Source organism: Grampus griseus (assembly GCF_964374135.1).
Source record: "Grampus griseus genome assembly, chromosome: 5".
In the NCBI taxonomy this organism is placed as follows: Eukaryota; Metazoa; Chordata; class Mammalia; order Artiodactyla; family Delphinidae; genus Grampus; species Grampus griseus.
The window spans coordinates 47,723,000-47,795,088 of record NC_138998.1 but is presented as its reverse complement, the minus strand read 5'-3'; the positions used below and the strand labels follow the sequence as shown (position 1 = coordinate 47,795,088).

General features: G+C 37.8%; 1 protein-coding gene across 2 annotated transcripts; it reads right to left on the bottom strand.

Annotated features, from left to right (window-relative positions):
• Nucleotides 1–24,442: 24,442 nt before the first annotated feature.
• Nucleotides 24,443–55,419, bottom strand: SEC62 (SEC62 homolog, preprotein translocation factor). 2 transcript variants are annotated; one of them, XM_082655494.1, is made up of 9 exons: nt 55,344–55,419; nt 46,410–46,518; nt 45,279–45,384; nt 39,171–39,375; nt 38,833–38,925; nt 35,721–35,781; nt 31,405–31,524; nt 26,864–27,367; nt 24,443–26,309 (listed from the first exon to the last, which is right to left on the bottom strand). In XM_082655494.1, the coding sequence occupies exons 1-8, from the start codon at nt 55,377–55,379 to the stop codon at nt 26,898–26,900; spliced, it is 1,200 nt and encodes a 399-aa protein (XP_082511620.1). In that variant the 5' UTR covers nt 55,380–55,419; the 3' UTR covers nt 24,443–26,309; nt 26,864–26,897. The 2 variants fall into 2 exon arrangements, with proteins under 2 accessions (XP_082511620.1, XP_082511619.1); XM_082655493.1 differs by having other exon boundaries at nt 24,443–27,367.
• Between the last annotated feature and the right edge of the window lie 16,670 nt (nt 55,420–72,089).

The following is a 72,089-nucleotide window of genomic DNA, read 5'->3' as shown; positions in this document are numbered from 1 at the left end:
TCGCAACGAAGAGTAACCCCCGCTCACCACAACTAGAGAAAGCCCGCATGCAGCAACCAAGACCCAATGCAGCAATAAATAAATAAATAAATAAAAATTAAAAAAAAAAAAAAGAATCTGCCTGCCAATGCAGGGGACACAGGTTCAAGCCCTAGTCCGGGAAGAACCCACATGCCATGGAGCAACTAAACCCGTGTGCCACAACTACTGAGCCTGTGCTTTAGAGCCCGTGAGCCACAACTACTGAGCCCGTGTGCCACAACTACTGAAGCCCGTGCGCCTAGATAGAGCTCGTGCTCTGCAACAAGAGAAGCCACCACAATGAGAAGCCTGTGCATCACAATGAAGAGTAGTCCCTGCTCGCCGCAACTAGAGAAAGCCTGCACGCAGCAACGAAGACCCAACACAGCCATAAATAAAATTTATTTTTTAAAAAGTTTATTCTTTTTTTTTTTTTGGTATGCAGGCCTTTCACTGTTGTGCCCTCTCCCGTTGCGGAGCATAGGCTCCGGACGTGCAGGCTCAGCGACCATGGCTCACAGGCCCAGCCGTTCCACTGCATGTGGGATCCTCCCGGACCGGGGCACGAACCCGTGTCCCCTGCATCGGCAGGTGGACTCTCAACCACTGCGCCACCAGGGAAGCCCCAAAAATTTATTCTTAAAAAAAAAATATGGCAATAACAAGTGTTAGGATATAGAGAAATTGGAATCCTCATACATTGCTGGTGAAAATTTTAGTGCAGCTGCTTTGGAAAACAGTTTACCAGTTTCTCAAAAAGTTAAACAGAGTTATCATATGACCCAGCCATTCCACTCCTAGGTATTTACCCAAGAGAATCAAAAATATATGTCCACACAAAAGCACGAATGCTTATAGCAGCATTATTCATAATAGCCAAAAGTGAAAACAACCCAAATGTCCATCAATTGAAAAATGGATAAACAAAATGTGGTTTATTCATAAAATGGAATATTATTGAGCAATAAAAAGAATGAAATACTAGTATGTGCTCAACATGAATGAATCTTGAAAAAACGTTAAGTGAAAGAAGCCAGGCGCAAAAGGCTTCGTACTGTATGATTCCATTTATATGAAATTCCCCAAAAGACAAATCCATAGAGACCAAAAGTAGATTAGTGATTGCTAGGGGCTGGAGAGAGGATGGGATGAGGAGTGAGTGCTACTGGGTACTGAGTTTCTTTTTGGAGTGATGAAAATGTTCTGGAATTAAATAGGAGTAATGGTTGCACAACTGTATGATTATACTAAAAACTACTAAATTGTACACTTTAAAATATGAGTTTTGGGACTTCCCTGGTGGCACAGTGGTTAAGAATCTGCCTGCCAATGCAGGAGACACAGGTTAGAGCCCTGGTCCCTGAAAATCCCACATGCCACAGAGCAACTAAGACGGCGAGCCACAACTACTGAGCCTGCGCGCCACAATACTGAAACCTGTGCGCCTAGAGCCCGAGCTCCGCAATAAGAGAAGCCACCGCAATGAGAAGCCTGTGCACCGCAACAAAGAGTAGCCCCCGCTCGCCACAACTAGAGAAAAGCCCGCGCTCAGCAACAAAGACCCAACGCATGCAAAAATAAATAAATAAATAAATATTTAAAAGAAGTATTAGTTTTATGATGTGTAATTTATATCTTGATTAAAAAAAATGAGAGATAAGATCTTTAAAAATACTGTCCTGCCTGAGGGAGGAGGGAGCTGGAATATTTATCTACCTGCTCCCAGCAGTCATTGGTTGAAGTCTGCTCCTGGGATATATTTAACTCCTTGGAACTTGTGGCCTGATTCATATGTGGACTCCAGGAGCCAGAGAGAGCCTGTGCAAGAGTTGCCACTATGGAAGTTGGGCCTAAATATTTTTAGGAACTATCCATTCTCAAAGTGTGGAGAGTTCCCTATGGGCTCATGGGCCAATGCTACTTGCCTTCCAGGGTTATACAGTCCTGACTTCTTCCTGCTCTGTCCTCACACAAGTCAAAAGTAGTCCCTCAACTTGGAAGATGAAGTGTTATGTAGTGAGGGCTTTCCATGAAGTATTTACGATTTAATTCATTTTGAGATTATCCACAGTTGTTTTAGCTGCAAACAATGGAAACCAACCCAGGCTAGGATGGCTATACAGCAGTAACAACAGATGGACAGCAACAAGTGTTAAGGAGGTCATGGAAGGTTGGAACCCTCATTTACAAAAGAAGATGAAGTGATTGTTAAAGTCTGAGTGGCTGTGAGACTTACTGGAAAAGCTGGAGGATAAGGCTCAAGCACCGAGCTGCAGCCAGAGAAGCCACGCGTCAGAGCCAGGGCCAGAGTCACGGAATTCTGCTTTGTTTCCAAGGCACACACTTTCAGCAGGTCAAGCTTGAAATGGTTAAGATCACACAGCAATTTCTAGATGAAGGCAGGATTAGACAGGATTTTGAGTCCAGGGCTCCCTGAATCCAAAGTCCCTCATTCTTCCTTCTGCAAGTTTGCAATTTCTTCATCAGTAAAAGGACTGATGATGGCAGAAAGGTAGCCGTGAATAATGATGCCACCGGGACTTGGGCAGTGTCCCTATGTGCCAGATGCAATTTAAATGGTATTGTTATTAAATGCAGCCACAACCTGCACTCATACATGTGTCTCAAACAACTAATTGCTGAAGGTGCCTGGCAGTTTTGTTTGCTGGCTGCAACTGGTCCATCCTGAGCAGGTAAATGATTTACACCCCAGAGACAATGTCCTCAGGGCTTTTGACCCTCCTCCGTTTGGTGTAAACCTCCAGCTTGGATTTTCTAGTCCTATTCTGTCTGCCTCCATTTCTAAAGCCCTTCCTTCATCCTTTTTTTTTTTAAACCCACATGATTCTATGTGTCATCAAACCCTCTTTATTTTCAGTCATGTTTCTCCAAGGCCTTTAAAGGCTAAGCTGCACTCGAACAGCAGCTCTCATACCTATTGGTCTCTAGAGTCCTTAAATACTCTTTTCACAATATTGAGGATGCTAAAAAGCTTTTTTTGTGGATTATTTCTGTCAATATTTTACTGCATTATAAATTTAAAAAACAAAAATTTTTAAAATAGTTATTAATTAATTTAAAAATAACGATGAAAGAGATTACAGGTTAACATAAAATGTTATCATGAAAAATATATTTTTCAAAACAAAAAACTTGTGAGGAGTGACTATTTTACATTTTAAACAAACCTCTTGAATGTCTAGGTTAATAGAAGAAAGCTTGGTTCTTATATCTGCCTCTGCATTTATTCTGTTGCCATATCACACGGGAAAACTCCACTACACACTGTGAGAGAACGGGCATGAAAAGGAAATAACTTCTTATTTAGCATTATTATGAAAATAATTTGACTTTGCAGATCTCCTGGAAGGGGACAACCAGGAGCTCCCCTGGACCATACGTTGAGAACTGCTGCCATTTTTGGAGCTCATCATTCCTTTGTGTAGATCCATACTTCCACCTGGCATCTTTTCATCCCATGTGAATAATAACTTCCTTTTACATTTCTTGCAGTGTGGGTTTATTGGTCATGAATCCTTTCAACTTTTTGTATATTTGAAAAAGTGTATTTTGTCTTAGTTTTTGAAACATATTTTCACTGGGGTAGTACAATTCTAAGTTGACAGTGTTTTAATTCAGTATTTTAAAGATGTTGCCCTACTGTCTTTTCACTAGCATTGTTTCTTTTTTTTTTTTTTTTTTGGTAACGCGGGCCTCTCACTCTTTTTTTTAATTAAGGTATATTTGACACGTATCATTACATTAGTTTCAGGTGTACAAAATAATGATTTGATATTTGTATATATTGTGAAATGATCACTACAATAAGTCTAGTTAATGTCCATCATCATACATAGCCACATTTTTTTTCTTGTGATAAGAACTTTTAAGATCTACTCACTTAGCATCTTAAAAGTTGAGGTTGTTCCACAGCTTGCTAGTGCTCAGTTCTTTTTTAAAAAATTATTTTAAAATAAGTATAGTCTCATGGGAAGTTGCAAAAACATACATAGAGTTCCTTGTACTCTTCTTCCAGTTTCTCCCACTGGTATAACTGTAGAGCAGTATCAAATCCCAGAAAGTAACATTGGTACAATTCTGTTAATTTACCAATTATCTGTATCTGTTAAAATACAGATAATGTTTCGTTTTCACCTTTTTTTTTTTTTTTTTTTTTTTTTGCGGTACGCGGGCCTCTCACTGTTGTGGCCTCTCCCGTTGTGGAGCACAGGCTCCGGACGCGCAGGCTCAGCGGCCATGGTTCACGGGCCCAGCCGTTCCACGGAATGTGGGATCTTCGCGGATCGGGGCACGAACCCGTGCCCCTGCATCGGCAGGCGGACTCTCAACCACTGCGCCACCAGGGAAACCCCGTTTTCACCATTTTTAACATACATTCATTTGTGTTTGTGTGTATAGTTCTATGTATTTTATCTTTATTTTATCTTTATTTTATCTTTATTTTATCTTTATTTTATTTATTTTAGATTCATGTAACCACCACCACAATAAAGATGTAAAACTGTTTCATCACCACAAAAGAACTCCCTTGTGCTACCCTTTTATATTCAACCACCATCCCTGTCTCCTGGTAACCATTAAACCATTCTCCATTTCTGTAGTTTTGCATTTTGAGAATATCACATAAATGGAATCATTATGTAGATAACATTTTCAAATTTACCAGCGAAACCATCTGAACCTGGAATTTTCTTTGTGAGAAGGTTTTAAAATACAAATTTAGTTTTTAAAAATGGATATAACAGTACTCAGGTTATCTATTTCTTCTTTTTTTTAAAATAGATCTTTATTGCAGTATAATTGCTTCAAAATACCATTTAGTTTCTGCTGCACAACAAAGTGAATCAGCCATATGCATACACATGTCCCCATACCCCTCCTTCTTGAGCCTCCCTCCCATCCTCACTATCCCACCCATCTAGGTCATCGCAAAGCACCGAGCCGATCTCCCTGTGCTGTGCTGCTGCTTCCCACCTATTTCACATTGGGTAGTGTATATATGTCAATGCTACTCTCACTTCGCCCCAGCCTTGCCCTCCCACCCCATGTCATCAAGTCCATTCTCTGTGCCTACCTCTTTATTCCTGCCCTGCAACTAGGTTCATCAACACCATTTTTTTGTTGTTGTTACATTCCATATATATATGTTAGCATATGGTATTCGTTTTTCTCTTTCTGACTTACTTCACTTTGTATGACAGACTCTAGGTCCATCCACGTCACTACAAATAACTCAATTTCATTTCTTTTTATGGCTGAATAATATTCCATTGTATATATGTGCCACATCTTCTTTATCCATTCATCTGTTGATGGACACTTAGGTTGTTTCCATGTCCTGGCTATTGTAGTGTAGTCATTTTTCACAATATTGATATTTCCAATCCAAGAACATGGTATATTTCTCCATCTGTTTATGTCATCTTTGATTTCTTTCATCAGTGTTTTGTAGTTTTCTGAGTACAACTCTTTCGCCTCCTTAGGTGGGTTAATTCCTAAGTATTTTATTCTTTTTGTTGCAATGGTAAATGGGAGTGTTTCCTTAATTTCTTTTTCTGATTTTTCGTTGTTGGTGTATAGGAATGCCAGAGATTTCTGTGCATTAATTTTGTATCCTGCAACCTAACGAAATTCATTGATTAGTTCTAGTAGTTTTCTGGTGGCATCTTTAGGATTTTCTATGTATAGTATCATGTCATTGGCAAATAGTGACAGTTTTACTTCTTTTCCAATTTGTATTCCTTTCATTCCTTTTTCTTCTCTGATTGCTGTGGCTTAAACTTCCAAACCTATGTTGAATAAGAATGGTGAGAGTGGACATTCTTGTCTTGTTCCTGATCCTAGTGGAAATGCTTTCAGTTTTTCACCATTGAGTATGATGCTTGCTGTGGGTTTGTCATATATGGCCTTTATTATGTTGAGGTAGGTTCCCTCTATGCCCATTTTCTGGAGAGTTTTTATCATAAATGTGTGTTGAATTTTGTCAAAAGCTTTTTCTGCATCTATTGAGATGATCGTATGGTTTTTATTCCTTGATTTGTTAATATGGTGTATCACATTTATTTATTTGTGTATACTGAAGAATGCTTGCATCCCTGGGATAAATCCCACTTGATCATGGTGTATGATCCTTTTAATGTGCTGTTGGATTCTGTTTGCTAGTGTATATATATATATATATATATATATATATATATATATATATATATATATATATATATATATATATATATATATATATATTTGCAGTACGTGGGCCTCTCACTGTTGTGGCCTCTCCCATTGCGGAGCACAGGCTCCGGACACGCAGGCTCAGCGGCCATGGCTCATGGGCCCAGCCGCTCTGCGGCATGTGGGATCTTCCCAGACTGGGGCACGAACCCGTGTCCCCTGCATTGGCAGGCGGACTCTCAACCACTGAGCCACCAGGGAAGCCCTGTTTGCTAGTATTTTGTTGAGGATTTTTGCATCTATGTTCATCAGTGATATTGGTCTATAAATTTTTTTGTGATATCTTTTTCTGGTTTTGGTATCAGGATGATGGTTGCTATGTAGAATGAATTTGGGAGTGTTTCTCCCTCTGCAATTTTTTGGAAGAGTTTGAGAAGGACTGGTGTTAGCTCTTCTCTAAATGTTTGATAGAATTCGCCTGTGAAGCCGTCTAGTCCTGGACTTTTGATTATTGGAAGATTTTAAAATACGGTGTCAATTTCATTACTTGTGATAGGTCTGTTTATATTTTCTACTTCTTCCTGGTTCAGTCTCAGAAAATTGTACCTTTCCAAGAATTTGTTCATTTCTTCGTGGTTGTCCATTTTATTGTCATATAGTTGTTTGTACTAGTCTCTTATAATCCTTTGTATTTCTGCAGCATCAGTTGTTATTTCTCCTTTTTCATTTCTAATTTTATTGATTTGCATCCTCTCCCTTTTTTTCTTGATGAGTCTGGCTAAGTGTTTATCAATTTTGTTTATCTTCTCAAAGAACCACCTTTTAGTTTTATTGATCTTTGCTATTGTTTTCTTTGTTTCTATTTCATTTATTTCTGCTCTGATCTTTATGATTTCTTTCCTTCTACTGACTTTGGGTTTTGTTCTTCTTTCTCTAGTTGTTTTAAGTGTTGGGTTAGATTGTTTATTTGAGATTTTTCTTGTTTCTGGAGGTGAGATTGAATTGTTATAAACTTCCCTCTTAGAACTGCTTTTACTGCGTCCCATAGGTTTGGGGTCATCATATTTTCATTGTCATTTGTTTCTATGCATTTTAAAATTTCTCTTTTGATTTCTTCAGTGATCTCTTGGTTATTTAGTAGTGCACTGTTTAGCCTCCGTACATTTTTGGTTTTTACAGTTTTTTTCCTGTAATTGATTTCCAACCTCATAGCGTTGTGGTCAGAAAAGATGCTTGATATTATTTCAATTTTCTTAAGTTTTCAGAGGCTTGATTTGTGACCCAAGATGTGATCTATCTTGGAGAATGTTCCATGTGCACTTGAGAAGAAAGTGTATTCTGCCACTTTTGGGTGGAATGTTCTATAAATATCAATTAGATCTATCTGACCTATTGTGTCATTTAAAGCTTGTGTTTCCTTATTTATTTTCTGTTTGGATGATCTGCCCATTGGTGTAAGAGGGGTGTTTTAAAGTCCCCTACTATTATTGTGTTACTGTCGATTTCGCCTTTCATCGTTGTTAGTATTTGCCTTATGTATTGAGGTGCTCCTATGTTGGGTGCATAAACATTTATAATTGTTATATCTTCTTCTTGGATTGATTCTTTGATCATTATGTAGTGTCCCTCCTTATCTCTTGAAACAGTCCTTATTTTAAAGTCTATTTTATCTGATATGATTATTGCTACTCCAGCTTTCTTTTGATTTCCATTTGCATGGAATATCTTTTTCCATCCCTTCCCTTTCAGTCTGTATGTGTCCCTAGGTCTGAAGTGGGTCTCTTGTAGACAGCATATATATGGGCCTTGTTTTTGTATCCATTTAGCCAGTCTGTGCCTTTTGGTTGGGGCATTTAATCCATTTACATTCAAGGTTATTATCGATATGTATGTTCCTATTACCATCATCTTAATTGTTTTGGGTTTGTGTTTGTGTGTCTTTTTCTTCTCTTGTGTTTCCCCGCTTAGAGAAGTTTCTTTAACATCTGTTTTAAAGCTGGTTTGGTGGTGCTGAATTCTCTTAGCTTTTGTTTGTCTGAAAAGCTTTTGTCTTCTCCATTGAATCTGAATGAGATCCTTGCTGGGTAGAGTAATCTTGGTTGTAGGTTTTTCTCTTTCATCACTTTAAGTATATACTGCCACTGCCTTCTGGCCTGCAGAGTTTCCACTGAAAAATCAACTGATAACCTTATGGGGATTCCTTTGTATGTTATTTTTTGTTTTTCCCTTGCTGCTTTTAATATTTTTTCTTTGATTTTAATTTTTGTTAGTTTGATTAATATGTGTCTTGGTGTATTTTTCCTAGGGTTTATCCTGTATGGGACTCTGTGTTTCCTGGATGTGGGTGACAATTTCCTTTTCCATGTTAGGGAAGTTTGCCACCATAATCTCTTCAAATATTTTCTCAGACCCTTTCTTGTTCTCTTCTTCTTCTGGGACCCCTATAATTTGAATGTTGGTGCATTTAGTGTTGTCCCAGAGGTCTCTGAAATTGTCTTCTTTTCATTCTTTTTTCTTTATTCTGCTTCTCGGCAGTTATTTCTGCCATTTTGTCTTCCAGCTCAGTTATTCATTCTTCTGCCTCCATTATTCTATTATTGATTCCTTCTAGTGTATTTTTCATTTCAGTTATTAAGTTGTTCACTTCTGTTTGTTTGTTCTTTAGTTCTTCTAGATCTTTGTTAAACATTTCTTTTATTTCCTCAGCCTGTGCCTCCATTCTATTTCTGAGATTCTGGATCATCTTTACTATCATTACTCTGAATTCTTTTTCAGGAAGATTGCCTATTTCCTCTTCATTTATTTGGTCTTGTAGGTTTTTACCTTGCTCCTTCATCTGTGACATATTTTTTGCTGTCTCATTTTTTTTTTTTATGAATGGGAATGTGTTCCTGTTTTACTGCTTGTTTGGCCTGAGGCTTCCAACACTGGAGTTTGTAGACTATTGGGTAGAGCTGGATCTTGGTGCTGAGATGAGTAACTCTGTGAGACCTCACTCTGATGAATATTCCCTGGGGTCTGAGGTTCTCTGTTAGTCCAGTTGTTCAGACTCAGAGCTCCCACTGCAGGAGCTTCCACGTGACTCTGAGATTGCAAATCAAGATCCCACAAGCCACGTGAGGTGGCAAAAAAAAAACAAAATAAAAAATAAAATTAGACTAGGAAACTAACGGATATGTTAGAAAGAATGTAAATATAAAAATATAGGTGAATCAACAACTGGAAGTTACATTGGTGCCACAGTAGTAAAAAAGAGGAAGGAAAAACAAATGGGGTGGGAGGGAAGGCCTTGGCTGTGGAGAGCGGGGCCTAAGCAAGGGCAAGGTTTGGGTGGTGGGTTGGGCCAGTGCTCAGGACCCACAGGGCTGGAAAAGGCCCTGGGGGCTGTGGGGGCTGGGGCTTGGGCTCAAGGAACAGAAGAAGCCCAGGTGTGCCCCCCACCCCTGGTTTCAGAGGGCAGGGGACCTCACCTGGGAGCCCAGCAGGCTTCCTGGGCTTGAGTGGGTGGGGCAAACACCCTCGTCTCCTGCTCCTCGGGCCTGGGGTCTGGGAGGGCCCCTCCCTTCTCCCTCTCCTGATCTCCCTGGCCTCCTCCTATGCCCCCAGGGGGTGGGGTGGGGTGGGAGGGGACACCTTGGAGGGCACGGGACCAGCTTGGGAGCTCAGCAGGCTCCCCGGCCCAAGTGGGCCAGGCGACCACCCTCCACTCCTTTCCTGCTCTTCCCAGAGAGTCGCTCCCACCTGCTCTCCTGATCTCTCCTCCCTCAGAGGCACTGATCCTTGGTGGTCAGAGTTCCCCACCAGCAGGCGGCAGGTACCCTAGTTGTGGGGAGATGCTAACTCCACGTCCTCCCACACCGCCTTCTTGACTCCTCCCTATCTATTTCTTTTTGAGTGGGCTTTGATCATTTGATTCTTTCAAGGAATCTGTCCATTGCATCTAATTTATCCAATTTATTATATAAAACAATTAAAAATTACTATCTGTTTAATGTCTGTAGGCTCTCATATTTGTAATTTGTGTCTTTTTTCTGTTTCTTGATGAGTCTGGCTAGAAGTATACCCTTTTAAAATATTTTCAGAGAACTTTGGTTTCATCGATTTTGCTCTGTCCTTTTCATTGATATCACTTTTTCTATTTATGGTTTCTTTTCTGCTTGATTTGGACTTAGTTTATTTGTTTCTAGTTTCTTAAGGTAGAAGCTTAGGTTCTTAATTTGAAAACCTTCTCTTTTTCTAATGTAAACATTTAGGGCTATAAATTTCTCTCTAAGCACTGCTTTGGCTATATGCCCAAAATTCCCATGTTTTGTCTTTATTTTCATTTGATTCAAAATATTTTCTGATTGTCTATTTGACACCCTCTTAGGCCCATGGGTTATTTAGAAGCATGTTGTTTAATTTCCAAACATTTGGGGATTTATCAGATACCTTCTATTTTATATTTATGTTTTAACTGTTGTGATCAGAAAATTTTGTACAATTTCAATTCTTTAAAACATTTTTTATGGCCTAGGATATGGTGTATCTTGATGAATGTTTCATGTGCACTTGAAAAGAATATGTACTCTGATGTGATTGGGTAGCATGTTCTATAAATGGAAATTAGGTCAAAAATGTTGATAGTGTAATTCAGTTTTATATCCTTTTTGATTTTTCTGTCTACTTGTCCTGAGACAATAGTGTTAAAGTCTCTAATTGTGTTTGTAGAACACAATTGTGTAGAACACAATTCTCCTATCAGTTCTAATAGTTTTTGCTTCTTGTATTTTGAAATGGTGTTCTTAGGTGCATACCCATTTGGGATTACATTTTCTTGATGAATTAATGCCTTTATCATCATGTAATGTCCCTCTTTCTTGTTGTCCACTGTTATAATAAAGCCACTACAGCTTTCTTTTGATTTTCATTCGCATGGTATATCTTTTTTCATCCTTTTCTTTTTAGCCTATCTATACCTTTATTTTTATCCAAGCTGGCAACCTCTGCCTTTTACTTGGTGGGGGTACTTAGACCACTTACTCTTAGTGTTAGCCTTAAACCTACCATCTTTCTAGTTGCTTTCTGTTCATCTGATCTGTTCTTAATTCATTTCCCCTTCTTTCCCTGCCTTTTAATTTGATCAATTGAGTATTTATTATGTTTTTATTTAATCTTCACTAGACTTACTAACCATGCATTAAAAAATTTTTTTGGTGGATGCCCTAAAGTTTACAATATAGATCTTATAGATCTTAACACAGTGTACTTTCAAATAATATTATGGCTTTTTTGTTGTTGCTGCTATTGGTCTGCAATCAGATGAGGTTTGCAACAGAATATAAATCAACTGTATCACTAAGCACATTGTTTAGTACCTGACTTTTTTTCAGATCAAGACTTTCTTGATGAAATAAGCAGTATGTTGACTACATTCTTACACAAGGTTTCTTTGTTTTTGTGGTCTAGTAATAAAACCGTCACAGCCCAGCACCACTCCTCAGACCACACTTTGAGTAGCACACTGGTCTAAGCCATAGGCAAGAGTATCTTTAAGGATAAGGAGGAATATGTCTTCTTCTACCAGTGCCTGATGCATGATCTAGAGCCCAGTACCTTCAAGGAAGGAATAGTCCATTCTTTTCTCAATTATCTCAAAGTACATAAAAGATATCAAAGTAAATAGCCCATAGTACCTTTGACTAAAGACTTCTTTTCTCAGATACATGCACCCCTATGTTCACTGCAGCACTATTCACAATAGCCAAGATGTGAAAAAGACCTAAATGTCCATCAACAGATGAATGGATAAAGAAGATGTGGCACATATATACAATGGAATACTACTCAGACATAAAAAAGAACAAAATAATGCCATTTGCAGCAACATGGATGCAGCTAGAGATGGATAAACAACAAGATCCTACTGCATAACACAGAGAAACATATTTAGCATCCTATGATAAACCATAATGGAAAAGAATATAAAAAAGAATTTATATATATATATATATATATAAAACTCAATCGCTTTGTTGTACAGCAGAAACTAACATAACATTGTAAATCAACTACACTTCAATTAAAAAAAAAGACTTCTTTTCTCATATTCTCTAACACTCCACAATTTGTGTTTTTGCTTTACTTTTTATTGAAGTATAATCTGCATATAGACAAGTGCACATATCATAAATGTACAGCTCAATGAAATTTCAGAAACTGATTACACTAGGGTAACCAGCACACAGATTGAAAAACAGAACACCATCGGCACCAAAGAAGACCTCCTTGAGCCCCCCGCCCTTTCAGTCACTGTCCCCTCATCAAGGGTACCACTATTCTGACCTCTAACAGTGTACCTTAGTGTTGCTGGTTTTGGATACTTATGAATGGAATTGTATAATATGTATCCTTTTGTGTCTGGTTTCTTTTGCTCAACCATTATGTTCATGAGATTTATCCATATTGTTGCCTGTACTTTTAGTTCATTCATTCTCACTGCTGCACAGTATTCCATTGTGTGAATATCTCACAATGTGTATATCCAATCCACTGTTGATGGGCATTTGTATTGGTTCCAGTTTTTAGCTATCACAAATAATGTTGCTTGGATTCATCTTAAAAAAGAATTTGTAAACATCTTTTGATGCATTTCTGTTTGGTATATTCCTAGGACTGGAATGGTTAGGTCATAGAGTTGGCATGTGTTCAGCTTTAGAAGATATTGCCAAACAGCTTTCTGAAATTATTATATCTATTTATTCTCCTGCTGACAAGGCATGAAAATTCCATTTGCTTCACATCTTCACCAACACTTGAATTTTCTATCTTTTATTTTAGCCATTCTAGTGGTATGTAGTGGTGTCACACTGTGGTTTTAATTTGATGACTACTGATATTGAGGATGTTTGCACATGTTTATTTGAGAAACATTTCAGGTGCTTACTTGAGAAATGCTTGCTCAAATCTTTTGCTTACTTTTTATTTGGGTTATCTGCTTTTTTCTTACTGATTCATAAGAGTTCCTTATATCTTCTGGATACAAGTCAGATATAAGTACTATATATATCTTCACTTACTCTGTGTCTTATTTTTTCACCTTCTTAATAGTATTTTTTGATAAATAGAAGTTTTTACTTTTACTGTAGTTAAATTTATTTATTTTTTTCCCTTTATGATCTGTATGCTTTTGGTGACCTGTTTAAGAAATTTTTACATACCCAAGGTCATGAAGATATACTCCTCTCCTTTCTTCATAAACCTTTATTATTCTACTTTTCATATTTAGACCTTTAGTCATCTGGAATTCATTTTTGTGTATGACATGATGTAGGGGGTCAATATATTTTTTTCTATATAGATATCCAGTTGACTCACATTCACTCCCCACCAGACTGAAGTATCATCTTTATTGTAAATCAAGTGAATATAAACATGTGAGTATTAATCTTTTTCAAGGATGTCTTGGTTATTTTTGGCCCTTATATTTCCATCTACATTTTAGAATCAGCCTATCAATTTCTATTTAAAAAATCCCTGTTGGGATACTGATTAGAACTTAATTTAACACATAAATCAATTTGAGGAGAACTGAAATCTTTATAGTATTGTCATAATTCAGGAACATGTTATATATTAATCCATTTATTTGTGTCTTCTTAATATGTCTTAGTTCATCTTAATATTTTCAGTTTTCAGGGTAGAGAAGTGTTACTTCAGCACAATAACATTCTGTGCACATTTTGTTAGATTTAATCCTAGGTAATTTACATTTTTTGATGCTATTGTAAATGGTATCATTTAAATCAATTTCTACTTGTTTGTTGTTTGTATATAGAAATTCCATTGAGTTTTTCATCTATGTTAACCTTTATCCAGTAGCTTTCCTAGTTCCAGTGGCTTGTCTGTAAATTCTTTTGTATTTTCTTTGTATATAATCATGTCATACAATTTCTTTATTTCCAATTCTTATGCCCTTTATTCCTTTTTCTTTCCTTATTGCATCAGCTGGTACTTCTAGTATGATATTGAATAGGAGGCCCTCTTGTTTCATTCCCAGTCTTAGTGGCAAAGTTTTCAGTAATTCATCTTTAAATGTGATGTTTGTAATAGATTTTTGTAGGTACTCTTTATCAGATTTAGAAATTTTTCTTCTATTTGTAGTTTGCTTATTATATTTCAAGTCAATCACTTCAAGTCATCAGTCTAGGAAGTGAGAGAGAGTTAATGTCTAGAGCTCAGCTCTGCACTTCTGGAGGACACCAGATCCACCTTTGCATTTGCCTTTAGCCAATGGTGACATTTTCCTTTTGCTACACCTGAATCAGCCATTCCATCCCAGTCCTCCAAACTCCTAAGTTTCTGACCACTATCAGTTCTGTAGGTCTGCTGATTTCCTGCTGTTAACCCCCAAACAGATTTTTCTACATTTTTGCTACTCTACCCCCAGCAGGCATTTATTCTGAAAAGTGGCAGCATCCTGTTTTCTCATGTGGAGTAATAATCTTTGATGTGTGTTTAAATTTCAGTTATTCTTATAGCTGATTTAGAATAGAGAAAAGGTGAGAACTGGTTAATATTTCTAGCAAATTGCCCTCAAACCTGCTGTACTCAAAAAACGAAGCACCTAAAGAATATACAATGGAGAAAAGACATCTCTTCAGCAAGAGGTGCTGGGAAAGCTGGACAGCTGCAGTAAATCAATGAGGTTAGAACACACCCTCACACCATGTGCAAAAATAAACTCAAAATGGCTTAAAGACTTAAACGTAAGACATGACACCATAAAACTCCTAGAAGAGAACATAGGCAAAACATTCTCTGACATAAATCATACCAATGTTTTCTTAGGTCAGTCTCCAAAGGCAATAGAAATAAAAGCAACAATAAACAAATGGGACCTAATCAAACTTACAAGCTTTTATACAGCAAAGGAAACCATAAACAAAATGAAAAGACAACTTACAGAATGGGAGAAAATATTTGCAAAGGATGCAACCGACAAGGGCTTAATTTCCAAAATATACAAATAGCTCATACAACTCAACAATAAAAAAACAAACAACCAATAGGAAAATGGGCAGAAGACCTAAATAAACATTTCCCCAAAGATGACATACAGATGGACAACAGGCACATGAAAAGATGCTCAATATCACTAATTATTAGAGAAATGCAAATCAAAATTACAATGAGGTATCACCTCACACCAGTCAGAATGGCCATCATTAAAAAGTCTACAAATAACAAATGCTGGAGAGGGTGTGGAGAAAAAGTAACCTTCCTACTTGTTGGTGGGAATGTAAATTGGTACAGGAAGACAGTATAGAGGTTCCTCAAAAAACTAAAAATAGAGTTGCCAATATGATCCAGTGGTCCCACTCCTGTGCATATACCTGGACAAAGCTATAATTCAAAAAGATACATGAACCCCTATGTTCATAGCAGCACTATTCACAATAGCCAAGACATGGAAACAACCTAAATGTCCATTGACAGATGAATGGATAAAGAAGATGTGGCACATATATATTATACAATGAAACATTACTCAGCCATAAAAAAAATGAAATGATGCCCTCTGCAGCAACATGGATGGACCTAGAGATTGTCATACTAAGTGAAGTAAGTCAGACAAAGACAAATACCATATGATATCACTTGTATGTGGAATCTGAAGTATTCACAAATGAACTTATCTACAAAACAGAAACAGACTCACAGACACAGAGAACAGACTTGTGGTTGCCAAGGGGAAGGGGGGGTGGGGGAGGGATGGACTGGGAATTTGAGGTTAGCAGATGCAAACTATTATATATAGAATGGATAAACAACAAGGTCCTACTGTATAGTACAGGAAACTATATTCAATATCCTGTGATAAAGCATAATGGAAAAGAATATAAGAAAGAATGTGTATATATAAATATATATATATAAATAACTGAATCACTTTGCTGTAGAGCAGAAATTAACAAAACATTGTAAATCAACTATACTTCAATTAAAAAAATGTAGTGCCTAAATATTATGGTTGATGGGCAATTCAACCAGACTGAATGAAAAGACACATATAATAAACTTTTTAGGCATTTATGACACCAGCACATTAGGAAAATACTCTTAAAATAAGGCAACTCTCTTACCATATGATCCAGCAATCCCACTCCTGGGCATATATCCGGAGAAAACCATAATTCAAAAAGATACATGCATGGGACTTCCCTGGTGGCGCAGTGGTTAAGAATACGTCTCCCAGTGCAGGGGGCATGGGCTCGAGCCCTGGTCTGGGAAGATCCCACATGCCGCGGAGCAACTAAGCCTGTGTGCCACAACTCCTGAGCCTGAGCTCTAGAGCCCACGAGCCACAACTACTGAGCCCACGTGCTGCAACTACTGAAGCCCGCGTGCCTAGAGCCCGTGCTCCACAACGAGAAGCCACCGCAATGAGAAGCCTGCACACCACAACGAAGAGTAGCCCCTGCTCGCCACAACTAGAGAAAGCCCACCTGCAGCAATGAAGACCCAACACAGCCATAAATAAATAAATAAATTCATTAAAGATACATGCACCCCAATGTTCATTGCAGCACTGTTTACAATAGCCAAGACATGGAAACAACCTAAATGTCCACTGACAGATGAATGGATAAAGATGTGGTATGTATATACAATGGAATATTAGCCATTAAAAAGAATGAAATAATGCAATTTGTAGCAACATGGATGGACCTGGAGATTATCATACTAAGTGAAGTAATTCAGACAGAGAAAGATAAATATATGATATCACTTATATGGGGAATCTAAAAAAATTGATACAAACGAACTTATTTACAAAACAGAAACAAACTCACAGACTTAGAAAACAAGCTTACGGTTACCAAAGGGGAAAGGTTGGGGGAAGGATAAAATGAGAGATTGGGATTCACACATACACACTACTGTATATTCACACATACACACTACTGTAGGTCCAACCAGGACCTACAGTATAGCACAGGGAACTCTGCTCAATACTCTGTAATAACCTATATGGGAAAAGAATCTGAAAAAGAATAGATACATGTATATGTATAACTGAATCACTTTGCTGTATACCTGAAGCTAATATAACGTTGTAAATCAACTATACTCCTACATAAAATAAAAACTAAAAATATAAGGCAGCTCTCTACTATCCAATGATATGCAAAGTTTTACCAGCACATGTTTGTTAAGTGGCAAAAAGTAAGATACAGAAGAAAGGATATAGTATGTGCCTTTAGGGTAGAAACAAAGGGTGGGAGGGAGTGAAAATAAGAACTTTTATTCATACTTTATTATATATGCATAAAGAAACTCTGGAAGGATATTTATAGGGGAGGGGGTGGAGTGGGAGGAGAAACTGGGCAGATGCAAAGTTAAGAGAGAGATTTTTTTTTTTTTTTTTTTTTGCGGTACGCGGGCCTCTCACTGTCGTGGCCTCTCCCGTTGCGGAGCACAGGCTCCGGACACGCAGGTTCAGCGGCCATGGCTCACGGGCCCAGCCGCTCCGCGGCATGTGGGATCTTCCCGGACCGGGGCACGCACCCGTGTTCCCTGCATCGGCAGGCGGACTCTCAACCACTGCGCCACCAGGGACGCCCAAGAGACTGAATTTTATAGTACAAATCTGTTTGAAAAGAATTCCCATAATTACATGTTGTATCAAGAAAAATAAAATCAGCCAACAGGAAGGAAATGGAATTGTTCTCAGCAGCACAGAACAATGTCTTGGGTTGCTTCCTCTTTGTAGTGCAGCATAAGGTAAACAAAATGAGCATCCTGGTGGATTTTATTTTAAGCAGCTTTAACTATGATAAGCACAAGATACTTAAGAAGTAAGTGGAATGCTTGTTTGACATTGTCCCAGATGTTAAGGCTGTGTACTGGAAGCCCCCATCACAGAGGCCCAAGGAGTTATTCTTTTGTTCCTTTCCTTTCTACTCCAACAGTTCACGGTTATTTTTCACTTGGATCTGTAAACTCCTGGAGGGCAATATTCCCAATTCTGGAAAACATCTGTTGATGGTAAAAAGGAAGCACAGGGAATGAGTGATTGCAGCGGTAAAACCCTTGCTTGTCACAGAAGCGCTACCCCAACCATCTTCCTTTTTTGCCTCCCCAGTCTTTCCTTCATGATCTAAGCCCCGCAGCACCAATGTTTTGTCTCTATGGCACATAGGGTTTGACTCTGTATTTGCATTATCTTCCCCCACAAGGCTGGAAACTTTCAGGTGGCAGAGACTGTGCTCTTAGGGTAGAGGATGGATCTCCTTCTGCACCGTGTTTGCTCTTGCATGGGCAGAGGCTTGCTGCATGCTCCTTCCCTGGACTGTGAGCTGCTTGGGGGCAGGGACTACAGGTTCCTCATGTTGTATCTTCCTTGTTTGGTACATAGTAGGGGCTCGGTTGGCCGAACGAAGGAAAGAAGGGAAGGTGGATCGGGTCTCCCAGTTTCAAGATTCTCCAGATGACCAACTTCCTGAGCGCTGCAGAGAACTGTAATTGCCTCGTGGAAAAGCAGTCTATGGTCTATATTGGGAGTCTGAATGGCATTCCTTCTGTCCCTACTGGTCACCACACTCCTCTTAATCTGTATAGGGTGGAATAAAGACTGTGAGTTGGGGGAATTCCCTGGCGGCCCAGTGGTTAGGTCTCAGCACTTTCATTGCCTGGTAGGGGAACTAAGATCTTGCAAGCCATGCGGCATGGCCGAAAAAAAAAAAAAGAATGTGAGTAGGCAATGGGGCTGAAAATTTGAGCTTATTTCCCAGGAATTGGTCCCCTTGCTATAGGGAAACTGTTTATAATTGTGCCTTGGTATTGATGGAAACTTTAAAACAAACATTCCATGCTGCCTTCCAGTACTGTTATTTAATAAGTCACTTTGGTTGGAGCCTGAGGGAATCACTAGACATCTTCAGAGTCCTTGCATATGCTGTTTTTAAGAAATAAAATTTACAATCTGTCCTTAGAAAAGAGACTGAATTGGAGGCAGGCTGGAAGGAGAGGTAGAAGCAAATGTATAGGAGTTTGAGAAGTGGAGAACTCTGAGGGTTCTATTAAACAGTGAGAACAAAGTTATTAAGAATAAGAGTTTCAATCTTGTAAACCTTGCAGAGTATATGCAACTAGAGAGCAGGGATGGAGATGTGATCTCTTACTTGTGTAGCATCTAACAGCTCTTTCTAGTCGTGAAGTCTGACAGATATTGTATAGACTATATATTCAATAAATGCAGACCAGTTTCTACATACTCATTGCTACTTTCTTCAGTTGTAGACTAATTTGTTTGTTAGTAATCTTTACTTTTTCTTTGCAGTACAAACTGCTAAAATTGTAAGAGGTAAGGATATGGGTAAGTTAACCATTAAATCTTCCTTATCTAAATCCCTCTTATGTTGATCATCAAACACATCCTAATGTGAAATCTTTGTAACATGCATTTGGCATATACTTAGTCTCAGGTTAACATTAAGTTCACAATTTGAAGCTTGAAGTTGATGAACAGAAATACAATTTAAAATCATAAGCTGGTCAATGATTTGTTCTTCTGGAAAAAATGTTAAGTCTGTAGTTTCGCACATGTTCTTTTTCCAGATCAGCAATTTTTGCATATTCTAAGTGCAAGGTACTTGCACTTATTTAATACATTTTCCCACCTCAGTGAACACAGTTACACAGCTAAGTGTTTAGAAGTATAAACGTTAAGTTTTAACAGTGGTTGTCCCTGCAGGGTAGATTTGGGGATTTTCTGTTTCCTTATTTTTGCTTTTAAGTATTTTCTTAGTTTTCTGTAATAAGAAAATAATCTCTATTTTAAAACAAGAGGGAAGTTTTGGTTAGAACACGTAAATTTAAGAACTATTAGAAATATTCAGAGAATCTGATGGTCGCTCCAAGAGCCACATCTTCTCCTTCCCTCTAGACTTGCCCCTCATGAGCCCATTTCCATGTGGTTAGTATAGTCTAAGATGCAAATTTGATTGTGGCACTTCCCCACTTTGAGTTAATTCCCTCCAAAGGTACTTCAGTGTCACTGTTCATCATTATCCCGTGTAAGTCGGTCACCTTTCAGTTCCAAGGGACAGAAGCCTCACAAAATAGCTTAAGCAAAAATAAGGAATCCGTTCACTCATGTAACTGAAAAATCCAGGCAGGGCTAGATCTAGGAGTTCCAAGATGGCATTATTTCTTGTCTTTCCTGGTTCTGCTTTTTTCACGTTGGTTTTATTTCTAGGCAGGCTTGGTCCACCTGAAGGAAACACAGCCATTGGTGTCTCCAGGCCCACTTGGTCCTTAGAACTCTAGATCCTGAAGAGAGGACTTGGATTGGTCTGGGTTGGGTCATGTGCTCTTCCATAGGGCCAGTCACCCTAGAATGGAATGAGGAGACTACAGAAGAGGAAGGAATGTTCCCCAAAGGAAGATATTTTAGGCAAACCATGACTGGGCTCCAGAAGCATCACTTCTGCAGGGGTGCATAATTGAGCAGCTTCTCGGTCAGGTCCATGTGGGCCAGCGGCATGCAGTGCTGCAGGGAGTCCTTCTAGGTGTACTCAGCTTGCAGTAGCCCCAGGCACCCCTCCCACTTGTTGCTGGCGATCTTGCTACACGTGAAGCAGTGCACAGGTATGATCATGGCAACAGCACAGCATCTGGCTGGTCCCGTAGGCTGTCCCACCATGGAACTTGCTAAATATGTGTTAATGAAGTAGACATGAGCTGTGAATCACATTAAATACTAAATTATGCTAAATTAAGTATCACTAGCCTTTGAATATAATGTTATAGTTTCACTTGATATTGGTGTATCTGATTAGCTAGGTAAAGGGGTCTTACCTTGGAGTCCACAGACCTCTAAGGGATTTGACAGAATTCAGAGGATATGTGAACTTGGATGGGAAAAAAATTACTTTTTTTTCAATAGACTGTAACGGAAATTTAGTATTTCCTTTGATTATAAATGCATACAACAATGCAGAGCTGTTTTAGGCAGTAACGTGACTTCGTCACTAACAGAAATCAGGTCTTTTCATATCACATTACAGTTGCAGAGATCTCAATATATTGTTCATGCTACTTCAATGTCATAGCAGTTATTAAACTCTCTGCTAGATCTGGTTATTAAATGAACATATATCACTGTATCACACACGTACATATTTTGATAACTTACACTTCAACATAATTGGTTTTGTAACGCTATGCATTTTATTTTCTGCATTTAAAAACATTATTCTGAGAAAGGATCCATGGCACAAAACGCTGAAGTGATCTAGGTATTCACTTAAAACAAGATGAGACCAAAGTGTGATGATTTGACTCCAGAGAACCTTAGCCCACTCTACTCTTTCTAATGCCATGCTGAAATAGAGATGACGAGCCTTTGGACAATCCAAAAACTACAGACCTATCTATGTGTGATTTACTTTAGTTTCAGAGGGTCTCTGGGCTAGGTTAGAAGAGTGGAGTAAATGCATTTGGACCTACTCAAAAACTTATAACTAAATGCTGCAAACATTGGCTTAGGAGTTTGCTAAAGAAGACAAATTTGTTTCTTTGTGTGGTTATCTGCATAGGTATCTACCAGAATAGGATTTTGGTTATCAAAACTCTTCGGGCAGAAAATCTACAAACAACAAATGCTGGAGAGCGTGTGGAGAAAAGGGAACCCTCTTGCACTGTTGGTGGGAATGTAAATTGATACAGCCACTATGGAGAACAGTATGGAGGTTCCTTAAAAAACTAAAAATAGAATTACCATATGACCCAGCAATCCCACTACTGGGCATTTACCCAGAGAAAACAATAATTCAAAAAGACACATGCACCCCAATGTTCATTGCAGCACTGTTTACAATAGCCAGGTCATGGAAGCAACCTAAATGCCCATCGACAGATGAATGGATAAAGAAGATGTGGCACATATATACAATGGAATATTACTCAGCCATAAAAAGGAACGAAATTGGGTCATTTGTAGAGACGTGGATGGACCTAGAGACTGTCATACAGAGTGAAGTAAGTCAGAAAGAGAAAAACAAATATCACATGTTAATGCATATATGTGGAATCTAGAAAAATGGTACAGATGAACCTGTTTGCAAGGCAGAAATAGAGATACAGACGTAGAGAACAAACATATGGACACCAAGGGGGGAAAGGGGGAGTGGGATGAATTGGGAGATTGGGATTGACATATATATACTAATATGTATAAAATAGATAACTAATGAGAACCTGTTGTATAAAAAATAAATAAAATTCAAAAAAACCTCCCCAGAAAACAAAAATAAAAACAAAACGAAACTCTTAGGGCATGCTCTGTAAGGTTGTGAGATACTTTCCAATAATGTTTGGGGACAAGGACCCGTCAAAGAGGTAAACTCTTCATCAGAATTGTTCTCTAGGAATTTCTCTGGTTTACTTGGTCTTGGTTCCCAATAGGAAGCAGATGATTCTTAAATTAAGATACTTTGAGGAGATACTAACAAAGATGTGGGGTGTAGGGGAGCCACAAGAGGAGGCACAATAGCTTCAACAACTCCAGGCCAGTATCAGCAGAGCTGACATCACCCCTTGGCCAGAAGGGAAGAGAACAGGAAGTGGCAACTTGAAGGAAAGGAGTGAAGAGAAGTTTAGAGGAAGTGGTAACCTTTGACTATTGAGGGAGCCCATAGTGAGAGAGCAGAGAGAAGAGGTTACCCTGACCATCCTCAGATCTCCAGCTAGGACACTCCTTAGCCACACCCACCCAGAAGCCAGGAGGCGAGGCAGCCCACTGCTGTGGTCCACTCATAAGTCTCTTGAGGGCAGAGAGCAGAGTGGAACTGGAAAGGCAGAGATATCCAGCACATTTGGCAAATCCCTACCATAGCACTTTTCACACTACCTGATGGTCCAAGAGGGCAAAACTTTTTTTTTTTTTTTTTTTTTTGCGATACGCGGGCCTCTCACTGTCGTGGCCTCTCCCGTTGCGGAGCACAGGCTCCGGACGCGCAGGCTCAGCGGCCATGGCTCACGGGCCCAGCCGCTCCGCGGCACGCGGGACCCTCCCGGACCGGGGCACGAACCCGTGTCCCCAGCATCGGCAGGCGGACTCTCAACCACTGCACCACCAGGGAAGCCCCGCAAAACTTTTTATAAAATTCATGGCTAGGGTTTCCCTGGTGGCGCAGTGGTTGAGAGTCCGCCTGCCGATGCCACGACAGTGAGAGGCCCGCGTACCGCTAAGAAAGAAAAAAAAAAAAATTCATGGCTACACCTAAAATTCTGACACGCTGTGTTTGGTATTACTGAACAAATGGACAAAGAACTGAAATACTGCTAAAACAAAGAGTAAAAGGAAACTACTACATACAAGTAGGAACTAAATATTTACTTTCAGACAGAATGGATATTTAAAATGTTATGGAAATGCTAGAGCATGATTCAGCAATAAATCCTATTCTGTAGATCAGACAGATATGTCACAGCTTTATAATACAGTTAAGTACAATTGTTCCTTATTTGTGGATTCTGTATTTGTAAATTTGCCTGTTGTTTAAAACTTCTGTGGTGCTTTCACAATCATGCATAGAGGTGAAAAATTTGACTTGCCCAATGCATATGTTCCCAGTTGAGGGTGACAAGTTGACATGCTGTGTCCTTGGTTCAGCTCTCTTAAACAAGCATCGTTTGCTCTATTTAGTGCATTGTTTTTAGCATTTTTGTGCTTTTTTACTGGTGATTTTACTGTTTAAAATGGTCCCCAAATGTAGTGCTGAAATGCTGTCTAGTGTTCCTAAGTACTAGAAGGCTGTAATAGACCATATGGAGAAAGCACGTGTGTTAGATAAGCTTGGGTCGGGCATGAAGTTATGGTGCTGTTGACCATGAGTTCAATGTTACTTAACTCAACAAAACAGAAAGACACCTAAAACAAATTTATGTATTGATTAGCTGGTGAAAATGTGGCCAGAAGCTCACACAATAACCCCAGTATTTCCCCTAGGAGCAATGATTCAGTATTTGTTAATTCCGTGTTGGTGGTGACTTTACAGAACCTGACTACACGAATAATGATGATCAACTGTACTTATTGTTTTCCAATTCCTCATAAAGATTCAAAAAAGAAAATTCAATTTATAAAAGATACAAGATGATTTTTCTATAGTTAGCAGCTAATTGGTACTCATAATGTAAAACCAGAAGGGGGAAAACATTAAAACCCATCACCACTGCGTAATTTTAATGTGACATATTAAAATTTATTACTTTTTGATAGTATTTGGCTAAATCCAAATTATTTCAATTAAAGTCATCTAGAAGGCCATATAGTTTGAAAATTAAAGAAATCAGTGGGAGGGGAAAGGAGAAACAACCTATTTAATACATTGACTTTACAATCACAAATGCATTATTATTATTATCTGGACTCAGTTCATTAATTCAATCCTGCTTATTAGTTAAGTCAATTTATACCCACTCCACAATAAATCCTACATTATCCAAAAGCTTCATGCTTCTATTTACAGTAGCATAGCAAACTTGAAGTTTTTTTTTTTAAATCACGATTCCAATGACTAATGTAAACAATTTTCCATGCTCTGGCATAAGAATATTTAATGTTAGTCAACAAAGACAGCCATCTATTATTCTGAGAAATGTAACAGTGGCAGTCTTTTGATTTTCTGTTTAAAGTATACAACCTTGAATAGTAAAAGAGCTGAAATTTCTAACTTGCTTTCTAACCATAGTAAGAATGACATTTTCCCCCAGGGACCACCAAATATTTATAAAAATTTGTACTAACATTCTTTAAGAATCCACACATATCAATAAGAAGCTGACTTTCCTGCCATGCTCCAAATGTCTTAAAGGTTAGACACAGTACATATATTATAAAGAGCTTAAGGATAAATATTGAGTGCCTGGGCATTATCACAACAGTAAAGGTTAAATCATTTTTATTTCTGAAAGACACTTTTGGTACCATTATCATATCCCAAAATAGGTATTAATGCTACTGGTGATTAAGAAGCTCAGAAGTTATAATTATGCATCCCTTTTAGGGAAATAAAGCAGAAGAGCTCTGAAAATGTGAGGGGAAAACACCCAGGCACTTAAATCAATGAACATTGGCTAGGAGGAAACTTAAACTGATTGACTGCATCCTTGATAGAGTTGCATTAACATCCAACAGCCACATTTCTGTCCACTTAACAAGGAATACTATAAAGAAGCAAACAAGCCATGTTTAACAAAGTGTGTCAGTATACAGAAAGTGTACTTTTTCACAATTAGAAAAATTTAACACCTTTAGTCTAACACTTAGGTGGGAAACTGCCTAAGAAAAATGAAGACCTATACACACCACCTATTTCAACTACAAAGCAAAATGCTCTCACTGTGACTGAAGGAAAATAATTTAATATTCATTATCATTTTATAAGAGTATAACTCCAGGGAATGATTATGCTCATAAGTAAACACATGATTTTTCCTAAAGATTTTTTTTGTAACTAAGGTTTGCAAGACATGAAATCAAACTGCGAAACTAGTTTAAAGCAATTAGAGTCCAATGGTTCTCTTATGTTTGCTTTTATGTTCTTTATTTTAAATTGATATTTTAGAACAGTAAATTATCTTTCATAGCAGTCCTCCTGGTCTGATAATACAGCACCCCATTTCTGAATGTAGAGATTTAAGATAAATCAAAATGAACATTAAGGCGTACAAACAGCTACTTTAAGTCTGCTCTTATTTAATAAGGATCGTTTTAATTCATATTCAAATACATGGAATGTTGGCACAAAACTGAAGCTGCTGCAGAAAGATCACAGATGTTTTGTGGGTTACTGAAACTTCCGTTTCTCTAAAAACATATGCTTAAATGGTCTTAATTTTACAAATTTAAGTTCTGAGAAAATGTCTAAATAAGAAGTCAATTAAAATAAAATGTTTATTTGTAAATTATGTACAGAATACATTTTACTTTACGACAAGGAAATGGGAAGAAGAGTCATCACCTTCCAGCCAATGCTTCTTGCTTCCTCTGTTGGAGATGACCACCTTACTCTGAATCAGTCGTACAAATCAGTTTGGATTTCCTAAGTTGGAAAAGGAGAATTTGTAGTTAAACTAAGTGTTGCTGCATTATTACTAGTTGGCTTGTTTCCACAAAATGCTTTTGAACCTTGCTAACTCAGAATCTTGGAAATTTTCTGGTATAATTTTATAATCAACAAAAGCTAAACTATCAAGAACAATAATTTAAGCATTTCACCTTAAAGAAACTGTGAAATGGCTACAGAACTATGCATAATCTGAAATGTTGGTGTTTGTTTTTATCCCTTTTAGTTATTTTGATTAGTCTAACAGTAAAAAGCCATACAACTATCAAAAAATGTCATTAATGTAAATGTCACTGTGGAAAGTGCACCTTTGATAACTATCAAAATAAATGAGACCTAAATTTTACTGTAAAATTATCAAATAGATAAAACTTACAAATGGCTTTAGACTGTACCAATAATAGTATTACATGAAATGAGGGGCTGAATATAACTGCTTGGATGACAAATCCACTTCAGTAAATGGATTTAAAGAATGCTACAAATGTCACGTGTACATTATGATGATCAGCCAACCTAGAAAATCCAACCTCTTGCACTTATTTAGTCCCCAAATTAGTCAGATTATGATTTTTCATGTGAAGATTTAGTTGTTTCTCCATCATTGTCTTCTTCTTCCTCCTCTTCACAATCCCCATCTGTTTGCTGTTCCAGTTCCTCTTTTGTGATCATTTCAAAATCATTCCCATTTCCACTACTGTGTTGGGATCGGTCATCTTCTCGCCTGTCACTGTCTGTGTCTGAATGCCGTTCTCCACCTGAGCCTTCTGTTCCATGATTTCCTGGTCCTACTTTTCCTTCCTCATCTTCCTTTTTCTCACTGTCTGACTTTTCCTCACTGTCGGACTTCTGCTGCTTTTTGGTTTCAGACTTCTCATCTTTCTTTAAGTCTGCTTTTGGTCCTTTATATTCATGTGTGTACAGAGGCCTGAAGGAGTCAATGAAGCCCACGTCAGCAGTCAGATTTGGCAAGAACCAAAAATGGTGCCTTCCTCCAGTTATGAGCCAAATGATGAGAAATAGAATGCAACGAGCTGTGGGAGAAAAATTTCTCTAATTGAATAATTCAAGCATTGACTCAGAAAGCACAGAATATTTGTTAATGCAGAAGTGGGAAAACATTCAGAGTTTTATTATTTGCATATTACATGCACCTTAAGTATAAACAATTAAATCCTAGTTTAGCAGCTATCAACAGTATTCTAGGCACAGAGCATTCTTCTCTGAACTTGAGGGCATAACGCTACAATGCCATTAAAAAATTGCTTTTATAATTTTTTAATTCGGGTGCTGTTTCATGGATATACTTATGGTTTATGCACTTTGCTATGTTATAGTTCAATAAGCACAGCTGCCAGTTGGACCCTGAAGTACATGAGATCATGGTAGAAGAAAAAGGAAATAAATGCAGGATGAAGGATACCTTAAGCAGCCTTAAAAAGGAGAAAGCAGGGCTGCACCATGACTTCCCTAGACCCCAGACACTTTTGCCTTTGTAAGGCAATTCCTTCATTAAAAATTATTAAAAATTCTGCTTTTCCGACCATACTGGTACAAATACAAATATAATCCTGCACAGGTTCACTATGATATATGTGTATATATTATTACTTTTGATTTTAAAAGAAATGAAAATGAAACAATTTCCGTGGGCCCCTAAATGTATCTTGAGTTCAAGGCATGTGCCTACCCTGCCTAAAGGATAAGTCTTATAAGAAAAAATACTTTTGAACAATAAGATAATGTCTTACCAGAAGTTACGAGTTTCTTAAATAAGTATATAATTTCTGTTTATTTTAAGGACCAACCTTCTCCCAATATTAGGAAACATACAATGCTAATGAAAGCCAGATGGCTTCAACAAATAGGTTTGAAGTTACTCTTTTAGAGCAATATATGACAAAACTGTGGTTTAGATAATGGAAGAAATTGAGAATTTTAAAGTTTATAGTAATGAGCTATCACAAACACAAACCCCAATATTTCATATAGTTTTCTCTTAATTTACCAAACATATTGAAGAGCTGAGTGAGTGATTTGCCTGGTTTTTCTTTTTTTTTTTTAAGGTCATGATTATGTGAATGTTATGGACTAATCAATTATGACAGGTTTTTGGTTTTATTTTACTTTTTGTTTTCTTTACTGATAATTATATCATTGTTTTCAAATAAGACCTGAGAAAAGCTCATCTATGTTTCTTCCATTACATTGCTTTGGACAAATAAAATGGTTATAGCTGCCCTGACTTTTATAAAGCAGTAATTTCTATTTTCACAAAAGAACATAAATATTCTGAAAGACTGTGTGTGTATACATCAGTATCTTTTGTGGTACAAACAGAAAAGGCAAATATGCTTTGAAATTATGGAATAATCAGTGAATAAACCCCACTGAAAAAAATAATGAACATCTCTTAAGGAGGCTGCATATTTTTCCCTCCAAATAGAATTATGATGTTATGATAGGCTTTGAAGGGTTGTTAAGACAGACAGTTCATAATATGAAATCTTGCCTCAAATCCAAGAAAGAGCAATATCGAAATGGCAAATAAAATCCAAATTCTAATGCCATATATAAACTGGGTATAGCAGAATTCTAACATTTTTTACAGTTTTTCTCTATGTGGCAGTAGATTATTATCAGGGGCAAAAGGAGAGGAATCATGCGAAAACCGCTGTGATATGTATTGTCATACCACTTCTATACTAAAAGTGACATATTTAGAAAATCGGCAAAGATCTTATTTTAAATGGCAATACTAAGAATATGTATTCAAAGTAGCACCAAATATAATTTTGACCAATATATAATACTTCATGAGATAATATTAAAAAAATCTCCAATTTATAAGTGGGGTACAGATCAAAACCATTTGAAAGTATATTTGGAATTTTCCAAGAGAAACAACATTTTCTAAGAGAAGCAATGAAAACGTTGGGTTTATTTTCTGATTTGATTCACAAGACTACTTAATGCACAATGCTACTTAAATCCATACTGTATTTAAAATGAAAAATTATAGAAAACATTACTGAAGAAACAATACTTTAAAAAGCAAAACAAGATAATAACCATAAATTATTTCAAATATTGGTTTAAATAAAAGATAACCAAGTGGGTTATTTCTATTCAGTGGAGTTAAACCTTTGCTGAAAAATTTCAAAGAGCTTCTAAATTTTCAGAGATTTGGGAACCAGAAGACACCAACTTGATTAGTATATCTAATGGCAGATAAAAGTTTATGGCTTCTAATTCTTGATGCAGGTAGTACACTACCACGAATTACCTGCTTCACACTCTTAGATATTATTTCTTGGCCTACAAGTGTGCTGTTACATGCAAAAACTTCAAGGGCTATTTTCAAGGTGACTAAGCTAGAGGAAGGAAAAACTGAAAGGTGGATGAAAAAGGCCTCACACACAGTCAGAGATCCCAGAAAAAAATGGAGGCCCATAAACAAGATGAACTGAATGAAAATACTCAATGAATTCCTAGGTCCATGGCTGGTGGCGCCAACTCAGGACACTTTGATGTCCAGGGTGAAGGGATGTGCAGAGGGAAACTGCTTAGGGCTATAGCAGTAATGCTTTATAAACATAAGAATCTATTACATTACATATCACAGAATCTCAGAGTAACACACACCCTCCTCAGATAATCTTGGCCAAATCATGTCCTCTAAAAACAGATATTAAATCATTAATGTGGATATTTAAAAACATTTCTATAAAGAAGTACTCCCATATGTTCTGGTGGAAAAGCTTATTTGTCATTTGAGGAAAATAATCAGAACTTAGTACCATATACCAACATAAGCTCTCGATGGTTCAAAGAATTATATATAAGGTTAAAAAAAAATCACTAAAGAGCTTTAGACAAGCATAAAAAAATTCCTATTTCTTTCCCAAAATGAAAAACTAAATTAGACCAGTTTACCCTATACAGGAAAATCTTCAAAGACTAGAATTTTAAGCAAAATAATACTTGTTTTTTCTCATAGTAACATGTTCATTGTAAAAAATACAGACAAGTGTAAAGAAGAACATTAAAATCATTCAAAACTACCACCACCATTTATATTTAGGCATACTTCCTTTTTTTTTTTTTTTTTTGTGGTACGTGGGCCTCTCACTGTTGTGGCCTCTCCCGTTGCGGAGCACAGGCTCTGGACGCGCAGCATCAGTGGCCATAGCTCACGGGCCCAGCCGCTCCGCGGCATGTGGGATCTTCCCGGACCGGGGCACGAACCCGTGTCCCCTGCATCGGCAGGCGGACTCTCAACCACTGCGCCACCAGGGAAGCCCTAGGCATACTTCCTTATAGTCAAACCCTCCTTGGCACTATTTCCATTTCAAACAGAACAAAAAAAATTTTTTTAAGTTCCTAATTATATAAGCAAAAAATACCACATTATCCTAATTTTATCATTTGATAACTAGTGATGAGTATTTTTCATATATTTATTAATCAATTGTTTTGAATTTCCTCTTTCGAATTGGGTTATTTTTATATTGTTATTTTAGCCATGAAAGACCCCAATCATCCAGAAACATAAAATAACATTATTTACATTTTCTTGTTGATTTTTAAACAGCATTCTACAACCTGTTAATGCATCAAGAATTTACCTTGGTACATGGTACAAACTGATTTTTACTAAAAATGGCATATCAATTGTTTACAATCATTTATTGTATAAAATGTAAATGTTTAAAATAAGTTTCACTTGCCTTAAGTAAAAAAAAGTGTTTACTGAAAATATTATGCCTAATAAATGATCAACCACTGTAAAAATATTGAAGTCCTTGTGGTAGTTAAATCTTAAAGCATAACTATTTGCAGACTGAGACATATTAAACCCTTTCAACACAACAGACCAAATCTAATCAAGCACATATACTACTTCAAGCCTGAGTCAGTTTTGGGATATGACCCAAAAAGTAGGCCCATATATTTCTTGATTCACTTACATTAATTTTGCTGTTAAACTTTACTGAAGCTCCAGATTATAGTCCAAACTGCTCAATATCTACCTCTTACCGAGGTCAGTCTTATCAATAACAATACTTACCAACAGCAAGGAGAAGAATGCTGGCTACAAAACAGCCTGCACCCACACTGAGGTAATAAACACCTACTCTCATTTCTGCTGGCCAAAGAGGGAAGAGGGTGGCTGCTATCACTGCAATCACTGGAACAAGAAATGAAAAAGTTACATACATAACCTTTAGATTAAAATTTTAAATGGCTTAGTTGCCATAACAGTGAATATACTCCTAGGGGGAGAAATAAAACAAAACCATATTGAAACATACAAAATTGCCATTTTTATAGGTAAAAAATGGTGGATTATCAACCATTTCATAGTTTAACTACTATTTTTAAATTAGATTAGGATTTTTCTAGTATAAATTATATATAATTAGAAAAAAGTATTGTCTAAAAATGTGAGACTGTTAGCTCCTTAAATGATCAACTGCTGCTGCTGTTAACTTTTTGACTATAAGATATCTGTCTATCAAATAGGGAAGCTTAAAGAAACAGCAACCAAACAACAGAACTAACCAAAAATGATTCCAAAGATCCCTCCCTGGAGATTGGTTCTGGGGTGAAGCTCTGACATCTACCAAATGAAAAGCTCACCAGGAAATTCTGATACAGATCATTTTTGGTAGTTAGGGAAGCTGTATACAAGCATCTCCAGTTTTTTTCTAAGTACAGTGGAACCACATGGAACAATCAAAAGAAAGATCTGGTTTTTAGGTATTTATAGCAAAAGAGATCAGGATTCAAATTCAAATTCTAGCTATTTCATTTATAAGCTAAGGATTGGATTTATTATTTTGAATGGGCTCCTATGATCATATTGATCAAACTTGCTTAACTGCTATTTTTTTCTACTTGTTAAATCATTCCCTCCCTCTACTCCTATACCCGCCCCACTAAATTTACAGGAATAACACATACCTATGGTAACAAAAGAAGCAAAAAAACCCAAAACAAACAAACAAAAAACCCAAAACAGTAAAAGAAGAAACAATAAAAAACAAACCAAAAGGTATAATGTGAAGTCTTCATCCAATTCTTGGTCCATTCCCCAGAGGTTAATTACTATGATTTATTTGTATTCCCAGAAACTGCCTATATACAATTAAAACTAGCTACACAGAATTTTTTTTTTTTTCACAAAAATGAGCTTATAACACTCTTACTCTTTTACAGTGTTCATTTAATCTATTCTAGATATCTTTTCGTGAGTACTAATAAGAATTAGTCTTATCTAATTCTTTAAAAGCTGCATGATATTCTGGCACACAGTTGCACTGAAATTTATTTCACCATCCTCCTACTGAGGGACCTGATCTGTTTCCAGTTTTATCCTATTACAGACAAGAGGGCAACAAATACCAATGTACATGTACATGTGTGCAACTGTGATTACAGCACAGGATAAATTCCTTGAAGTGTAACTATTAGGTCAAAGGGTAAAGGCATTTAAAACTTGAAAGATGTTTGCAGATGACATGATACTATACAGAGAATCCTAAAAATGTCACCAGAAAACTACTAGAGCTAATCAATGAATTTGGTAAAGTAGCAGGATACAAAATTAATGCACAGAAATCTCTTGCTTTCCTATATACTAATGATGAAAAATCTGAAAGAGAAATTAAGGAAACACTCCCATTTACCAGTGTAACAAAAAGCATAAAATACCTAGGAATAAACCTACCTAGGGAGACAAAGGACCTGTATGCAGAAAACTATAAGACACTGATGAAAGAAGTTAAAGATGATACCAACAGATAGAGAGATATACCATGTTCTTGGATTGGAAGAATCAATATTGTGAAAATGACTATACTACCCAAAGCAATCTACAGATTCAATGCAATCAAATTACCAATGGCATTTTTTATGGAATTAGAACAAAAAATCTTAAAATTTGTATGGAGACACAAAAGACCCCGAATAGCCAAAGTAGTCTTGAGGGAAAAAAAACGGAGCTGGAGGAATCAGACTCCCTGACTTCAAACTATACTACAAAGCTACAGTAATCAACACAATATGGTACTGGCACAAAAGCAGAAACATAGATCAATGGAACAAGATAGAAAGCCCAGAGATAAACCCACACACCTATGGTCAACTAATCTATGACAAGGATATACAATGGAGAAAAGACAGTTTCTTCAATAAGTGGTGCTGGGAAAACTGGACAGCTACATGTAAAAGAATGAAATTAGAACACTCCCTAACACCATACACAAAAATAAACTCAAAATGGATTCGAGACCTAAATGTAAGACCGGACATTATAAAACTCTTAGAGGAAAACATAGAAGAACACTCTTGGACACAAATCACAGCAAGATCTTTTTTGATCCACCTCCTACTAGAGCAATGGAAATAAAAACAAAAATAAACAAATGGGACCTAATGAAACTTCAAAGCTTTTGCACAGCAAAGGAAACCATAAGCAAGACGAAAAGACAACCCTCAGAATGGGAGAAAATATTTGCAAATGAATCAACGGACAAAGGATTAACCTCCAAACTATAATAAACAGCTCATGCAGCTCAATATTAAAGAAACAAACAACCCAATCCAAAAATGGGCAGAAGACCTAAATAGACGTTTCTCCAAAGAAGACATACAGATGGCCAAGAAGCACATGAAAAGCTGCTCAACATCAGTAATTGTTAGAAAAACACAAATCAAAACTACAATGAGGTATCACCTCACACCAGTTAGGATGGCCATCATCAGAAAATCTACAAACAACAAATGCGGGAGAGGGTGTGGAGAAAAGGGAACCCTCTTGCACTGTTGGCTGGGAACATAAACTGATACAGCCACTATGGAGAACAGCTGCAGGTTCCTTAAAAAACTAAAAACAGAATTACCATATGATCCAGCAATCCCACTACTGGGCATATACCCAGAGAAAACCATAATTCAAAAAGACACATGCACCCCAATGTTCACTGCAGCACTATTTACAATAGCCAGGTCATGGAAGCAACCTAATGCCCACTGACAGACGAATGGATATAGAAGTTGTGGCACATGTATACAATGGAATATTAGCCATAAAAAGGAACGAAATTGAGTCATTTGTTGAGATGTGGATGGATCTAGAGACTGTCATACAGAGTGAAGTAAGTCAGAAAGAGAAAAACAAATATCGTATATTAACTCATGTACATGGAACCTAGAAAAATGGTACAGATGAACCGGTTTGCAGGGCAGAAATTGAGACACAGATGTAGAGAACAAATGTATGGACACCAAGGGGGGAAAGCCGCGGGGGGGTGGGGATGGTGGTGTGCTGAATTGGGCAATTGGGATTGACATGTATACACTGATGTGTATAAAACTGATGACTAGTAACCTGCTGTATAAAAAAATAAATAAAATTTAAAAATTAAAAATAAAAACTTGAAAGATATTTGCTAATGGCCCTCCTAAATATAGTCTGAGGGATTTGGATTAGAATAAAGTGTCAATGTATATTTCTGAATAGATACTTTGTGCAACTATATTAGGAACAGCCATGACATAAATTCCTAGAAGTAGAATAGTTGAGTCCATGTGTATACATTTAAAATTTGGAAGATATTGCCAAACTGCCCTCCATAAAAAATAAAATAACGGACATATCATCAATTATTGGAGAGTATTGGTTTTTCTTAAGTGTTGGACCTTCACTAAGAGTAGGTACTATTAAACTTTGTAATTCTCTTGATAATCACTGTTACTTTAATTCGTATTTAATATGAGTGTGATTAAGTATCACTCACAATTATTGGTCACTGTATTTCTTTCTTTTTTAAAATAAATTTATTTATTTATTTATATTTTATTTTTGGCTGCGTAGGGTCTTCGTTGCTGCATGCGGGCTTTCTCTAGTTGTGGTGAGCAGGGGCTACTCTTCGTTGCGGTGCGTGGGCTTCTCATTGCGGTGGCTTCTCTTGTTGTGGAGCATAGGTTTTAGGCGTGTGGGCTCAGTAGTTGTGGCTCACAGGCTCCAGAGAACAGGCTCAGCAGTTGTGGCACACAGGCTTAGTTGCTCTGTAGCATGTGGGATCTTCCCAGACCAGAGCTCGAACCCATGTTCCCTGCACTGGCAGGCGGATTCTTAACCACTGCGCCACCAGGGAAGTCCAGTCACGGTATTTCTTTATCTGTGAGTTACCTTTACCATTTTTCTAGCAGGTTGCTAATCTCTTAAAGATGTAGTGCAAATATTCTCCTCAGTTTATCATTTATCTTCTGGCTTTATTTAAAATGTACTTTAAAAAAATAACTATTTTATGTTAAATATTTTCTTTCTGGCTTCTGCGTTGTTTATATCCCTTTCTAAATTTTAGAGATTGTACTTACCAAGGATTAATCCCATGACAAATGTTTTAAAGTGAACTGGGTCATAGATCCACACAAATACCTAGAAGAATCAAGAAACCTCAGTGCTTAAAGTTCTAAGGTTACATTAGAACAGTTACTTCCAACCTCTTAACATATAAGAACTACTTTTAAAGGTAAACAAATTCCAAAGACTATTCCTTTAGTAGCAGTGTTTCTTTTGGTATCCATTCAGTTAGAAAATTATTTTAAAAACTATAAATTACGTAACACAGTTAAGTACATTTCTACGTACTTGCATGCTTTTAACAGTTTACTCCTGTGTGCAAACAATTACTTAACCTAATTACCAGCAATTGTACAGCCTTTTTGCCCCTAATGTAATGATGTATACTGGCATTGAGTAGAGTAGAACCAACCCGTCTAAGAGCACAGTTATGATAGATTCCAGTCAGGCCCTATTAAAGATCCAGCAGCTCTCAATTCCACCCAACTCATGAGAAGCAAAGAACCATTATTAAAGATCTTGCTCAGTGAACATAAAGATTCTATGACTCCCTGCAATAAGTTCATTGCCAGCTCCCCACGGAGGGTCTGTAGCTGCAAAGCTGGGAACCACTGCTTTTAAAGCTTACTTTAGAAAACAGAAATTTACTTCATTTAGAATAATCAGAACTCTGTTCATCATCCATAAAACTCTTAGTTTTATCTCTCAGTTTCTATAAATAACAGTACTCTTCCATTTCCTGGTTCTATTTTTTTTTTTTTTTTTTTTTTTGCAGTACGCGGGCCTCTCACTGTTGTGGCCTCTCCCATTGCAGAGCACAGGCTCCGGACGCGCAGGCTCAGCGGCCATGGCTCACGGGCCTAGCCGCCCCGCAGCATGTGGGATCTTCCTGGACCGGGGCACGAACCCGTGTCCCCTGCATCGGCAGGCGGACTCTCAACCACTGCGCCACCAGGGAAACCCTCCTGGTTCTATTTTGACTAGCGGTCTTGGTTACTGCTTTTTGATTTGCTTCTTTTTCTAACATTTCTCTTTTTTAATGCTGCACATTTATCCTGGAAATCGGATCCACAGACATCACTTCTGCCATTTAGCATTCTAAAGAAACAAGTTTTTAAAGATGTTTCCCATCTTCAAAAGTTTCAAAGCCTGCTTCTTTCTACAGAATAAAATCTTAGCCTTTTTGGGAATGCAAGCACCCATGCTTTTGCTCAGGAAAAAGCTTCCTTTGTCTAACAGACCTATAACTCCTTTGCAGTGTACCTGGCAATCTACCAGTCATCCTTCAAGGCTCAGGTCAAGTGTCCAGAATCTCCAGACGCTTCTTATCCTCTCTTGATTAAATTACCTATCCCTAATTGGTATTCTCCCATCATAATACTCACCATGCTGTAATATAGTACAGGCATGGACTATATTATACTGTAGTATATAATATATACAGTGTACCTCAGAGGTATTTCCAGTTCAGCTCCAGATCACCGCAATAATGCATTTTTTGGGGTTTCCCAGTGCATGTAAAAGTTATGTTTACACTATACTATAGTCTATTAAGTGTGCAATAGTATTAAGTCTAAGAAAACAATGTACATACCCTAAGTAAAAAATAATTTATTGCTAAAAAATGTTAACCATCACCTGAGCCTTTGGTGAGTCTTAATTTTTTTGCTGGAGGAGGGTTTGAAATATTGTGAAAAATACCAAAATGGGACAGACACAAAGTGATCAAATGCTGTTGGAAAAACGGAGTTGATAGACTTAATGCAGGGTTGCTGTAAACCTTCAATTTGCTGAAAACAAAAAAACAAACAAAAAACTTTATCTCTGAAGCACAATAAACAGAAGTACAATAAAATGAGGTATGCCCATACCATGTTTAAACGCTTGTATGCTTGCTAGACTATAAGAGCTTCCAAGAAGATAATTTTATCCTATTTATCATGTTATTCCCAACACCTATAAAAACGACTTCGCATATAGCCAATGCCTGATGTTTAACTGAAGGTATTTGCGCTTTCACATTAAGAAAGACCTGTGGTCTTCTATTACATTGGTTCTTAAGCAGGGGTTCACCAGAATCACCCAGGGATACATTATACAAAACACACACACACATCCATATACACACTCACTTACTATAGATTCCACCCTAGAGATCCTCATGCAAGTATGCCTGGAATGAGCCTAGTGCACATGTTTTGTGAAAAGCCTTCCCAGATATTCAAGCTCATAGCTCCAGGAACCACTGCTTTCTATTTATACTACTTTTGTATTAGGTATAGCAAGAAATTCACAACAACTCAATGGCCAGTATATAAGTAAATGTTTTTGTATTGGTTAAATGACTAAATTAAGTGGTCTTCATGGAAGGCTACAACCATAAAAATAAGCCACTAAATTATATAAATAAAAATGATCTCCTTGAGTAAAGCATCAAGTAATATTGAAAATTTTAGACCCTGATAGTCGTGTGTCTAACTATAAGAGGCAGAAACCTGTAGGTGTCCCTCCTTAACCATTGTACTTTTTTTCCTTTGATTCTAATGGGAATCTTATACTTTACTGGGCAAATGACCATCCAGTATAAAAAGCATATTTCTAAGACTTTACTGCAGGTAGGCATGACCATATGAGTAGGTTCCGGCCAATGGAATACATGCAGAAATAAAATCGCCAGCTTCCTGGAAAGTATCCTTAAAAAGGAAGCATGTCCCTCATTCTCCTTCCCTCCTCTGGATGCAGATATAAGGCTGGCAGTCATTTTGCACCATGAGGTAATCTTTACTAACTGCCTCACACAGGCGGAAAAGTTCAGATCCACCCTGGAGCTGCCATATCTGCTTACCTTCCGATTTCATTAATGAGAGAGAAACAAGTATCTGTTTTGTTTTAAGCCACTGTTATTTCATGTTTCCTATCTATCATAGACAGCTGAACCCGATTCAGATTGATTTAAAAAAATTTTTATAAATCTAAATTCAGAGACATTCACTTTTAAAAAGTAGATTTTGTATCTACATGGTTAAATTTATCTGAATTACTTCTTTTCTTAGTGAAGGCATCAAAGATAATTCTAAAAACTCCTATGGAAAATTGGATTTCTACTTATAAGCTAGATACTCTCACCTCATTTCCATCCAGAAAAACTTGATCATCATGTGGCTCAAGCTTGAATTTTTTCTTAGTTTCCTTCTTTTTGGGAGTTCCAGGAGTTTCCTCCTATTAAAAAACAAGTTGAATAGAAGAAAACACGTTTGCAAAGAAGCAAAAAGCAATGTAACATCCATATAGTCAAAGTTTCACTATATGAGACACAGAAATCAAAATTCTCAACCACAGTATTTGTAAGAATCCTAATGTGGTTTAAGTGGTTGTTGCGCAATATTTTAAAGTGCTGATACACCAGTAGTGCTAATGTGCAAGTAATAATTTTTTGATTTTTACTTAATTTTAGTTGAAATCACCTTTTTGGATTCTTCCTTTTCACCATCTTTCTTTTTTTCTTTTTCCTTTTTTGTCTTTTCATCCTTTAGATTTTCTTTCTTGCTCTTTTTATCTTCTTCTTTTCCACTTTCAGCTTTTCCTTTCTCTTTTTCTTTTTTTATGTCTTTCTCATACTTCATTTTCATTACTTTTAGTGCCCGATGAAAAAACTGTTTCTTTAAAAGCCTTTGGAAACAAAGATATGACATTACATTCCCTATAAATTATATACAGACTGAAAAGCAAAAATTTCAAGACCTGAATAAAATGAGCAAAGGAAGACACACTGGCAACTCACAAAAGAAATTACAGCTAGTAAGCCCATTGAAGAACAATCAAAAATGTCTAACTGAAAACCTGTGTAGCCAATTTGATTATATGAAAGTTGTCAACCTAATTTTCATTTTTTAACTGTATAATTTAATGAGATTATAGGTTTGGAATTATCCTCAAGTTTTTCTCTAGGTTCATTAGGAGTAATCAAGACTGCTTTATTTAAAGTTAAGTCTCAAATTCAAGAGCAGACATAAGTGGTATATAAATATATGGGAAAAATAAATGTAACAGTTTAAGAAATGTTAGCAGATTAAAAATGTGCCCAGGCTTCCCTGGTGGCGCAGTGGGTGAGAGTCCGCCTGCCGATGCAGGGGACGCGTGTTCGTGCCCCGGTCTGGGAAGATCCCACATGCCGCGGAGCGGCTGGGCCCGTGAGCCATGGCCGCTGAGCCTGCGCGTCCGGAGCCTGTGCTCCGCAACGGGAGAGACCACAACAGTGAGAGGCCCGCGTACCACAAAAAAAAAAAAAAAAAAAAGTGCCCATGATCTGACTGATCCAAATCGTGTCTTCACCTGTCCTTCTTGATGTATTTTTCTTCCCTCCATGTACTTCACTATTCAGCCTGTCACTATAATTAAGTATCTCCAATTAACTAAGGAATAATTAAATATGCTAAGGTGAGATTTCTGGACTCTGAAAACAACACAGTATCAAGTTGAAAACTGTACAATATATGTAGCAGAACAACACCATGTGTTCCTTGCTTCACTAATTTCTCTCAATAAACTGATCTTTCTTCTATTTAGCAGGGGTTATTTTGTTGTTGTTGTTGTTTTTAATATTCTTACTTCAGGGCATTTCCACTGGCTATTCCCTTTATCTAGAATGCTCTTCTCCCAAATAAGCATGTCCTTTTGGTCTACTTCCTCACTTCTTTCAAGTCTTCCCTCAAATGTTACCCTCTCTACTAAGCCTACCCTGTTTAAAATTATAAATCTATCCCCCATCCTTCCTCCTGTTTCCTGTTATCCTATCCACAGCATTTATTCTTTTAGTTTAATATACAATTTATAACATGCTTGTTTGCCTTCACTAGACTGTAAACTTCTTAAGAGTAAGATCCTTGCTTTATTCACTTCTTTATCTGATGAATTTAGAAGCTCAGCTGACCCCAAATTAAGTCAACCTTGGCTGCCTCAATCTTTTCTAATCCTACTCAAGAAACTGGTTTAACCTTACCTTTGTCATCTAAAAGCCATCTTTTCAAATCTTATGTTCCAGTTTCAGAGTTCCTGATTTCTTTATTCCTGCCTTGATAAAGTACAACTACCAAAACACAACTAGAAGCTAGGTCCCACTGCCACCATCTGTGCCTGTTAATGGTAACTATCCACCTTTCTATTCAATACCTTCACTGGTGCCTACTCCAGCACATCATACCACTTGCTAACTAGATGCCTCCTTCTTGCCTAAAGACAACTTATTTCTGATCATTATCTTGTGCCCACCTGTGTTTTGACCTGCTTGGCTGGGCTTCTTTCTGCTGCTCAGTTAGGTCCACCCCATGAACATCTCCACAAAGCTAACTTCTAGGTCTCCTCATTTGGACTTTTACTTGTTCAGAAGATCTATACGGCATATACAATTATGCCACTGTCTGAAATGCCCCCAAAGAATCCATCATTAATATCTGCTACACATATACCTATATACATAAACAAGCAAAAATCTGAAATGAGACCCTTAATAATTAACTACTTATGAGTAGAAAGTGAGACTTAAAGAGTAGTGGTGGGTATTTGAATATGAAGGGGGATCTTTAATTTTTACTACTTCAGAACTTCTTACAAAAATTTATAATGAAAATATTCTAATCTCTATTTTTGCACTTAGATGATTTCCAGATTTTCTATCAGGATCATTCATTACAACTTCACACATTACTGACCGCAGATGTACTAACACCACAGCACTAGTTTCTGCAAAACCCCCCACCCCAGTCAATAATGTGTTAATATGAAAACAAAAATACATCTTATTCATTGTATGTTAATTGAAAACCAGCATTTCATACTACAGTTCATATTATAGCTCTCCATATAGTAAGAGTACATGTACACACAAACACAGATACTTGAGTATATAGTCTCAAATGGTAATATAATTATCCATGAAGCAACATTATTGGTAATTTGGATTTTCTTCTGTATCATTTTCAAAATTTTCTCAAATTTACTTTAGTGAAAAAAAATGTTCTTAATAAAGAAATAAACAATTAAAAAATATAAACCATAGAACTTTAGGAGAAAAAAAAAAATCCTTCCCTTGACAAGCAGATACAGAAGAGCACAGAATCAGCAGGAACACCTGCTTCTGTTACTCCTCCTGTACAGCTGCCCCAACCCCTTGAGAGAAAAGAAGACTATTAACCAATCAAATTGGTCTTGAGAAGTTCACATTCAAGTAGATGGGTTCAGATATCACCTCTACCACATAACGAGCTATGTAGTATTGGGTAAGTTACTTAATTTTAGTGTATTTCTAAAATGGGGTATAAATGAGAAGCATGTAGATTGTTTAGTGTGGTGCCTGGCATGCATGTTCTCAATGTTAGCCATTACTACTGCTGTAGCAAAATCTTGAATTTCATTTAATATTGATAGTTATGGAAAACACAAACACATTTGGTTTTATAAATAGTTACATTATACCCTCATTCCATTCATTAATAAGTAGAATCATTCACTTATTCCTTGATAGTTCCTTAGAGAATGCCTACTTCAATTCACTCTATGCCTCAAAAAATGAGATGACATTTACTATTGTAATAAAATCAGTGCCTCCATTTATTTAGCTTTAAACACACTGTATAGTACAGATCATCTACATAAACTCTGACATTTTCACAGACTACTCATGCTTTCCTATCTCAGTATGTTCTGTGCCCTCTGCCAGGATCAAATGTCCACTCTCCTATTGTTTGCTGGGTAATCACCTATTTCTGTTTCAAAATTTGATTAAAACGTATTCCCTGAGAGGCCATTCTTGAAGTTTCCCCATTTCTGTCTTTCTTACAGAACACACTGTATTGTAATTAGTCACAAATCTTCTCTAACAGATGAAAATATGTGCTTTGGAGGCAGAAACCAAGTCACAATTATCTCTGTATTCCTGAGGCCTGGCCTATAATAGATATTTGATAAGTATTTCTAGAATAAATGAATGGATTAAAAGCAGCTTGTAAAAAGTTATTAAATTGCTTATTATTCTTCTTCACCTCTTAATTTTTTTTACCAGGTTTAATAAATGTTTATTAAATGCCAGACATATGTTTAGGACCTTCACTTATCTGACAATGGTGAATGCCCACATTGTGCTAATTGCTGTGGAGTTACAATAAAGTATAAAACAGTCCTCCAATTGCCTTCAGATTTAGCAGGCAAGAAATTTAGAAAAACTAACACACATGCAACAATTCTATTTAAATAGTTAAGGACTAAACTGTATGCTATTACCTTTATAAATTCTGTAGAACATTAGTTTAATGTGGGCTAGAGGATCTGGGGAATACTAGATGGTAGAGATGGAATCTGAGAGATATTTATATTGAGAGGCAGGCAGGATAGAGGAAGAACTGTTTGCAGAAAATGGCAAGTTATTATCAAAGAAAGCCCAGAAGAGAGAATGAGTATGGTATATGAATGAGAGTGAGAAGGACACTACTGGACTGGGGGGTTGGAGATGCAAAGTCACTAGGAGGGTTAGGATGATGCTAGCTAAAAGGCTGAAGAGTCTGTACTTGAAATAGGCCATAAAGAGGCACATCCTACAGTTTCCTGTTTTCCTTTGTTTTTCCTTAGACTCCCTCAAGACTTCAGAAAATGAGACAGGACAAGTGTCCCTTTGTGGTTTTGCCTGTAGTCAGGCAGGAACCCATGAGGGCTGGCCATCATGAGGTCACCATGGTTATTATTAGAAGTGGCTTTGAAAACTTTAGGTAGTTATGCTTCTCTCTCTTAGTGCAAAAAGGACACAAAAAGCTTGATATGAATGGGAATAACATATACAACAAAAAGTGAGTGTATTGCTAGGACAATCTCTGTACTAAGGTTTTTTTTGCTTTTCATATAACGAAGTATCAAGTCTCCTAAAAGGCCAAGTGAAGTGTATTAATACTGGCTGCTCTCCTCAGAGATTTGGGCTCAGATTTAATATTCAAATAGTATTGACAGGTTAATCCTTCATTTTAATTTTTGCTTCATTAAATCCATCATCATTTTGGAGGAGACAGTATAGTGCAGTGGTTAAGAGCATGGACTATGAAGTCAGATTGTTGGATTTAGAATTCTGGCTCAGCCACTTACTAGCTGTGTGACCTTGGGTAAGTGATTTAACTTCTCTGTTTCTGCATTTATAGCATCTTTTAATTTTTACACTATATATATAAAAAATAAGTCTGTTTTGAGGCAGGCAGGGAAATTTGCACTTTGGAGTTCTAATACACAGATGGCTGTAAAGGAAAATACCGACTACACCACTGTTAGCTAATCCCTCCCCCGACAATGAAATTTCCATTGTTTCTGAAAGGTCCATTAGTGACTCTAGATTTTGGCAGCTAGGAATTTTTTTTTTTGGCTGTGCAATGTGGCTTGTGGGATCTTAATTCCCCGACCAGGGATCAAACCTGGGACCGTGGCAGTGCAAGTGTGGAGTCTTAACCACTGGACTGCCAGGCAAGTCCCCGGCAGCTAAGAATTTTAAGAAATAGTTAATAATTCTTCAACTTTACAGTTTTAGAAACCAGGTTGTAAAATAGTGGTTTTTAAGAGGGGTCTCATGTGGCTGATACTTTAAATGCCATTAAGCAATATATTAGTAAATGCTATGTGTATCTCCCTGCTAAGCATATAAAATAATCTAAAATGTCAAATTCCCACCAATTACAAAATTTAGTGTCACAAAAACAAAATTTGATATACTAACATCTTAATAAATATGTTTAAGTAGTAAATAAACCAAGGGAAAAGTTGGAAAAAAAAAAAAAAAACCCAGCATACTTCTTTCCAAGAGAAAAGTGATTTTTTTTGGGCTGCGCCACACAGCATGTGGGATCTTAGTTCCCTAACCAAGGATTGAACCTGTGCTCCCTGCAGTGGAAGCGAGAAGTCCTAACCACTGGACCGCCAGGGAATTCCCCAGAAAAGTGATTTTTTTGTACACCATTCACCATGAAAAGTTTTTCCCAAAGGAGAAGTACTTACTATAAAAAACATGGATATGTTACTGAACTGTCTATACTTCATCTTGGAATGAAGAAAAGACAGATGTTTCAGCTGCCTTGATTTCACAAGGAATATATTAGTAATCACAAACAAAATAGGGAAGGGTACCTGGCTAATGGCTCAGTAGGCGCTGAAAAAACAAAACAGAACAGGGACAACAGGTCTATTAGGAATCTCTGACAAAGTTTTGGAAAAGATTCCCCAACTTTTGCTCTAGAAAAGAAAGAACTTTTTTGTTCACGACAGGCACTGGTATATGATTTTTATTGCTGATCCTTCAGTTCAGTCAGCCTGGCAAATGTACAAATGTAACAGAACACAAATAAAAGTTATAAAAATATGATAGCCTAACACCAAATAAATTCATTTCCAGAAGTACTGAAGAAATCCAGGTTACATGTAAAAGCTATACTTGAGCTATGCTGTAATAGCACTATACTTAATGATGAAATAGGGAAGGAGCTTCAGGACCATGGAGAATATTTTTAAATTACTATTTATATTATCCTTCACTAAGAAATAAAAACTACCTGTTGCAGTAGTCAACCACAGACTCCCTCGTTGTAAATAAAGCTTCCTCTCCTTTCTTGGCCTTCGCCCACTTTGAATCCAAAAGGCAATCCACTGCTTTTGAAGCTAAAGAAGAAATTTATTATTTTAAATTTAGTATACAGCAGGATTTGTGCCTATCTAAACAATATTCTATAAGGCAAATTTCAACATTCTGGCATCCGAAAATAAAACCAAGTTCAACAGAAAATTTAAGTCTGACATAATGATGACAAATAGTTCCTCAAAACCTCAATTTGTGAAACATACTGATTAAGCACCTTTCTTAAAGTAATGCTCTGAAATAAATGACATTCAAAAATACTAACTAAAGATAAATTAATGAGAAAATGTTCTTTAAAAAATTCAAAATAAATGTAAATAGCACTCTTATCAAATAATCATAATATGGGATAAACAAACCAAAAATCTTCCTCTACCACAGTAACAGAAATTCTGTCACCAAGCTTTATTGTAACCCACTGAGGAATAAGCTCTGAAACAATCTACTGTCATTGGAAGAAGCTAAATATATGAGATGTGAAAAAACCAGCATATCTATTTTTATAAACTTTTAAGGACTATCAAAATCATTAATCATAACACTGAAGAGATGATAAATAAATTTCTTCCCAATAATAGGTAATTCAACCTTAATTGATCAGACAGGCAAACTCAACAACTATTGATTTATAAGCTATGGGACAATATTACAGATAATATTAGCTTATTATGAAGTTGTTTAGATTATGTGAATAACAAACACTCCTAAGTTGGTTCTGACACACTTGTTTCACACTGAATTCTATGCCAGAGTTTTACAAAAAGAGTATCGTTAAGTACATGTACTATCTGAATAGAAGTTAATGTTAGTACTGAAAATAAATCCTATTTTAAAAATTTCCAAGAAACGTTATTAAAAAGCACTTTCTTTTATTTTTATTTACATTTTCAATCATGAAATGAAAGAACAGGATAATCAATTGTCATATGCTCATCATCTAGCTTCACCAATCATGCTTGGAGAGCATTTTTAAAATATCTACCTATCCCCAAATTAGGTATCTTCATAAGATATGCACACAAATATAATTTTATTGATGTAATCCTACCAATAAAATAATCAACCCGGTGACCCATCATATTGGTGGACTTTGTTGGACAGTTAAATCGAAGAAACTTGGCTACAGCCTTCTCTTCTTTAGATGGTTCACCAACTTCCTGCAAAGTAAGAATATTAATTTAATGTAATCATTTACTTATGACATTGATATACTGAAGAATAATTTACAGATCTCTTCCGAAAATCTTTTTAAGTTTAGTACAGGCCTTTCTTTCAAGCTTTTTCTGGAGCAGACCTGGTAATGTATACAGAAGACAGAATGGAGATTTTTTTTGCGGTACGTGGGCCTCTCACTGTGGTGGCCTCTCCCGTTACGGAGCACAGGCTCCAGACGCGCAGGCTCAGCGGCCATGGCTCACGGGCCAAGCCGCTCGCAGCATGTGGGATCTTCCCGGACCGGGGCACGAACCTGTGTCCCCTGCATCGGCAGGCAGACTCTCAACCACTGTGCCACCAGAGAAGCCCCTGGAATGGAGATTTTTAAAATCATGTTTTTCAAATACAAGTTGATAGGGCCCAAACCTGTCTGCCTCTTGGCCTCAGCTACAAGGCATTTATTTTGAGTTGTTTTTCCAGTATGGTAAGCATTTTGTACCAGTTCACCTTCACTCTTGCCTGGTCTCTTTTTAAAAGCTGTAATGCAATAATTCAAAATATTAAGAGGTTGTCAATAGTGAGTGCCCAAATGTCAAAGTAAGTAGAAACAGGTGCCATAAATAAATGTTAAATAACAGCCAAAGCCATGTACCTTGAACAACGGACAACAGATTGCAGGAGGAGTTCTCAAATTAACCAAAGACAGCTGTCCCAGTGTGGTCCCAGATACAAACTACTATCAGAGATGCTGAAGATTTGTATTCTCTTCCCTTTCCCCTGTGGTTACAGATTCTAGATACTGTCAGGGAATCTTTTCTCACCTTGCCTTTCTTCTTTTCTTTCTGAACGGGGTAAAGCAAAAATAAAGATGCAGGGCTTCCCTGGTGGCGCAGCGGTTGAGAGTCCACCTGCCGATGCAGGGGACACGGGTTCGTGCCCCGGTCCGGGAAGATCCCACATACCGCGGAGCGGCTAGGCTCGTGAGCCATGGCCGCCGAGCCTGCGAGTCCGGAGCCTGTGCTCCGCAACGGGAGAGGCCACAACAGTGACAGGCCCATGTACAGCAAAAAAAAAAAAAATGCAACAGACAAATAAATTACAATCTCATTTAAGAACTGATTAATGGAAGAGCACAAAGAGTTTTGGAAAGGCTGCTTCAATCCTTCCCTGTTTTCTTTTTTCCATTCCCTCCTCCAAACTTTCTACCAGCTTCATTGTTTATCATTCCCCATCTTGCTTTTATTTCCTTACATTCTGAACTTATGTTCCTGTCTACTTATTCTCCCCACTCATACACTGAAGAAAATTAGGTCAGTCTATGTTTGCATATATCTTTTATATATATACTTTTAGTTGTCTTATTGCTGTAAGCTATCATAATAAAAGTACTGTCTTTAATTACATGTTTAAGCACAGTACACAGAGCACTCAAGCAATATTTCTACAATTTAAATTAAATGTGAATGATTTCAGGAAAGGCTATTTCTTAAGATGAATAAAGTGCCAAATAATAGTAAAGAATTATCTGCCAAGAATCTAGTATGCCGAGAAAAATTAATGCTGAAGACAGTTATGTTTTAGGCAAGACATTCTAATAACACAAAACAGGAAAAATAAACTCTCTAAATCATCTATCTTTACGTCAGTTTTCCCACAGATTTCAAGTTAGTTTGCGTTCAGTTATGTTTGTTGAAAATAAGGAACAACTAACAAATAAAAGTTTCAACTTTAATTTTATCCTGAAGAGGAGTAATTTGTGAGATGAAGCGAAAATCTGTGCCGTGGTTGCTGGATCACCTGGCAGCTACTTCTCGTATTTCCTTCTTTGCACTTCCCAACTCCTCTACTTCCAACAGCCAATTAACAATGCATGATTCTTATACTCTCGTATTACCCCACTTGTGGGTTACTATTTGTGACAGTAAAAATTAAAAGCCTGCACAACACTGTATATCAACTATACTCCAATATACAATAAAAATTTTAAAAAAGAAAAAAAAAAGCCCAAACCATTCAATCCAAATGAAAACTATAGTAAAAACCAAATATTTATGTGATTAAAAGACCTTTAGTTTTATATATAAAAACACATATCACAAAAAAATAGAATCTTAAAAAACTGTAAATTCAAAATTTAACACTCCAAGTTCAGTAACATCTACAATGTTCATAATTATTTAATCTGGGTCCTAGTCACAAAATATAGTTTCTGACAAACTAAAAATTCTATATTTCGGTTTTTGAAATCACACTAAAATTATTAACATACATGTTAGTATATGTTAAATGATAGCATTTAATTATGTCTGTGTAACGCACTGCATTTCTAGGAGGCTCATCTATTAATAAATAATATCCTATATAGTCACGTACAGTCTAAAAAGTAATACTATATAAATAGATGGAAATAATGAGATACTATAATTGGCTTTATAGAAACCAATTCTATTTTATAATCACACCCATATATGTTCAATTTTTCCCTCAGTTGATACAACTGTTGCCAATTTAAAGATTTATCCAATTAACTGATAACTTGTTACTGGGATATGCTTGATTAAAAATGGTATGTGGGGGAGAAGTCTCAATAAACATAAATTGTTCAAATGCATACTTACTGAGTGTTTACCCTATAATAACTCTGGGTGCTACTGTTAATACCAAAAATTTGTTAAGGCATGATACCTCCACTTTGTTACAACCTTCCAAAACAACTACTGTTATTTTCCAAAATGAGTGGTAGAAAAAATATTTTAGGAGTACAAAAGGAGTGAGATTATCAATGTGGATGAGAATAGCTATGAAAGACCTCTTGGAAGAGGGACCTGGATTTTGAAAGATGAACAAATTTGGGATAAGCTGAATGAATAGCATAAACATACTGTGGCTAAAAATGAGCATAAAATTTGGCTCTAGTAGAGACAAGTTAGGAAGAATTGTGAGGTTAAGTATGTATAATAGGGCTAAACAGTATTCAAGGCAGTCTAAGAAATTTCAAATTTACTCCTTAAGTCACAGAAACTAGGTTTTGAATAGAAGGAGAACAAAATGAGAAAAAAAAAATGACTTAGACACTATTTTGGAGCCTGTATGTAGAATGAACTGGGGGAAAAAAGCACAAGGCAGGAAAACTACTTAGTATTCAAGTAAGATGTGATGTGATACTAGACTAGGAATGGGAAGGATTTTGACATTTGAAACATTTCATATGTACAACAGATAGGACTCAATGATAAAAGATGAATGAAATGGCTTAGTAAAAGATGTCAGACTTCTAATTTGATCAACTGAAAGGACAGTTTTTCAATTAACAGAAATTTGGGAGGAAGGTGATTCTGGGGGAAAAACAATCACATCAACTTTAGGCATGACAAGTCTACACTCATACTAACACTCAAACCATTTACTGAACACAGGCATACAGGTACTAATCTACTGATTGTTGATAAGAGGCATCAGACGTAAAATCTATTAGAATACCCAAGAAACTGAAAAGTCCATTCTATTATTATATAATAGGGAATCTGATAATACATGAATCCACATTTTAAAACCTCATTTTAACAATTAACTTCAAGTTCACCAAACTCTTTTCCACAACTGCAAAAACAGACTCAAGTATTCTCTTTGCATTCCCTTCCCCCTCCTTGGTAAAGGCACTACAAAGCAAGAATGAAGTGAACAGACCCAGAAAACATGGACTTGGATAATCTCTCCCAACCAGACACAGTTACTTATTCATTGATACTTTCTTAAAGTATCAGTTAACTTCCCTTAAACATCTGACTAGAAAAGTAGTGAATTCTATCAACATATTGGTACAACAGAACTGATTCCTTCCTTGCTCCTCCTTCAAGTTCAAATCCTTAAAAAGTTTCTATTATCCTCTGTGAAATATTATGAAATATTCATTATACCACATATAAGTTATACATACTGTAGACTGTCTCTAACAGTATAGAATTTGTGCCATCTGCTGGGGCTTTAAAGTCAGAAAGAAAGACTGCTACAGAAGAGCACCAAGAGAATATGACCTTGGGAAGCTAGTAATATAGAAGAGCCTGCCATGGAATCTTCATTCTCACTGCTCCCCTGCTGCAGGCTAAAACAGTCTTATCCTCTTCCTGTTTATACATTAGACTAAAGTACTTCCCCTCTTTGTTCCCTTTTGATGTGAAGAAATATTCAGAATATTTTCCTAACTTTTCTAGAAACCCTCTGACAAAAAGTGAAGGCCTTTTGCGAATAACATCACCCACTAACCAAGAGAAACCAGCTCATCGAGCCTTGAATGAAGAGAACTTTGTAGCTCAGTGAATGAGCTCAAATGTCTTAGAATGAGGAAGCAAAGAACCAGTACGTTCTGAGGCTGGACTGCCAACCCAAACACCAAGATGCCGGGTGTTGCAACCCTTAATCCAAAATTACAAAAATTGAAAGTTTGGGTAGAACATTCTTTTTAAATTACTTAACAAATATTTTTATTTTAGAATACTTCAACACTCAAATACTACAATGAAACTGGGGTTACCATTTCTAACTATATATTATTTTTGGTACTTAAGATAATCTTTTTGAGAAAAAAAATATTAGATCAAGAGTCAGTAAGCCATGGACTTCAATCTCACAGAATTTTTGACTTAGAATTTGTTTTCCCCATCCTCCCACCCCCAAAACGACTAGAATTTTTAAAAATTGTTATATTCAATAGAAATAAGCTTAGGTAATAAATAAGCTTGTTGAATGAACTGAGCAAAAGAAAAAGATTAGTTCACCAACTGTCAATTTGTATCTTTATACAAACAGTATAAAATATTCGTGAAAATGTAAATAGGTTAACAGGTTAAAATCTGAAAGCTGGAGATCTTAGATAAATCCTTTGCTTAAAGTCACACAGTATGTTACTAACAGAGCTTTACAAGAGTCTCTGTATCTTGACTTTGGCAGTGCCCTTCTAACATCCCCCAGCCCCTGCCATTGTAAGCCCTTCATTAAGCCTCTGGGGGGAGTTTTTCCACTTAGGACTGGCTTCTTGGGTTCCATCTCTTTTCTTCAGAAAGTCCCAGAGTCAGAGCGCATAATCCTAAACTTGGCCTTTTCTGAAATTTAGCATATTGGTTCGTGATATGTCAGGGTTTTACTGACAGGGAGACAGATGGGTGCAACAAAGTTAACTGAGATGCAGGTATTATAAAATTTCTAGGAATGAATAAGCCATTTCAATGTCCCAAAACTCAACTAGAAACTTTACACATAAGCAGAACACTAAACGGGATGAGCCTCTTTAGCAGGGACAAGTCTCGTTAAGTCTTTGTTGTACAATTTAATATAAAGATGGCAAGATTAAAGTATGTCAAAACAATTTATTTTTTATTTTATCAATGGTGCAGTGGAATGAACATTCAACTGGAATTAGAAGACTTGGTCTAAATCTGGTTTTACTATCTTGATGAGTGACCCTGGGTCAAGCCACATATCCTCACTGAACCTCAGTGTATCTGTAAAATGATGTTAACGGTTTAGATCAATATGTTTTATACCTAGTAATGCTTTTAGATCTAGGTCCTAAAAGTAGCTTAAGGATGAGGGATAATGGTAGTGAAGTAGTGGGGTACTGAGGTGATAGGGCTTTGGGCCCACCCCTCTGCTTTTACATAAGAGCTGCACTTGTGCAAAAAGATTCCAAAAACCCCTACTGCTTGAAAGTCGTTTTCAACTCTAAAATTTCATGGTACTAGGATTCTCAATTAACCCTTCTAGTAAGCAGCACTTTGTTAACCTATAAGCACTGATTTTAATGTTCTTAAAAACTTACATAATTGCATTTCTTAGAAAACTTACAATTATTTACTTTCAAATGTTTTATTAATTGAGATCACTCTCACTTGAGAATCTCAATCATGAAAACTTTGCAATATAACGTCAGTGAACACGCAGCTCACTTTTGGTTTTCAGTGACCAGTAAAGTGAGTCCAAGAAGGAAATGTGACAAAATAGTCTTCTTGCTTCCAACTTTGATGGAATACCAGAATCTAAAATTAGGCTACATTAGAAAAAGCATACAGGGCTTCCCTGGTGGTGCAGTGGTTGAGAATCCGCCTGCCGACGCAGGGTACATGGGTTCGAGCCCTGGGCCGGGAAGATCCCACATGCCGCGGAGCAACTAAGTTCGCGTGCCACAACTACTGAGCCTGTGAGCCACAACTACTGAGGCCTGCACACCTAGAGTCCATGCTCTGCAACGAGAAGCCACCACAATGAGAAGCCCGTGCACCACAATGAAGAGTAGCCCCCGCTCACCGCTACAGAAAGTGCGCGTGCAGCAACGAAGACCCAATGCAGCCAAAAATAAATAAAATAAATTTTTAAAAAAAGAAAAAGCATACAAATTAACTACTTTTTAAAACCCTGAACTTGTTTGTATCAATCATTTCCCCCAATATACAAATTACAATTCAAGGTCAGTAAATCTACTAAACATAAAAATCTTTTCTAAACATGAAACATCAAGTAGCAACAGGAAACTGAGTAAATATTACAGATCTTTTTGCCCAGAGTCTCACAATAGAATTTTTTCTGTAACTTCAACTCTGAATTTGGTCATTACGTTTGATCTTTTTGTCTAAAGTAATGCCAATATTATAGAGTTTCTGATTCTCTGGAGGGAAAAAAACCAAGGAGTTTTATAAGGTATTGTACACTTTTATTAATCTGCTGACACTGCACAGTAGTACTCCAGGTAGCACTCCCAAGATCTCCACAACATTTTACATAGCACAGCTATGTAGAAAACTTGGAGGAGGTGAAAAATGTTATTTATTTTCACTTAGCAGTATACCAACTTGATTTTTAACAATCAGATCCTCACACACTTATCTAATCCCCAACTAAACAACAGTAAGTAAACAGCCATTCTTTATGGAACTCACAACTCAAAGGTTTATTTACTGAATAGATAACTGTTAATTTTTCTTCAGCATATCAGCGTGCTTAACAAAAACCAAAACAAATTATCCTAAAGCCTTCATCCCTGGGGAAGGGGAAAAAGGAGTTATGTGCTAAGCACTCTTTCAATAGCTTTTATAACCTTTAATAACAAGTCACCCACGCACCTATTTTTTCCACAACAACCCAATGAGGATTTTTTTTTAAGGTAAATATTCCTTCTTATGGATTTGGAAATAGAGGAAAAAAGTTAAGTAACTTGACCAAAGTTACACGGCCAATAATTATTGACACTGGGGTACAAACAGGCACAAGTTTTAGCTCCCAGTCACTACCACTACTATACAGGTTTTTAAATCTATCTTTCTGCTTAATATGAGATCACAATTGAAATAGAGCAGGTATTCAAAGTGAATTAGGATCACCTTTACAACAATATTAAACAACAGTTGAAACTGTAAAAACAATGTTTATTTAAGGCCATAAAATATACCATGTGTGTAAATATAAGTCCAGTAAGTCCTAATTTGATAACTTCAATACAAATTCTAATAAAAGTATATTTTGTATCCATACCTGACCAATAACACTAAATTTTGAAAGACTAGAAACAGTATAATTAGAAACTTCTTCCATAATAACCTTAAGCCTTGGTTTTATGACCTGTCTGAACTTGGGGGGCAATGGTCTCTGGTCCCCTTCTGTACTCTTTTTGAAACTACTTTCTTATTTCTGCCTAATTCTAAAATTCTAAATTTACTGATCACTAGCATCTTTTTTTCCCTAGTACTTCAAAGTTTTCAGGAGAATTTTAACTTGCATAGCTCAAATCACCTGTGGTGTAAGTCAGTTAAGTGATAAAAATGGGGGAAAAAACATTAGAAACATTCATCTAAGCAATGAAATAGTAAGGAACAAAAAGACAATGACGAGTGTAACAATTTGTGATTAGTATATTAACAGTTTACAACACGCCATCAATTTATGACGACATATGAAGGTTTCTAAGCACAGGAGCTAATAAGGAGACAACAAAACATCCTGAGTCTAAGATGTTCCCCATATTTAATCCTCTCGGCAAAGAGCAAGAACAACAGGGGGAAAACTGCAAGGAAGAAATACACAGATGACATGCATGTGGAATGAGGGAGGGATGCTATGTAGGTTATGAGGATGACACACTGGCATGTGAAAGGTTTCTGGGCGGGACCCGCTCTTTGCAGTACCAAGGGAGTTTTGTTTATTTACACTGTGTCGCTGAAAGAAAGCCGGAAAGCTTCAGTTGGACGTTTAAGTTAATAACTGTGAGGAAAAAGGAGGCTGCACGCAAACGAACATCTGGATACGCAGATCGCCGCCTGGGCCCCTGGGGCAGCTGACCAAACCCCGATCACTGCCCCCTCCTACGGTCCTTCTATCTGCGCACAAAGAACGGGCAGCTTTAGGTCAGTCCTCCGCCTCCTTCTACCCTAATTATCGCGGCCTTAATTTCGGGACAGCTAAGGCGAAAGGATGGCGTGGAGAAGGAAGGGGAGGAGCCCGGGGAGGGTCGGTGTCTGAGCTGGGAGGACGCGGACCTCCCAGCACAGGCCCAGGCCGGCAACGACAACGACAACGCCGCCGCCGCCGCCACCACCACCGCCACCCTGGGCTGGCGGCCGCGCCTCCCGCCTTCCGCCGCTGCCCCAGCACCTCCGCCTCGGTCTCCGCCGTCGCCAACACCGCCCTTCCTCAGGCCCCTCAAAACGACTCAGCCCGCAACCGGCGACCTCGCGGGGGAACCCCACCCCACCTCGTCCTCGATTTCGCCCACCCTTCCCGGGAGCTTTCCCTGCGTCTTCCACTTCCGAGAGTCCCCTATCCCAGGGCTCGGCTTTGCTACCTGAATCCGCTTCTTGTGTCGCCTGCGTTCCGCCATGTTGGCCGCTCCGCCCGGTTCCCTCTGACGTGGAAGTAGGCGGGGGCGGTGGAAATATCGCGATAGCGCGCCGCGGGGCTGTTATGTAATCTACCGGCTGGCGCCGGAGCGGGGAGGCTGGCGAGAGGCCGGTACTAGGCGGTCTCGGCGGGTCTTGGCTGCGCTTTCTCTCCCCTCTTTCCTTGGCTCCTTTTGTTGCAGGAACTGGAAATCGCTGGGACCAGAAGGAAGTTGAGAAGTGGATCAAAGAACAGGAGGACTGGAAAGAGTCCTTGGTTCTCAAACCTGACTGGGCATCTGAATCACCTGGGAAGCTATTAAAATACAGATTCCTGGGGCCCCATGCTCCTCGGAGTCAGTAGGTTTGGGGTGGAACCTTTTACAGAGGATTTCCTGAGACCTATGGAATTCTAGACGTCTCTAAGTGTGGCACTTCTTTTCTTGCCAGTGAGCCCTGCATCATCTATTCCCCACGTGTAAATTCTCCTAATCCCATTTGGAAGATGGGAAAGCCGAGACAGCTGAGGTGCAGCGATATGAACAGATTTATCTAAGGCTCCACAGTTGGTAGATGGCACAGACGAGACCTAAGCCAAATTATCTCCCCGTACAATGTAGGGGGTAGTCGGGCTCATGTGAAACAAACTTTGGATTCCCCATTCCATTTTCCACGTTGCTTCTCGAAACGCACCTTTAGAATCCGAGTCAGAGAACTCAGGGAAGTACAAGCAACTAATACGACGAGTAAGGAGAGAGATTCTAAGAAGTTGGAATTAAGAAGACTGCAGGGTACTTGGAGTCTGGTGAATTACTATTATAACTATTGTTATTTTAGAGCTACTTAGATCAAAGAGAATGGGCTTAAATTGCTAGTAAGTGTTTTTAGATGGAGATTTTAAATAATAGAAAATTAGGAATTTACAGAAAAGTAAGATGAAGGAAATAAAAATCCCTAACGCTACCGTCCAAAGATCTGTTAACAGTTTATTTTCTTCTAGTATTTATTCATACTTTGTGTGCATATATTTCCCCCTTTCCCCCTAATTGAGATCATATTGCATAATATGCCTTTTTCACTTAATGTTATGCTGAGCATATATCTTTAAAAAATTCTTCATTCCCTGTAAGTAACCTAATAGCAATTAAATATGTAATTAAGGCAAATAGTGGCATCTTGATGCCTAGTCTTTTATAAAGTAACATAGCTAAAGTTCATTTTTGGACTATGCAATTCTGCAGTCTGGGGACTGGATCAGCAAGTCATTTGGTTCCTTTTCCTTCTATAATCTACAATCAGGGTGTGTGTAGTCAGAGAGGGGTGAGAAAAAATGATGATTCTTACCAATTAACCCAAAACATAACACAGAATATGAAATGTGTTTATTTCCTTCAGTCCTCCCCATCCAAAATGAGGGTAGATCTGTTTTGTACTGTTTTATTTGGAGAACACTGGATTCTCTTCATAGGAAAGCTAGTTTATAAATGAAAATATTATTGTATTTAATAGATGTTGAGTGCCTACTAGATGCAAAATCCTAGGTTAGGACTATGATGGGGAATGAAAGCCCTTCATGGAAAATAACTACCTCTCTAGCTACTGCCCTACCACCTTTTTCTTCAGAAGAGGTTTAATTTACTCTCCCCATGTCTCACTGACATTCACTCCTTAGACTACAACAATTTGGTTTCTACCTCCACCATCCATTAATAATTCATGTCCAATTGTAGCATCTTATTAAGGATTTGACAATATTGACCATGCACTTAATTTGTTCTCCTTCTTTGGCATTCATAATATCAGGTTGTTCCTTCTGATTTCTCTTTGGCTCCTCTCTCTTTACCTAGCTCTTCAATGTTCCTGGCCACCACGTTTCCATTCTCATCTTCTTCCCTTTTCTCCATGCATTCTGGGGATTCTTATTCATGTTTACAGCTTAATTCCAAAATACTGCATTACTGTTTATTTCTAGTTGTCTTCTGGATATCTCCACTGAATGTCCAACTAGAAATCACCATTCCCCCCCACAAAACCTGTCTCTTTTACTGTATTTTTAAACTCTGGTAACTGCATCACTGTTTACTTAGTCACTCATGCTAGAAATCTTGGAGGTATCTCAACCATGCCAATCAGTAAGCAATCCTGTTGACTCTGCAACTGAGATGTTTGGAATCCTTCCCTTCCTCATCATTCCTATTGCCATTGCTTTGATTAGGTTTTTATCATTTCCTACCTGAAATGTTGTTGCAAAAGCCTGCTAATCGTTCCGCCCCAACTCTACCCTCTCTACACTCCAGACCATCCTCCACTCCCTTGTTAACCACCTGCCAGGCACCATTGCTCCCCAGCGTGTACAGCAACATTAAGGATGGCTAATGTTTGCACATATAACCCAAATGTCACGTTTCTGGGTCCTACCTCCATTTAATATTTATATAAAAATAGCTCAAGCACTCTTATCATTACCCCATTTATATCTTTGATGGTGGTAGTGGGGAGTTTCTCCTGGCCACTTCTTGCTCTGATTTCCTTATGAATTTGCAATCTCATTCCCGTGACTTGACTTTTATTTCTCACCCAAAGGAGGCACATTACCCCTCTCCCTTTCTTTTGCCAACGCAAAACTTCTGTTTATCCCTGGACTCTGTCACTTCTTCTCCCTGGGGCTGAAACTCAGAATTTTTCTTGCCATATAGAGAATTTGAGGTCTTTACTCTTTACTGGATTCCTTGGGATGCATAAATATATAAAAACTCATTACCATGCTCTGCTAAACAAAGTGTTCTCTGATCAGGTTCCCCTCTCTTGAGGACTGATGATTAGGTGCGGACTTGAAAAAGTCAGTTTCCTGGGATCTACCATCCCAGTAAGTGGAATGGAATAGTACATAGAAATGTATTCCCCTTGATCAGACTTATCCAAACTGGAAACTGATACATTTAGGTTTTTGTTTTAAATAACACTTTCTCTGGGTCCATCTTGTACGTTAAATATATATGTGTGACTAAATTGAAAAGAAAAAAATTGTAGGGAAGTATAGCAAATAACGCCCAGGCCTTTTGGGGCATTATTTTTATAAAAGCACTTTAAAATATGTTAATTGACAATGTCAGTGACTTAATGCTGTTATCACAAAGAAAAAAAAATTTAATATACATATGTTTAATATAAAATAAAATACAGTAAACCTAATTTTATTTAAAATTTCAGTTAATGTTTTAAATTGAGTTGATTCTTTAGACTTCCACTCAGGAAACAGCATAAATAAGACAACGAATATGTATTATTGAAAAATGAGCATAAATATTTTGTTTTGAAAAAAGCACAATACATGATTTTTAGTACGCTAATATTAGACTAAGAACATTTTTAAAAGTCACTTTGACTTTTTAACCGAAATGGTAATTGTTTTGTCATTCCCCTAATTAAGTCCTTGTTAAAATACAGAGATTAGTTTCTCTTTTTTTGCACTGAACCCTAACTAATAGAACAAAGATAAGGAAATCATGAGTACCGTGTATGTGAATGAAGATTGTACTACTAATGTTGCTGTTTGTAAAGACTTAATTAGGGGAATTAGATGCTTCCAAAATCATTGAAAGTTTGCAAAAGCAGGATCAAGCCTGGGCCTGTCAGACCCTGCAGAACTAACCACTCAGGGGAATCTCTACTTTGGAGGAGTGAGGAGTCCACGATAGCCACGCTGAGTTCAAGAAATTACCAGATAGCTGTGATCAACCTGTTGGGAAGCCAGCATCAGAAGTTGTTGCCAGCACTGCTGCAGCTGCCTCAACTCCCACAATCAAGGCTGAACACGAGCTGTAGAAGAACCCTGTGTCTCCATGACCTTGCCTGCCAGCAAAGTGAAAGCCAGCCAGCAGCAGAAAGATGGCTTCCTCATCACTTTTGTCCTTCTGATATACAACCAGTGCATTGAATTAGAACCAGACTCTAGCTGCAAGGGAGTCTGAGAAATGAAGACTTTAGCTTTCTATCCTTTGCCATGTGCCAGCTGACCATATCCAACCATCATCTTCTTCCTTAGAATCACCTGGGTCACTCCTTTCCTGCTTCATTTTTCCTACTGTGAGACCACACTTCTCCTACTCCCCCATCCTGCCAAATGCCTTTTCATACCCACGTGTTTCCATTTTTTTCTTCCCCTTCTCACTTGGCAGATCCTTCAAGGGTCAAGAAACCTAACACTTCCACAGTGAAACCTTCCCTGAATTCTTTCTTCAGCAGAATTAGCTGTTCCTTTTTCTGGGTTTCTGCAACATTTCATACAATCAGTGCTATAGTATATATAATTTAATATAGTTTTAATATATTTATATGTAAAATTATATATATATATAAAATACAATTTAAACAACAAATAGTATAATTTGTTGTTTTCATTTGTACCAGACTGTGAACCTTTTAAGGGCAGGTACTATGTCTTATTCTGCTGTTCTCAATATCTAGTCCAGTGCCTGGCTTAGTGTGAATGGGTGTCAATGGAGTAAATAACGAATGATGACAATGACATAGTCCTTATCCTCTGCAGCTTTCGTAAATGGAGAGAAATATACTTACAAGATGGACAAAATTATGTTAAGTCTTCATTATATCCATGGCCTCTATTATCTCTATAGTCCTCTATGAAATTAGAAGAAACCGGTTTAATAAGCTTCCCTAGATTTGATGGAGGAAGCACTTCCTTGTGCAAGATGAGAGACTCTAGCTTTCAGTCATTGTGCTTGGTTTCCTGTATAATAGTAGTCTTACCTGAGAACAGAGACATGTAAGGATTCACCTTCTCAACCTACCTCCAACCCAGCAATTTGAGAGAAAATACAGGGTTTGACAAAGCAAAAAATCCCCCACATTAAAACCTTTTGGACAAGGAAAGAAAGCTAAACCTCATAGGTTATTAATATATCTAGAGCTTGTTTTCTGTCCAAACCCAACATCTATGAAGATGGGAAGAGAGGAGAGGGATGGCAAAGGTGAGAACAGAAGTTCAATTGGCACAGAATTCATGGAACCTGAAGTCAGGAGGGCCAAGAAAACCAGGGCATCTAGACCTGGACCTCACATGCAGATTGGGAGAAAAATCCTAACGTTTCTTCTTCTTGTTGATAAAATAAAATTCATGTTTTATGTCAAGACAGGAAAAATTTAAACATAAAAATTTTTCTTTGCCGGTTTGGGCCTCCTACCTTCCCTTTAGTGTGTATTGTGGATCTGCATTAACCAGCCCTCCTTAGGAAATAATATTCCTTCTTAACCTTGTAACAAGCATGGGACTTACCTGGTGGCGCAGTGGTTAAGAATCTGCCTGCCAATGCAGGGGACACGGGTTCGAGCCCTGGTCTGGGAAGATCCACGTGCCGCGGAGCAACTAAGCCCATGCACCACAACTACTGAGCCCACGTGCCACAACTACTGAAGCCTGTGCGCCTAGAGCCTGTGCCCCGCAACAACAGAAGCCACCACAATGAGAAGCCCACACACCACAACGAAGAGTAGCTCCCCGCTCACCACAACTAGAGAAAGCCCGTGTGCAGTAGCGAAGACCCAATGCAGCCAAAAATAAATTTAAAAAAAACAAAAAAACAAAAAACTAGTTAGCATGACCCACTACTTGCTTTGTATGTGTAGATCTGGATTATGTAAATTGTCAATAGTCATTTGACATATAACCCTTTGTCTCAAAAACTTATATAACTGTGTTTTGATCTCTAATGGGCAGAACAGTCTTCAGAGCTTTCTGAAAGACTGTCTCCTTGGTTATAATCCTCAGTTTGGCTCGAATAAAATTTTCCATTTCTTTTTTAGATCAACTATTAATTTTTTTTTCACATTATATTGGCCTCAGAAAATTTTCAGACAGCACTTGTGGTCAAGAACTGGTCCAGTAATGCTGATTTCTCCGAAATGAAAAGAACAAAAGGCCAGTAAATCTTACGGAGTAGATATGTTAACTTTTAGGTAATTATCTAAATAATCTGGTGGAGGCTGTGGTAATTATGGGTCTACCTCCCCCCCCCCCCGTAGTTATTCAATTTTTTTGTATATCTACATAAGAAACTACTAAATATAACATTTTATATTCCTACGTGACATGTAAAATCTTCTGCTTCCCATGACTGTACTTGCCTTTTTTTTTTCCCCTACAGGTTGCTTCTGAGTTATGCAGGGTCACCCCTAACCCCACTGGAAATGAACTCAGTTCATTTAAAGTGCTACATTGCAGAGCAAACAGCAAAAAAGTACTAGGCTCTTTTCCTAAGCTCTACTTCCTAAGGAGAGGGATTTGGGGGTCTTGATTTTTCATCTGCCAAATGGAAAACTTTCTTCTTCTATACACCCAGGAATTGCTGACCTGAAGATTAGAGAATTTAGTGCTCGGTTGTCATAATAAAACAGTTCCCAGCAGAGGTCTATTGATATTGTGACAAGGACAGACCAAGATTATCTAAGTACTTTTACGTACAGTTGCTATACTGAACTTCAACTTTTGGTAATAAAGTATATGCTGAGAGTTTAGAGTGATTTTAAGAAATGCCTGAATAATTCTACACATGACTAATCAAAGAAAAAGCTTGCTTGTCTAGTCTTAAATTCAAGAGTGAAGATATTTCTTTTAATTAATATGTATTTTTTACTCTGTCCACAAACCAATATTATAATAAATGAATTTTTCTCAACCATGTTTTTTAGAATTTATTTTTAGTTTTTTCAACTATTCATTTTGAAATATTTTCATACTTGAGAAAGTTGAGAAAAAATAGAAGAATTCACATGTGCTCTTCACCCAGCTTCTACAAATGTTAACATCTTGTGTAACCACAGTACCATTTTCTTTTTTTTTTTTTCTTTTGTGGTACGCGGGCCTCTCACTGTTGTGGCCTCTCCCGTTGTGGAGCACAGGCTCCGGACGCGCAGGCTCAGCGGCCACGGCTCACGGGCCCAGCCGCTCCGCGGCATGTGGGATCTTCCCGGACCGGGGCACGAACCCGCGTCCCCTGCTTGGCAGGCGGACTCTCAACCACTGTGCCACCAGGGAAGCCCCACAGTACCATTTTCAAAACAGGAAATTAACTTGACATAGTACTACTAAGTAATCTGCAGACCTTATTCAAATTTTGTCCTGTCCTACTACTTTTTTTGCTCAGGATTCAATCCCAGATCTTAGACTGCATTTAGTTTTCATGCTTTGTTAGTCTTTAATCTGGGCCAGTCCTCAGTTTTTCTTTGTCTTTCATGACAATGAAACAGTAGTTTTTCTTTGCCTTTCTTTGACTCTTTGAAGAGTATTGGCCAGTTATTTTGTAAAATGTTGCTCATTTAGGTTTGTCTGATGTTTCCTCATGATTATATTCAGGCTATGAATTTTTGGCAAGAATGTCACAAAAGTGACATCGTGCCCTGCTCAGTACATTCTATCAGGAAGAATATAGTTGACGTGTTCCATCACTGGTGATGCTAACCTTGATCACTTAGTTAAGATGGCATTTTTGCCAGGTTTCACTGCTGTCAAGTTACAGTTCTTCCCTTTGAAATTAATTAGCATCTAAGAGAGGATACTTTATGTAAATATTCTGCTTTTCATCATACTTTTGCCCACTCATTTTAGCACTCATTAATTATCTTTGCCTGAAATAATTATTTCTGTTGCTAAATGCTGATTTTCTATTGTCAACATTCCTTCTACATATATTAATTGGGATAATATTGTAAGAAATAGTTTATTCATTCAATTATTTATTTACTATTTATTTATTTTAACATCTTTATTGGAGTATAATTGCTTTACAATGTTGTGTTAGTTTCTGCTGTATAACAAAGTGAATCAGCTATATGTATACACGTATCCCCATATCCCCTCCCTTTTGCGTCTCCCTCCCACCCTCCCTATCCCAACCCTCTAGGTGGTCACAAAGCACTGAGCTGATCTCCCTGTGCTATGCAGCTGCTTCCCACTAGCTATCTGTTTTACATTTGATAGTGTATGTATGTCCATGCCACTCTCTCACTTAATCCCAGCTTACCCTTCCCCCTCCCTGTATCCTCAAGTCCATTCTCTATGTCTGCGTCTTTATTCCTGTCCTGCCCCTACGTTCTTCAGAACCATTTTTTTTGATTCTATATATACATGTGTTAGCATTTGGTATTTGTTTTTCTCTTTCTGACTTATTCACTCTGTATGATAGTCTCTAGGTCCATCCACCTCACTACAAATAACTCACTTTTGTTTCTTTTTATGGCTGAGTAATATTCCATTGTATATATGTGCCACATCTTCTTTATCCATTCATCTGTTGATGGACACTTAGGTTGCTTCCATATCCTGGCTATTGTAAATAGTGCTGCAATGAACATTGTGGTACATGTCTCTCTTTGAATTATGGTTTTCTCGGGGTATATGCCCAGGAGTGGAACTGCTGGATCATCTGGTAGTTCTGTTTTTAGTTTTTTAAGGAACCTCCATATTGTTCTGCATAGTGGCTGTATCAAAAAAAATCTACAAACAATAAATGCTGGAGAGGGTGTGGAGAAAAGGGAACCCTCTTGCACCATTGGTGGGAATGTAAATTGATACAGCCACTATTTATTTACTTTTAAAATGATCAGTTTGGCTTGACTCTCTAGAGACCATCAGTTAGGAATGGTCTGTGAATGAGAATTAATATGACGACCTTTGGGTACTATAATCTCCATTCCCCCTCCCCACCCCCCCAAGAACTGCTTCCTTTTGTGATATCTGAGGAACTGATTTTTTTTTTTTAATTGGGGCTGATCTGGAAAAGAACTTGTATGGTTTTGTAGAGAGGATCATTGAGAAGATTCATCTCTCACTATGAATCTGTTTGCATCCATGGATCTGCACTGTGGCTGAACATCTTTCCAAGAAAAAGACCTTGAACTCTGTGAAGGCATATACAACATGTGTGATGGATGTGGTCCTCATGGGGACCAGAGTTTCGGAAGGAACAATGTGGGGCATGAGAGCAAGAGAAAAAGGAGCCTGATCTGGTAAGTCAGACCCAAACAGAGTGCTAGCTTCAGAGGAGGTATAGATTTTAGATCGCTGATGTAGCACTTACCTCTGATGTAGAACACAGACCTCTGGCTTTAGTGTGACTCTTGGTAAAAGTTGCTTAGTGTATTAGTGAAAAGAACTGTGTGTGTGGGAGGGATAAATTAGGACTCTGGGATTAAAATACACATGCTATTATATATAAAATGGATTACCAACAAGGACTTACTATATAGCACAGGGAACTACACTCATTATCTTGTAATAACCTATAATGGAAAAGAATCTAAAAAAGAATATATATCTAAAAAAGAACATATATATGAAACCGAATCACTTTGCTGTACACCTGAAACTAACACAACATTGTAAATCAGTTGTATTTCAACTTGAAAAAAAAAAAAGTTGTTGAGAGCTGGAATAACAGGCACTCACTCATTGCTGGCAACAGTGTAATATTTTGTTACATGAAAAAAAAACCCTCTCAAATGTAGTATGTTAATATTTGCGTAAAAAGAGGGTGAAAAAATAGATGTACATTTTTGCTTGTTACAGGAGGGCAATTAGTGGCTGGAGGACAGGGATGGAACAGGTTTTTCATGGTTTACCCTCTTGAGCCATGTGACCCTATGCACTACTTTTCTTAAACTAAAAAATTTAAGTTTAAAAAGCAAAAGAAGGGCTTCCCTGGTGGTGCAGTGGTTGAGAGTCCGCCTGCCGATGCAGGGGACACGGGTTCGTGCCCCGGTCCGGGAAGATCCCACATATCGCGGAGTGGTTGGGCCCGTGAGCCATGGCCGCTGAGCCTGTGCGTCCGGAGCCTGTGCTCCGCAACGGGAGAAGCCACAACAGTGAAAGGCCCGCATACCGCAAAAAAAAACCCAAAGACAAACAAACAAACAAAAAAAAGCAGAAGAAGGGGGAAGAGGAGCAGCATTTATTAGCCAAGGTGGAAGCAGCAGTGGCTCCCCACCACTGCAGGGATAGGAGGGCCCAGGTGTTAAGCACACCTCCCATTTGGGGGCCACAGCAGTGATAGCTGGGTCAGCAAGGCCTGGCCTAGACCCTAGGAATCAAAGACAATATTTCCAGCCAGGCTTAGCATGGTGGTGCTACAAGCATAGGGGCAGAATGTCCCAAGTTAGAGGAAGTAAGAATTGGGTGCATTTCACCTGTATTAGGAATGAACAAACCTGTTCCGATTGATCATTTGGAAAAAGCAAACACTCTGGAGGTGGTGAGTTCCGAAAGCCTCGGTGCGCTTGCACGGACAAACTTCTAGCAGCAGGGTTTTCTAAGTATGGTTCCCTCTGGTCCCCTCCACCATGCTTAACATCCCCTCTGCTCAGGCAAGGTGAAGAGGCACATGTGGGAAGGAGCCCTCAGCATCAGCCAGAACATGTTGGAAACACATCATTTCTTCAATGCTTTCAGGAATCGGTATGGGGTTTTAAAATGGCTCAAAGCTTGACGGGAAGGAATGGGTAGGAGGTGATAGTTCATACTCCCTTTCCACCCAGACACTTGAGTTACTAATCATTTTCCTGTCTCAACCTGTTTTGATATTAGGATTTCTTCTGCTTCAGTTGTCAAGTTCTCTTACCAAACAGAGCTCATTGTTCACAGATCAGTGAAGAGCTATTCTCTGCTTGTAACCTTGGAAATGGGGGGAGGGAGTATTTTGAAAATGACACAACAGAGGGTAAAGCTATGAAACAAGAAAGGGAGCCTCAGACAGAATACAACAATCATCTGAGAATCTGAGAATTAATAAAAGCCACATGTAGAGAGATACTTTCATTATTTTCTATTTTTCTTTTTGGTTTTCATGCTTTTGATTTTCCCAGTTTAGCCACAGAGAGTGTTTGTGGGCATGGAAAAGCATGTTGGCTGGGTTTCCTATAAGACTTTCAGTTTTTACAAAACAGGCAAACAAAACCAGATTTTGTCATACTAGCATCTCAAGGCCTAGCACCTGGGTCCTTTCTTCACCAAAAAAATTTTAAAAATATATACACACATACATGTATGTATGTTTGGTTGGACGGATGGATAGATAGACAGACATATATAGATAACATAGAATATTAACTGCTAGGGATCCTATACATCATAGGTCAATGCCTTCATTTCACAGATTAGAAGATGGAGGCTTAAAGAAGTAAAATGAGAAGTAAAATGACCAATTGTAATTCGAACTTCTATCTTCTAGCTCCAAGTTAAGGGCTCTGTCACTTGTGAAGCATTCCTTTTAAGGAGGGGTTTTCTAGTGGAGTTAGCAAATACTGTGATTCCTTGATGGTTTCAGGTAAGTCCCAATACCTGGTACTCCTTTGGCAGGCACATGGGAACAGAGTGGTGCAGCAGTTGCTATATTAACCTCCAGCAGCATAGGAATAAAAGGAGCTGATTCGGACATTCAGCCATTCATCCTTTTATTGAATACCTCCTCATGCAGGACTGTATTAGGTTCTGTGAGGAATAAAAGATGAATAAAATTAATGGTGTATAAAGATATTCAAAAGGATATTTATAGTAAAATCCCAGAGAGAGAGGGAGACAAGGAGTGAGTGAGCTTTGCGTATACACCAAAATGTTAACCATGGTCATTCCTAAGAGGGGTAATTAAAGGCTACTCTCTCCTACCTTCTTCTTTCTTTCTTTTTTTGTTAATCTTAAATGTTTACATTCTGCATAATAAACATGCATTGCTTTTGGAATAGGGAAAAAAGTTATTTTTAATTTAAAAAATTGACTAAGACATGCTGTGTGGGTTCTCCAGAGAGCCAAGTGGGCTATGGTTGAAGTGTCCTTGGTGGTCTCTCACCTCCCCCAAAGGTCTGGCTTCTGGGAAGCCCTGGCTGGGTGGGAGCATGGACGAGGAGGGCATTGTTCTTGTATTCCCATGGCCCTATCTTACCCCAGCTACTGCCTCTTGGGCAGCAAGTGCTTTGCATTAATTCTCATGGTCACATTACTCTCTTGATTGTTATACTTGTCCATGCTAAATAAGGGACAAACTGCTGTCACTGGCATAGCATGGAACAACAGAGACACACTCACTGGTTACCTAAAAAAGAAATAAATGAAAGAATCAAAAACATTTAAATAATCTTTTCCTAACTTAGAAAGTGTAAAAGATGAATTTTTTTTTTTGAGAGAAAGTCAGCTGTGTTAAATCTCATACAAGTATTTCAGTTTAAAGGCACAATTGTCCATTGTTCACAGGGAAAAACAAAGTGCTTGAAACAACGAGAAACTTTTAAGCATACTTTATGTTATCTTGTTCTTTAACTTTGACATTATAGTGTTATTGGAAATACTGTGTACAGAGTGAAAGTCTTTTTATTTGAAAAAATTAAAACTAGTGCATGTTTCGCTGTCCTTGGTTACTATAAATCATTTACTAGTAGTGCCCTTGGTCTTCCTCAGTCTCTCCACTATATGAAATCGGCAGGAATGGCCAGCAAGCATTTGGGAACAGAGAGGTACATCAGTTGCTATACCATCTCCAGCATCACGTGAGAGAAAAGAGCTAGTCACTACTTTCCATCATCCATCAGTTTACTGAACCTACCCTGTAAGGACTGTGTCAGGTACTGTGAATAAAAGAGTTAATGATGTGCAAAAATAAAAATAATGAAGCAATTATTTTTCCTTTAGGTTCCATATAGTTCTGTGGAGTTAGTTTTGCTTTTGGCCTCTGAAAGTTCTCATTTATTTATCTCAAATGTTTACAGAGTGCTAACATAGGATTCAGAAACAACTGGGCCAGTAAACTATTTTCCTTATTCTTTAGTGCAAAACGGAGCAAAAAACCCCAAAAAACAAAACAAACAAAAAAAAACCCTTTCATCCCTCCTGCACACAAATTTAATTATATTATAATCAAGATAACAATCTGATTAATAAAGTTTCTTCCAGTTCTAATTGCCTTGATGCCGTCATTTGAGCCACTGCACTGACTTGAAGCAAGACATCTTTTTTGTTTAGCTGCATGATTCAATAAATTCCATTGATGATTTAAGGCAGTTTGAGTTTGATTTTCTAATAGTGTATGTGTGTGTAAGTCAGGATGCTGGCAGGACACAAATGGCACACTTAAACCAGATAATTGAGGAGAGTTTAATGAAGGACCAATTACACAGGTGTGAGTGGGGTTAAGGGAAACCAACAAGAACTAGCAATAGCAGGAAACCTTTTCATCCCCCAGCCTGAAATGACAAGAGGAGGGGCTGGTTTCCCACAATCTGGAACTTAGGAAGGGCCATAGCTGTTGTTTCTAGAGAGGGCTGCCTGACAGGAGCTGTGGGCTTTATGAGGAAAGCAGACTTGCAGGAAAGTAACCCAAGGAATAAATAAACACTCTAACTTATCTTTCCTCCCACTCCCAATGGAGAACATTCGTCATCCTGTGACTCTAACATATTTTTTACAAAGTACTTTGGGATGTTAGAGACAGTGCATAAATAAAAGAATGATCATTATGATCATTGTTACATATAATTCAGTTCCATTTGTTGAGCATTCATTGTTGTGGGTACTTTGAAATAGTGCAAGAAATTTAGATTCCATAGTTGCTTTCAAGGGGCTAATACCCAAAAGAGTGAGATGAGATATTACAAATGAAAAACAAAATTAAGGAGCTAAAATATATGTACAAATTCAGGCTTTAGGGATGAACCAATCTGTATCCAGCTCATAGGTATTGGGCACAGGAGCCAAAGGAATCAATGAAACTGAGTGACTCCCAGGAGTTTGAATCTATTAGAAGAGACATGCTCTTCCTTTCTATCCTGTGATTTGAGAATATTAGGTCTTGACTGCTAGAGGCATTTCACTATCAGGAGAAGAGGCCCTGGAACTGCTCAGAAGCCACTTCTATAGAACTTAACATTGGAGTCAAAGGAAGGCAGCACGAAGAGAAACTGGATCCTCGCTGACATCATTTGAACCGCTGGATAAGCCTCGCCTGAAGCCGAACATTTAGACTTTTTAGTTACAAGATCCAACAAGCTCCTTTTTATAGTTTAAGCCAGTATGAATTGGGTTTTCTGTCATTTGCATCATAGAATATCCTAATTGATACACCACCCTAAAACAAGATAATTGAAAAATTATTTCAAATTAAAGATTTCAAACATGAAAAGTGAGTCTTCACAAGAATACTTGTATTTTATTGTTATTCTTCATCCTAAATTTTAAAAGAAAGACCTGATTTATGAATTAACAAGTGTTTTAGGGATAGTAATTATAAGAAGTAACCTAAACAGACCATTCACTTTGGAAAGTTCTCTATGAGGGAAGCAATGCTTAGAATCTATTCCGTACACGATTTACCTAAAGAGTTGGTGAGTGTAGACAAAGGCTGGTGAGTGATGATTTTTTTTATGCCTCTAGCATGGCAGCAGTCATCAGGCCTGGAATAAAGACTTTTTTTCATATTCTCCCAGGACTAAAAATGTTGCCTCTTATAGATTTATTCTTTGGAATTGTTGATATCTTTCTTATATACAGCCTATACAACCAGATTTGGGATGGTTCATTCTGATTCCTGTGCTGTGAATATTTATTTGTTTACTCAATTAAATGAGTGGTTTTAGTGGTAGCCACTGGTGTTAAAGCACGAAGAGCCAAGATGATAATTTAGGAAAAGCTGAGTGTTAAAGGATTCTAAACCAACTATTAGACTACAATAATAACTCCAATCTCATTAACACAATGAACCACCTGATCATCATCTAATTCATAAAAAAAACCTAACATGGACCAAATTTCTTTCTGCAGCTTGGAATGAAGCTGTTTCTATTTATTCAGTGTCTGGGGACCTAAATGTATGAAAAAGGTGTTGCCCTAGTAGAGGTCTGCAACTGAAGTTTTGAAAATATCAGGGAACTGTTTCCCACTATTTATTAAATTATACAAATGCTTTTCATAAACACTTATCATACCTGTTTTGAAAGTAAAAAAAAAATAACTGCAGCAGAGTTCTGTTATCAAGGCAAAACACAGCACTGCATTTGACATAACTCCAACAAATATTGTGCTTCCTTCACAAAACTGGTTGGGTTAGTCTCACAAATGTCAAGAAACAAGTTGAGCGTTCAACAAATTATCTACCTGTCCCATATAGAAAGCACTGAAATTTCTAGCTTCCACAGGACATTATGCAGTGTTCAAAGAGCAGTTGAAAGGCATTTCTAGTCTGTGATTCAAGGCAGTTCGTGGCCCAGCCTATTAGGAGAGAAACATCCTTTTTGAAGTGAAATTAGCTCTTCTCTGTATAGGAGTGGAACTGTGAAAAAAAAGTTCAGAAATTTGGCTATTTCCCCTACCCCAAAAAGACACAGAGGGGCATCTGAGATTGCTGACTAATGTTTTAGACATCAAAGAACCCAAGAATGTTGAGAGAAGACTAACAGAAAATGGGCCTATGAAGGTGTTATAGACTGTGTTCCTCCAAAATTATGTTGAAATCCTAACCCCCAATGTGATGGTATGAGGAGGTAGGGCCTTTGAGAGGTGATGAGGTCATGAAGGTAGAGCCCTCAAGAATGGGATTAATGCCCTTCTAAGAAGGGTCATAAGAGTTTGCTCCAGCTTTCTGAGTTCTACCATGTGAGGATACAATGAGAAGTCAGCAGTCTGCAACCTGGAAGAGGACTCTCTCCAGAACCTGACCGTGCTGGCACCCTGATCTTAGATTTCCAGCTTCCAGAACTGTGAGCAATACACTTCTGTTGCTTATAAGCCACCCAGTCTGTAGTATTTTATTATAGCAGCCTGAACTAGGAAAAAAGGTGATAAATTTGTTTACAGTAACAAGGTATTTGAGATCCTTGCTTTTGGTTCTTGTTTTTTTTTTAATTTATGTATGTATTTATTTATTTTTGGCTGCATTGGGTCTTTGCTGCTGCGTGTAGGCTTTCTCTAGTTGCAGCGAGCGGAGGCTACTCTTGGTTGTGGTGCACGGTCTTCTCATTGCGGTGGCTTTTTTTTTAACATCTTTATTGGAGCATAATTGCTTTACAATGTTGTGTTTCTGCTGTATAACAAACTGAATCAGCTTTATGTATACATATACCCCCATATCCCCTCTCTCTTGCGTCTCCCTCCCACCCTCCTTATCCCAGCCCTCTAGGTGGTCACAAAGCACCCAGCTGATCTCCCTGTGCTATGCGGCTGCTTCCCACTAGCTATCTATTTTACATTTGGTAGTGTATGTATGTCAGTGCTACTCTCTCAATTCGTCCCAGCTTACCCTTCCCCATGTTCTCAAGTCCATTCTCTATGTCTGCGTCTTTATTCCTGTCCTGCCCCTAGGTTCATGAGAACCATTTTTTTTCTTTTTTTTCTTTTAGATTCCATATATATGTGTTAGCATACAGTATTTTTCTCTTTCTGACTTCACTCTATATGACAGACTTTAGGTCCATGCAGTGGACCTTCTCTTGTTGCAGAGCATGGGCTGTAGGCGTGCGGGCTTCAGCTGTGGTACGCAGGCTCAGTAGTTGTGGCTCACGGGCTCTAGAGCACAGGCTCAGTAGTTGTGGTGCACAGGCTTAGTTGTTCTGCAACATGTGGGATCTTCCCGGACCAGGGCTCGAACCCGTGTCCCCTGCATTGGCAGGCAGATCCTTAACCACTGTGCCACCAGGGAAGTCCCTGCTTTTGTTTTATTTGA

What these genes read in the sequence shown, in the direction of transcription:
- SEC62 (XM_082655493.1), bottom strand. Translation starts at nt 55,379, where the DNA reads ATGGCGGAACGCAGGCGACACAAGAAGCGGATTCAG. An exon ending in TTTTTCTGGATGGAAATGAG is followed by an intron (nt 35,782 to 38,832) that starts GTGAGAGTATCT and finishes TGATTCTTCTAG; the next exon opens with GTATTTGTGTGGATCTATGA. An exon ending in CATTCTTCTCCTTGCTGTTG is followed by an intron (nt 27,368 to 31,404) that starts GTAAGTATTGTT and finishes TTTCTCCCACAG; the next exon opens with CTCGTTGCATTCTATTTCTC.